Below are 72,089 nucleotides of genomic sequence, written 5' to 3' on the forward strand. Positions count from 1 at the left end.
AGTAATAAATAAAAATAATTTCTACAAGGAAAAAAGAATTCAGCTATTTTCACAGTCGTTGCTAAAATACATAGATTAGGAAACCACTGTCTCAAAGATGAATACTAAAAGATTTATGTACATCGTAATTTTGTTATAATGCAGTTGATTTTTAAGTTACCTTTTTTGTTATTAGGATATATCATTCGTCACTTAATTGAAATGGAAAAAATTCTGGACACTCTACAGATCTTGGGAAAAACTCTATATTACCTTTCAGAATCTTTAGTTTACATGATAATTTCAAAGAGAAAAAAAAGTGTTGCTGGAGAAATTATACTTATAACAGGAGCTGGGAGTGGACTCGGGAGACAGCTGGCCATAAAATTTGCCCAACTTGGAGCTGTTTTAGTTCTCTGGGACATTAATGAAGAAGGCAACATGGAAACAAGGAGACAAGTCCAGGAAAACAGTGGTGTGAAAGTATTCACCTATACTTGTGACTGTGGTAACAGGCAAGAGGTCTACAGTGTTGCTAACCAGGTAAGCTGGATTTGATTTTACATCAAAGAATAATACTGTATTTGGTATGCATTTTGATAATGAAAGAACGAGAGAAGGTTATTATGAGCATGCTAAAGGCTTCCTCCTGTTAAGTCTGCATATAAGGAATCTTACCTGTGTCTTCCATAATGGGGAAGACACCAGACAATACAATTAAGAATTCAAAAAGCCTTCTGAGCCCATAATTGCTCAACTGTTATTATTATGATTATGGCAACTGATTTCCTATCAAGAAAAAAACCTGAATAAAACTTGGACTCCAACCTATCTCTGCCACAAATTGGTTGTATACTTTTTGCCAAGCCATTTCTCTATAGTTTCAAGTTTCTTCACCTGCAAAGTAAAAGACTTGAACTATGTCTTCGAGATCACTTAAACTTTATATTTTGCTTTCTTTTCTTTATTCTGTTGCATACTCAGTGTTGTTATGTAGTTAGGCTACAAACAATAAAACATTTAGTATATTTCTAGATTCAAATTCCTCTTAGGCTTAGCTTACTAATATTTGCTTGAATTTGCCACTAAATCATGCTAAATACTATGTTAATAAGAGTCAACCTTTCCTGTGTCTAGATCATGTTCTTTAACAACAATGCTGAAATTTTGCATAGTTATAAACCTAAGCCCTTCATATATAAGAACAATAAAACACAATCATAGTAGATGTATATCGTTAATGTCATTCCCGTCTACAAATGCAGGAACTAAGGAACAACTTGTCCAATATTATAAAGCTGCTAAAATGTCCAAAGTGTGTTAGACAAACTCTCAAAACCTGGGCTTCTTAGTTCTTATCTATAAAAATTTCAACTAATTCCAGGCATTATCCAAACTCCTGAAATCATGGGTCATTTTAATAGCAATGGCATATTCTAATGTTTAAATTTCCAACATAAAAGTCTAGTTAACAAATAAATATTTTTATTGCGATAACCAGATTTTATTTTTATTTAAAAATTATTTTATTAGGGGCTCATACAACTCTTATCACAATCCATACATACATCAATTGTGTAAAGCACATCTGTACATTCATTGCCCTCATCATTCTCAAAACATCTGCTCTCAACTTAAGCCCCTGGCATCAACTCCTCATTTTTTCCCTCCCTCCCTGCTCCCCCCTCCCTCATGAACCCTTGATAATTTATAAATTATTATTTTGTTATATCTTCCACTGTCTGACATCTCTTGGCCTTCACCCACTTTTCTGTTGTCCACCCCCCAGGTAGGAGATCACATGTAGATCCTTATAATCGGTTCCCCCTTTCTAACCTACCCTCCCTTCCTCTACTCTCCCTGTATTGCCACTCTCACCACTGGTCCTGAAGGGATCATCCATCCTGGATTCCCTGTGTTTCCAGTTCCTATCTGTACCAGTGTACATCCTCTGGTCTAACCAGATTTGTAAGGTAGAATTGGGATCATGATAGGAGGTGGGGAGGAAGCATTTAGGAACTAGAGGTAAGTTGTATGTTTCATTGTTGCTACATTGCACCCTGACTGGCTTGTCTCCTCACCGAGACCCTTCTGTAAGGAGATGTCCAGTGGCCTACAAATGGGCTTTGGGTCTCTACTCCGCACTTCCCCCTCATTCACAATGATATGATTTTTTGTTCTGATGATACCTGATCCCTTCAACACCTCATGATCACACAGGCTGGTGTGCTTCTTCCATGTGGGCTTTGTTGCTTCTGAGCTAGCTGGCCACTTGTTTACCTTCAAGTCTTTAAGACCCCAGATGCTAGAGATTACCAGATTTTCATTTTATTCCCAATGACCTATCATTAATATCTCAGTGTGTGCATGCATGTGCAGGCGTAGCTTCATGAGGTTTGTTTTCTTGTTTCTCATAATCGTTTTGACTAGAGAATAGTATGTCACATTCCCAAGATGATAAATATAAATAGAGTATATATTGCTGTTATTTTCTTCAAAAGTCACATGTCATATGACAAAACATTGATTTCTCAGAACCTCTGGCTCATCACTTATAAATTGGGATAATATTTTCCTAATTATTTCTGACCGTTGCAGTGGAAATGAAATTCCACGGCCTCCCTATAAGTCCCCTTGGTTTTGGTGTCCTTAGAGTATCCGAGAGTATCTTAGAGAGGGCTATGGGGATCCGACCACTCTAGGTGTATCTTAAGTATTCAGCGCTTTCTTATGCTAAATATTCCATCTCCTTGTGTGTTAATGGTCTTGGCGCCATAGCCCTCATTGGTCTAAGAGTTAGCCCTTGTTCATTCTTTCCTGAAGCCAATGGAATATCTTTCGTATACATCTCATGGATGCTTTCCTTTACCCTGCCTCTCTGCAAAGTAGAGGAATCTAATGCCTCAGTTCAAAGTCAGCTCCGCAATATTAACTTCTCCTTGTATAGCTAGCTCTCATCTACTACATTAGCAACAAGATCTGCCTGGTATCCCCATAGCATACCACTTGAATGGCACATATCAGTGAATGTACCAGAACTTACAAACCCCAATCACAGTAGGTAGTGCCTCTTTTTGGAAACAAAAAATATATCGCTTTATCTATGGCTTTAAGCTGGTTCATTCGGTTTCAATCCCCTGCTGAGAATTTGCCTTCCACTCAAGTACAATAATTCAGAATCTACATTTTAACAAAATACTTATGTGATTCTTATGTATACATAACAATATTTATATCAAATAACAATAACTTCATATTTTGATGGCTTTGTTTAATCAGAATACCTAAGAATCACCTGGATATCTATAAATAAGAAGGATTTTTAAAAAAATTATAGATTCTGACTCAGTATTATCCAGATGGAAATGAAAATAGCCCTTTTCCTCATGGGGTTGAACTGGAAAGTACTAGTTCAAAGCCCTTGTTATTTCAGGCAGAGGAGCCAGTTTAACTGGAGAGGACAGTAGTTGTTTATTAAGTACATTTCATGTCTTCCCTCTGGACCTGCTTTATCAGTGTCATCTATCGATATGAAACTTGAAAGAAATAGTAAACTAGAGGAAACCATTATTTGGAAGCACCCCCCCCCCCCGAATATGGCAGATTGGGTTGTGGATAATGAAAATAGGTGAGGTAGGAACTCAACATAGTTGAACTCAACAGCAAGTTCTCAGAACAATAACATTACTTAGAATAAGTTTCACAATCACAGCTGTGAAACTCAAGGAAATAATTGCCACGGGTAATTATTAGCTTTGTGGCAACCTTTTAGACATAATGTACTGTATCACAGACATCTAGAGAGAGCAAATAGAAGTTAGGATGCCTTCCTGCCAAACGGCCAACCAACAGAGGAAATGCAATAGATCCTCTACCATTTCACTCCCAGAGGATTTTAAAGGTGGCCCAAGAAGAGTATTTGTCAATCCTTGGCTTGCTGATGGAAGACCTAAATACCATCTGAGGAAGACATTCATGGTCCCCCTCTTATAACATTACTAATCATACTGACCCTGAATTAAAGGTCAAGGACAAAATTGAAATAGCAAGTAGTGGAATATTTCAACAATAGGTCATTTCTATTAAAAGCATCTAGATTTTTAAAAAGGAAATTAGAAAATCTAAGCATCAAAGTGGTTTTTAAAAAATATATTTAATCATAGTTACTTTAACATTACCAATTTTCCACATACAAAGTGCAAAGTAAATGTCTACTTCTAATTGAAATAAAGCGGGGAAAATATGGTGCTTCAAATTAATTGTTGTTTGCTTTCCTCTGTTCAGGTTAAAGAAGAAGTTGGTGATGTGACTATCCTCATTAACAATGCTGGAATGGTGACAGGAAAAATGTTCCTTGATATTCCGGATCATATGGCAGAAAAATCATTGCTCATAAATACCTTGTCACATTTCTGGGTAAATGTTTTTCCTTTAAAATTTCCTCTTATTCGTGATTATGAAACTTACAACAGTAAGTCAAAAATATTGTCAAAAGTAAGTTCCAGTATGTACATGCAGAGCCTTAGTCCAAACAAAATATTTTTAAACATGTCTCTGCATTTGTGACAGTGGGTCCCAAATTGGTTTGCATCCTCATTGCTTAGTCTTCTTGGGAGTAGGAATTTGGGTCAGGAGACATAGCACACAGCAAAACACAGACATGTTTATTGAAAGTGAGAGCACAGAGGGCCAGTAAGGTCTAGGAAAGATTCAGTATACATTACAGATGTTCAATCGGAACAGTCTGAATCCCTGGCACCTCTGCTGGGTTTCCTTTTTATAATCCCTCTGTTCCGCTTAACTTGTGAGTCCTTCCCTTAACCTTCGAGTCACTTCTGTAGAGTTGTTTTCTGATCAATTTCTTATCCAAAATATCAGGTTCCATTCCAAGTCCCCACTCCTACCCCACCCACCCATGGGTCTAAACTGTCTAACTGTCTAACACAATTACTTGGTGCCTGCAGATAATTTTTCTTAGTCTAGTTCTCACTGTCACTCCAATCAAGTCATTCCAACTCATAGAAACCCTACTGAGCAGAGTATAACTTTTCCTGTGAGTTTCTTAGACTGTAAATGTTTTATAATGCTAAAGTACTTTTTAAAAAACAGTTTTATTGGCACATAATCCACATATCACATAATTCAATAGTTCAATCATATCTTAAAAAGTTGTACAATAATTACCACTATCAATTTTAGAACAATTTCATCTTTTTGAATTCATGGTTATTAGCTCCCTATTTCCCCCCCCCACCCCCTCTGTCATACCTCCAAGGAGCCATTAATAAAGACACCATCTCTATAGATTTACTTATCCTCAATTCCATATACAGAAAAATATACAAAACACTACCAACAAAAAGCCCCAACAGCAATAAAAAGTACATAAAATCTTGACTTGTACAGGTTAAACCCTTAAGTGACTAGACACTAATAATGAGATTAGTGATAGGTAAAAACTTTGCTATTGCTTACATAAATAATGGAGTTAGAGATAGGCAAAACTTTGAATAATATTCACTGACAGTGTCAGAGCCATGCCTACCAGATTAATATATATCATAATAAAACAAAGATGTCATTGAAATATGTCTGGGGTCAATCGCTTCTCAGCCTTTTGGCTAAGATCAAGTGTGAAATATGTTTGGGGTCTTAGAGGCTTTAAGGTAAACAAGCGGCCATCTAGCTCAGAAGCAACAAAGCCCACATGGAAGAAGAACACCAGCCTGTGTGATCATGAGATGTCGAAGGGATCAGGTATGAGGACTCACCAGAAAAAAAAAATCTTACCATAGTGAATGAAGGGGGAGGTGCAGAGTGGAGACCCAAGGCCCATTTGTCGGCCACTGGAGATCCCCTAGCAGAGTGGTCTAGGGGAGGAGATGAGTCAGTCAGGGTGCGATGTAGCACCACTGAAGAATACAGTTTTCCTCCAGTTCCTAAATGCTTCCTCCCCCCCAACTACCATGATCCGAATTCTGCCTTGCAAGTCTGGATAGAGCAGAGGTTGTACACTGGTACAGATAGGAGCTGGAGGCACAGGGAATCCACGGCGGATGATAACTTCAGGACCAGCGGTGTGAGGGGTATTGGAAAGAGGAAACCAATTATAAGGATCTACATGTGACCTCCTCCCTGGGGGGATGGACAATAGAAAAGGGGGTGAAGGGAGATGCTGGATAGGGCAAGATATGACAAAATAATAATTTGTAAATTATCAAGGGCTCATGAGGGAGAGGGAAGCGGGGAGGGAGGGGAAAAAAGAGAGGACCTGATGCTAAGGGCTTAAGTGGAGAGCAAATGCTTTGAAAATGATGAGGGCAAAGAATGTACAGATGTGCTTTACACAATTGATGTATGTACATGTATGGATTGTGATAAGAGTTGTATGAGTCCCTAATAAAATGTTTTAAAAATAATAATAAAAGAAAAGAAATAGGACATATATGGCAGAACCGGCCTACCATTTATTGGGCACCCTAAAGGCACAATCGATCAGAGTCCAACATCAGTTGGCTCTATAACCTTGGGATAGCAATCATCTGCTTCTTCACATATTAGAGAATTTCAGTCTTAAGTCCAGGGGCTACAGGTGAGCTCGAGGTAAAGCCTAGTTCACTTAGTGGAGTTTCCACAAGTCCTTCTGATGTGGCCTATGAGGGATGCTGTGCCCCTCTAGGGAAAAGTCTAAAGTCCCAGTAGTCTGAAGCAAATGGCCTGGGTCACCAAGGTCTAGACAGAAAGTAGGTTAAAAACATACAATTAGGAATATAGAACCAGGCATATTCTCCCCCTTGGGTTCTATATAACTGTTGTAAGCTTAGCCCTCCCCTAATAAGTGGTTGCTCCGCCCCATTTTCCTACCACCAGAAGGGCAGTGGTACCTCAGTTGTCATACTCAATTAACTCTAAATTCATGTTTGAATACAGACAAGTTTGAGAACTGAACATATTTTTCCCATAAGGAACAATGGAAAAATCAAATAACTAATCTGAGGCCCCCAAATTACATTGAGAAATTCACTATGGAGGCTTTTAACCTTCTCACATATCAGTGTCTCAGATGCACTATCTCCCTCAAGTTGTTTCTGATTTATCCAAATTAACAGTAATTCTTCAATCTCTTCGATGGTCTGGCTTCTTTGTTTCTTGGTTAACAATTTCACATGTTTAGCTATATTAGCCGCTTTAATCACCCCCCCCCCAAAGTTGATATTATTAACTTAGCTCTGTCAGTAGCTGATTCCAATGATTTAAAATATTTTAAAAATAGCTTTTTGGCATATATTTCAATATCATACAATTTAAACTCTTCATAGAAGTAAACCATTTCATCTTTATCTCTTGGAGCTGCTGATGGTTTTGAACTGATGACTTTTCAGAGAGAGCCCAATCTGTAGTCCACTAGCCAGTATTAATTCAATGAACTAAGAAATACACCAGATTCTTACTGAAAAAATAAAATGATTGAATAAAATATTGATACATATATTTATATCTTCTAGACGTATAAAGCCTTTCTTCCCGCCATGATTGAAGCCAACCGTGGGCACTTGGTCTGTATTTCAAGTGCAGCAGGATTATTCGGTTGTACTAGATTAACAGGTGAGTAGTTTGCCTCACCTTGTGTGTCTGTGCTTCCAGTATCTGATATTCAGAATTAGGGATACTTACAAAGTAAAGGGTTCTTCCCACATCAAGTATAAATCTTTGGTCTATTTGGCACTATTTATAATGCCAGCATGTCCTTCATTTTTCTTTGTTTTTAATGGTAGTGGTAAAGGGGAATACTCACCTCTTTTTAAAACCAAAGACTATTGGACTTATTTTTCTCCTAGGATCAGAGAAACCGTGGCAATTTCCATTTTATTTTGATTAACTCAGTTTTTATCACCCCAGTTTCTTTCAATGGAACCTTTCTTTTTCAGACTTGTCCTTGGTGAAATTATAGTTAAAATTATTTGTATAACCAAACACTCCACTCTTTCATCTTCATACTACAATATATACTAAAGTTACAGAATAACTTGGTTATAAAGCTCTTTTTAAAGCCAATATACCTATTGACTCATTGGTCTTCTTGGTTAGGAGAAATTGAGGTAATTTCCATCTTGTACAGAGTAAATTCAAGATTGGAATTCCCACCTAGTACAAAATAAACACATGATGGGAATTACCTCAGATTCTCTTAATCAAGAAGACAAATGAGACAATAAGTATATTCTTTGGTTTTTCAAAGAGAGCTTTATAATCAAGTTAATCTCTAATGTGGTGTTTAGTATATATTATAGTGTGAAGATGTAAGAGTGGATTGTTTGGCAATATAAATAATTTTAACAATCATGTCATCAAGGACAAGCCTGAAAAAAGTTTCCATTTTTAGGGCTCCAATTATAAAATAGGTTTCAGAATTAATTTATCAAGCTCTATTACTCATGGCTCTTCCTTTTGTCTTAGATTACAGTGCAAGTAAATTTGCAGCCTGTGGAGTTTTAGAGTCTCTATTATTTGAATTAAATATGAATGAGAAAAATAAAATAAAAACTACCATAATTTGTCCATATTTCCTCACAACTGGAATGTTTGAGGGCTGTACAACCAAGTAAGTAAAAATGTATAATAACCTTTGCTCTTCAAATAACCATACAATCTCTATGAATTATTGTCTTATCATTTTGAGGCTCTGAAATACAGACAGTAAAAGAAATGAGAAAAAGTTGATTTCCCAATTCATAAAATAAAAATATAATAATATTATGTTAATAAATGCATTAAATTTAAATAATAATTTAAAAGTATATAGTATGGTGAAAAAGGTTGTAATAATACTACAATGTAAAAAGAAAATTAGTACTAAGCAGTGGTTACAGTACTTGTGGTGTTTAGAAGATAAATTCTTCTCTTAAAAAGATACTGAAGAACAAATAACCCCCCAAAGTAAAATATTGTGTAATATTGGTTCATGTAGCGGGAGTTATATTTTGGTATGAAACAGTCAAACTCAGGGTAAAAATTAGATATGAGGTATTTTCCACAAAACAGTCAATTAGTAAATTACATTGAAAGTGTAAACTTGTTATATGTTTTAAGTAGTTATGTTTGTCAGCAAAGGAGGACTGGCATGATCCGAAGTAGCGCGAAACAGTTATACTTGTAGGAGAGAGAAGCAGCCATCAAAAATTCTGCCTAAAAGGCAGCAAGGCTGTTCTGTTTATTAGAGCTATCCATTTAAAACTAAACACAAAGGGTCAAAATGATACTGTGTAAAGAGTGGGCAGAGCACAAAGCGGGAATGAAACTTTTATAAGAGTAGTATGAGGAGCTTATGGAAACCTCTGCTCCTGAAAGACAACTAATAAGCTAGTTAAAATGAACCAAGAAAATCATTCAAAATCTCCAGAGATTGATCAAAGAGATTGCAACAAATTTAAAAGCATTTATTGATCAGAATCAATGGAAACTGGGTAGGAGCATGGGAAACCACACATTGGATTTGGAGACCTCACTCTCACCCCAGAACTGTGCCTTCTAGAATAAGGCTATTTCAGTAGGCTTGGAAATCAAGCGTTTGGTGTAGAATAACTATTCTGGGTGTTTGGGAAGCAAGTGACCATCAGTAGAGCACACTGTCCACAATTCCAGGCTGTGGAAGGCCAAAATGAGAGGCTAGTAGCAGCCAGACAGCACTTGTTCTTCCACCTTGAACTCACCCTAAACAGGGAAGATTCACAAGACGTTGTTGGTGAAGACTGAAGTTCTTCTTTGCAACAGGTATCTGCTGTAGAGAGATGCCTCTGTAGGAGCAACAACAGAAAGGCAGCTTCCATCTCCTGAGCTTGCTAGAGTGGAAAGATGAGTTTTGGTTAGGCTGCAAGACAGTGAACATCAACAGTCTCTATCCTCCCACACTGTAGGCAACAGACGATCCATACTGAGTGGTGTGGCACTATTTCCTGCCAACTAGGTTCTGATCCATAGGGGCAGTTTAACTGAGACCAACAGTGATTCATGAATTCCTTATTGCCTTCAGTCTATTCCATAGTGCCGAGAAGAAGTCAGGGTCAAAGCTATCTTTAAAGACTAGAAACTCCTTGCCCCTTTCAATGTACCTCAATTAAATCTGATGCTGGATTTAGCAGACAAACTTCAAAGCAATCATTATAAATATGTTCATAGATTTCAGTGTGGAGAATTGTTTTCTCCCAAAGGCAATTTTGATCCCCCCCCCAAGATGAGTTGCTTTAATTCCAGGTGGTACAGAAATTAGGGAATAACAAAGACTGAGGAGTAGCTCTGGCAGGATTTTGGACTGAGTTCACTCTGACCTATCGTATCCTATCACAGCAAAGATAGAAATGGCTTGCTGAGAAGAGCTGAACCACCGTATGATTTCTTCTTCTTCCTTTTTAAAAAATGTTTATTCTTAAATATAGAGCATGCTCCAAAAACAACACCTCATTCTAACTATATGTGGCAACAGATGTTGTAGCAGAGAATCCAGATATTTAAATAGGAATGGAATCAATGGTCATTATCACGTCATTCTCAAAGAACAACTTCTTTTTTTGAAGAATCAGCTTTTTTTAAATTAGGGGCTCATACAACTCTTAACACAATCCATACATATACATACATCAATTGTATAAAGCACAACTGTACATTCTTTGCCCTAATCATTTTCTTTTTTTTTTTACATTCTATTAGGGGCTCATACAACTCTTATCACAATCCATACATATACATACATCAATTGTATAAAGCACATCCGTACATTCCCTGCCCCAATCATTCTCAAAGCATTTGCTCTCCACTTAAGCCCTTTGCATTAGGTCCTCTTTTTTTCCCTCTCCCTCCCTCTCCACTCCCCCCTTCTACATGTGTCCTTGGTAATTTATACATTGTTATTTTGTCATATCTTGCCCTATCCGGAGTCTCCCTTCCCCTCCTTCTCTGCCGTCCCTCTCTCAGGGAGGAGGTCACATGTGGATCCTTGTAATCAGTTCCCCCTTTCTAACCCACTCACCCTCCACTCTCCCAGCATCGCCCCTCACACCCTTGGTCCTGAAGGTATCATCCACCCTGGATTCCCTGTGCCTCCAGCCCCCATATGTACCAGTGTACAACCTCTGCCCTATCCAGCGCTACAAGGTAGAATTCGGATCATGGTACTTGGGGGGAGGAAGCATCCAGGATCTGGGGGAAAGCTGTGTTCTTCAGCAGTACTACCTCGCACCCTGACTGACCCATCTCCTCTCCTAAACCCCTCTATGAGGGGATCTCCAGTGTCCAACACTTGGGCCTTGGGTCTCCACTTTGCACTTCCCCCTTCATTCAATATGGTATATATATATATACACCATATATACATATATATATATGTATGTGTGTGTGTGTGTGTATATATACACACACACACACACACACATACATATATATATATATATATATATATTTTTTGCATGATGCCTTATACCTGGCCCATTTGGCACCTCGTGATCGCACTGGTTGGTGTGCTTCTTCCATGTGGGTTTTTTTTGCTTCTGAGCTAGATGGCCGCTTGTTCACCTTCAAGCCTTTAAGACCCCAGACACTATCTCTTTTGATAGCCGGGCACCATCAGCTTTCTTCACCACATTTGCTTATGCACCATTTGTCTTCAGCGATCCTATCATGGAGGTCTGCAGCCAATGATATGATTTTTTTGTTCTTTGATGCCTGATAACTGATCCCTTTGGGACCACTTGATCACACAGGCTGGTGTGTTCTTCCATGTGGACTTTGTTGCTTCTGAGCTAGATGGCCGCTTGTTCACCTTCAAGCCTTTAAGACCCCAGTCACTATCTCTTTTGATAGCCGGGCACCGTCAGCTTTCTTCACCACATTTACTTGTTCACCCACTTTGGCTTCAGCAGTAGAACAACTTATTTTTCACACGATTTCTTCATTCCACTGTGGTCAGGGGCCCTTTCCAGGAACTTCAAGTTTCTTCTGCTTTAGGTCTGTTCTTTTTGGAAGCTTCACCTTCTACCTGAGTTGCTTGGTCTGCTCCTTAGTCTGCTCCATGATCTGCTATGGCACCTGCCACTCCTTCCCCAGAACTGTTACCAAAAGCTGATCTCATTTGGATATTCATAACATCATTCACAGGAGATACTGTTAAAACATTTAGTTAACTCATCCCTTAACGTGATAGCTAGAATTGCTTCTCTTGGTGAGGCATATAGTGTTATTTGGTTTTGATCATTTCAATGGCCGTCCACAGCCTGAGGACCAGCTGTTCTCCATCCCTGATAAAGGAATCAGTGCTTAAAGAATTTTCAAAAGGCGTGTGATTACAGCATCCCATAAAATACTGATGAAGAGAGAAACCATAAAAATAACAACCAATGTAAATGATTAAGTTAAAACAATAAAAACTTAAAAGAAATTTAATTAGAAATGCTCAATGGTAGATTTTATCTGGCAAAGAAAATAATCTGTATACTCATAGATAGATAGATAATCAAAAGAAAGTAAACTGAATATACAGTCACTGTACCAAAATACATCAATCTGTTGTCATTACAAGAGGTAGCATATGATCATTAATAATCAGTACTATGAATGGAAGAAGTAAAAGCAGCACTAAAAGCATTGTTGGAAAACTAACCTATGCTAAGATATTTAGAAGACAGCTTTCTGATTGGACAACTAAAAGAGGTCAATATTTATGCCTATTCAGAAGAATGGTGATCTAACAGAATGCATGAATTATCAAACACACAAGAAAAAAAATTTGTTGAAGATGACTGAAAAAGACGCAGCAGTATAGAAAAAGAGAACTGCCAGAAATCCAAGTGCTGGAGAGGGACAACATGTCAAGCAGAAGCGCAGGGCAAAAGAAGACTCTCACCAAAATGGATTGACACATGGTTCAGACAACTATAATTGCAAGAATGGCACAGGCTTGGGGACTGTTTCCTTCAGATGTGTACAGGGTCAGCATGAGTCAGAACTGACTTGATGACACCAAACAACAACAGCCACAACAATGTCAGAGGTTATTTGAAAATACAATGAATTCTGAAATTTATTGTGGTTATGATGACATGAATCTTCTTAATATGATATATAAAGGTCTTCCACAAAGATGGCACCCATGCAGAATCACCCAGTCTGGGCTCCCATGGTGAGATCAGAAAATCAAGCACATGTTGCTGCTAGCCGGAGATCCAGAGCTGGCTGGAGACCCATGAGCAGGGCAGAGATCTGGAGGAGTCACAGATTTTGTTAAATCTGCGATTCCATTCTTGGAAACATTTTTCAAACTCCTCTGGCTGACAGAAAGCACTTCCCTTTTTTTCCCTTCATCTCTTCTACTTTGTCAAATTGTTGTCCTTTAATCTCTCTCTTCATTCGTAGAAACTAAAAGAAGTCTCACAGAGCAAGGTTAGGTGAGTAAGGTGCATGGGGCAAGCAAGGCATGCTGTTTTTTGCCCCAAACCGGTGAACTGAAATGGCTGCATGAACAGGTGCATTGTTGTGGTGGCATTAGCAGTCCCCTATCTGCCACAAACCAGGCCTCTTTTGTTACACAGTGTTATACAATCTTTACCGAACCTCTAAATAGAAAGCTTGGTTGATAGTCTGACCTGGTGGAACGAATTTCAAATATACTACAAGTCAACATTTTCATCTGCTTGGAAAGTTGACAGACATCCAGAATGAGGTTTGTCATTGATAGACATTTCTCATTTTTTGAAACGAGAAAACCACCAGTGCACTTGTTTTTCCCGTAGTGCTGTCCTTGTAAACTGTGTTCAACATCACAACAGTTTCTGTGGTATTTTTTTCTCAAGCAGTAAACAAAATTTCACAGCCACTCACTAGCTGTTCTCTTAAATTGGCCATCACAAAAAATGATGTTTGAGTGAAACTCCTTCTACAAAAAAATTCACTGTGACCAGGTGACGATGCCACTGAGTACACTAACTCCGAGTGAGTTGCTTGATGCTTGCCTAGCAGGGGCATATATTGTGATCAAGGACTCAATTACTAAGCCATTACTAGGATACTACTCTTCAGTATACTTTGATATGTTTGAAATTATAAATAATAAATATAAGTAAAAATAATAAATCCATATGAGATAAAAGAAATTGGTGGAAAGAAAAATATTATATTCTTGGGAATACACTTCTAGGAAATTTGAAAGAAATACATTTACGAAAACATCTAAATAGGGTAATCAACAAGCTCAAGAATTAAATAGGAAAGACAAGTAAGAAAGTTTACCTGCATATAGAGCACAATCAAAAGAAGCACAAGGTGTTTCAAATAATACAAAAAATCATGCAGTCCAGTGATACAATAAGAAATGTTTTCAGACAACTTAGCATCATGTTAGCCTCTCTGGAATGGTAATGTCAAAAGCAACATGAGAGATGAAATGTGAACAGCCAAAAAGAGGTGGCATGATATTCCGTGAAGGCAGTGCTGTTAACTAATAACTTTTGTAAACTTAAGGTCCCTCAGTACACAGAAAGTAAACAAAAGAAATTTATATACATTTTAATCTTCAGAAAAAGAAAAATCAATTATCTTGAAATGATTGAGGATGAAAGAAACAATGATCTGTAGATTCTATTTTTATTTATTTTATTTAATTATTTTTCTGTTGTGTAACATTCCCCCCCAATATTTTCATTTATTTTGGATTTTAATAAATTATTTTATTGGGGGCGCTTACAGCTCTTATAACAAGCCATATATCAATTGTATCGAGCACATTTGTACATATGTTGCCATCATCATTTCTAAAACATTTTCTTTCTTCTTGAGCCCTTGGTGTTGACTCTTCTTCCCCATGCCCCCCCAATGAACCCTTGATGATTTAGAAATTATTTTTATTTTCATATTTTACACTGTCCACTGTCTCCCTTCACCCACATTTCCATTGTTTGTCTCCCTCGGGGGTTGTATGTTGATCATTGCAATTGGCTCCCACTTCTTCCTCTTTTCACCCCCACCTACCTTCTACTATTGTGGTATCTCTACTCTTATTATTGGTCCTGAGGGATTTATCTGTCCTGGCCTCTGTGTGTCGAGCGCTCTTACCTGTACCAGTGTAGTTTACACGCTCTGGTCTAGCCAGATTTGTAAGCTAGAACTGAGGTTATGACAGTGGGTGGAGGTAGCATTAAGGAACTAGAGGGATGTTGTGTGTTTTGTTGGTGCTATGCTGCACCCTGGCTGCCTTGTCCCTTCCTTGTGACCTTCTGTGAGGGGCTGTCCAGTTTTCTACAGATGGGCTTTGGGTTTACCTTCGGACCCCTCTTGTTTGCATCAAAATGGTTATTTGTTTTGGGTCTTCTGATGCTTTATACCTGATCCTGTTAAGACCTCATAATCACACGAGTTGGTGTGGGCTTTGTTGCTTCCTTGCTAGATGGCCGCTTATTTAACTTCAAGCCTATAAGACCCCAGATGCTATATATTGTAATAGCTTTCTTCACCACAATAGCTTATAAACCCATTTTATAAACTAGGGTTGGAAAGGTGAGTCTCACAGAGCACCAGGTTATTAGAACAAAAGGTTCTTTTGTTGAGGGAGGACTTGAGTAGAGGCTAAATCCATCTGTTGCACTCCCTTCTTTCACCCTGGTGTGGGGAGTGGTCAGACAGGGTACAGTTTCTGCACTGTGTCTCTGGTGTTGCACCCTGTAGCACTGTGAATCAGTAAGGGGATGTCATGTCTGGTGGTGAGTCTGATCCTGTAGTTCTCTCTGTGTACTGGCATTCTTGAAGTTTGGTGGGCCAGGATGCTGTTCTTGCTCTCGCTTTCGCTCTTGATCTCCCTCCATCTTAGTTTCCTCCCATGAGGTCTGGCAGACCTGCCACCCTCTCAGGGCTGTAACTTCATTCTTCTGGGGGTGGGGGGTGGGGATCCATGTAGCTGGAATAGAAGCCAGCCCCACAGATCTGTCTGTTAGTTCCCTGCTTCGAGCTGGTATGTTGCCTGCAAGGCTTGGTGCATCAGGTTCAGGTCTGGTCCCTCTTTTCCTTTCCTGAATTCCCCACTAGGTCCCCACTAGGTCTATTTGGTGAATTCACTGATCACCATGAAAGCTGGTCTCCAGGCAAGCTGCTTACCTGGGTGCCACCTTGCTAGAAGTTCTCTTCAGATTCTATTTTAAATGAATACTGGAGTCTTTTTAGGATCTAGCTATACAGAACTTTTAAGAGGATAAATATAAAGACTCATTGCCAACATTCAGCTATGAAAATTTGATCAAGATTGCAAGAACAAATTGAGACAGAGTTATTTGCAAGCATAATTTATAGTCATAGCATTTTTAAAGGCTATACCATATGGGAACCTTATGTATATCTGTATGCATTTTAATGCCTGTTGATGTGCTGGAATTAATATTATTAACTCTATTTCTACTAAATTGGTTGCCTAAAATAAAGGTATACTATATGCTCAAGGGAAAATTTTCTTTTGTTATTAAAATTATTTTTTGCCATTTTGCTTGTCCATAGTAAGCCATCGTTTGGTTTCAGAGACACAACAAGGGAAGAAAGTTACAAAAAATGTACAAGCAATATCTCTCACATGTCCATCACATAGCAAAATGTCAGCTAGATCAGAGTTCATTGTAGGAAATTGCATATGTAAGCACTGACTTCTGTATTGGTCATGGAGAAAAAGAGAAAACAGACTCTACTATTTAAATTCGGTTTAACTATTTAGAGTTACCTTTATAACTCAATTTCTGAATTTAAAATTTGGTGCTAATGATGACAGCAAATAAATGGCTTTTTGCTAATGTCGTTCCAGGAACCCATTTCTACTTCCCTTATTGGATAGAGAGTATGTAGCTCAAACAACTGTAAATGCTATTTTAGAGGAAGATTTTTATGCATTGATTCCGAAGACTTTGTATATTGCTCTGATGATTAAATAGTAAGTGAATAATCAATGACTTACTTCTATCCCTTTGCTTAATACTTTATATACTCATGTATAAACTGAGTTTTTTCAGCACATTTTAATACCATTATTGTGGTAAAATTACGTGCCTTGGCTGATATTCAGATCGGCTTATACTTGAGTATATACGATAAACAAAATACCTAATTAATGTTATCTCTTTTGCCTCGAAAGAAGCGTTTTAAAATTTTTTTTCAAACTTGCATATTGAAAGGCCTAAACAAGTATTTTATATTTTCAGTGTCTGAAGTAAGCAAAGCATAACTTACAATGATCCAATAAATTGTCCTTGAACTATTAACATATTTCCTTCTCAGTGCTTGGTTAGCCCTTTCAGAGTACATGTTATTTGTGTTTGGCTCTGAATAAAAAGGTACATAAATTATTTTGCATTAATTGTTTTGTTTTCATTAATGTATACTTGTAAAATGCCTGTATGGTACTAACAGTATCCACGAACCTACTAAGTTAAACTCTGGCACATCTAACCCATTCAACACTCCCATGGAAGAAAGGTTTAGTGAAGTACTTCTATAAAGATTAAAGGCAAGGAAATTTTATAAGTCAGAATCAACTTATTGGGGATGGGATTCTTTTTTGTGTGTCTAAGTAGATTTCTGTCTTGAAAATAAAGGACAAAAGGCTTGAGTATACTGGCAAATAAATATCAAGGGTATTTGGCAAGTTCCTCATTTCATTTCCTGAAACAGCCCTTGGACCTCCTTGCAAAATCTGTATTATGGGCTCCAGCATATTCTTGGATTGATTTGTCCGAAGTTCAACATATTCTCTTGAGATGAAAAAAAACAACTCCTAGCACCCACAGGACATGAGAGAATGGCATGCACGGTGTCCCAGTTAGCCTTCCAGACTATTAGAGGCTGAGCTGTTCTCATCCCCTCTGTGATAGAGGATCTGAGGTTTAGACAGGATAAGCACTTTTTGTCAGGTTAAACATGTAAATGCTGAATCAAAGTTCTAAAACAAAGTTTCTGGTTCCTGGGCTTAAGCTCTCCATGCTCTTAGTCACCACACCCATAGTGACTTGCATAAAACTTATTCTAATTGTACAGTGCCCCATTCTCAGGTGCCTAGCATACAATGAGTATATAACCCATAGAGTAAACTGTTAACTTGAGTTTAATTGAGCATAAAAGAGCTGCTGTATAGAACTCAGCTGAAGGCACAGTTCCTGTTCTTCACAATGAAGGCAGTGCTTCTGCTCTGTGGCCAGGTCCAGCAGTCCCTCCAGAAACATCCAAAACTACTGAGACCTGGGCCCTGTCCCCAGATATTCTTCTGAATTGGCCTGGTTTTCTTTCTCCTGTTTTCTGCCATTTGTGAGTCTAGTAAATAAGGTTCGATGGTCTTTCCTCAGAACTCAGTAAATGGAGGCATATGGTGGCCTGAGCTTAGGGGTTTCAAATTTTCAAATGGTTCAGAGTACAAGCAAATGTAAAGTCCCCTAAAGAGGGTGATGAGTAGCTCTGGGTGGGGATCCATGTGGTGACATGCACAGCGTGGACCACTTCAATCCACCCTTTCTGAAATCTGAACTCAAGTCTGTTCCAAGAAGTTTCTTTGACTCCCATTGTAGTCAGATCTTTTTTCTTTGCTTTTTCTATAGTTTTGCACCTAAAAAACTGATGCTTGCCATTTCCAAGTACCTTGGAATGGACTCAAACACCCTTGGACTAGAAGAGAGACAGCGGAAGAATTAAAATGAAGAAAATCAAAATACTTAAGAGACAATTGTGGTGATGCAGCAAATACAAAATGATATAAAGATAAACTGTGTTCGATTTCTCCTAGTCCTGTTTAATTTCTCAGAGAATATAGTTATAAAAATTAATTAATGATAACTGATCCTAATTTAATTTTAAGTACACCATATACAGTAATAGAAAAGGGATAATTATATATAACCATTTTGTAAATCAGTGGTTTAAGCTAATAGTTTTCCAACACAAGGCTTATTAATCCATGTAAGTGTTGTAATTAAAATAAATAATTTTTACTTCACAAATGAAGTTGTGTTTGTATTGCTTATTCCCATGGGAGTTGGGTAGTCATATCAAGGTTAGTCAGAGCCAACCACCCTGTTAGATCAAATAAATCTGTAACTAATGAGTTTGTTTGTATCTGAGAATGTCACAAAGTCCTATATACTTTACCCTAGACCAAAAATTACCCCAAACTCACTGCCATCAAGTTAATTCCAACTCTTAGTGACCATGTAGGACAGGGTAGAAATGCCCCTGTGAGGTTCTGAAAATGAAGATAAAAAATTCCAGCTGGACTGGAGGATGTACATTGGTACAGGTAGGAACTGGAGACAGGGAATCCAGGACGGATGATCCCTTCAGGACCAGTGGTGAGAGTGGCGATACTGGGAGGGTAGAGGGAGGGTGGGTTCGAAAGAGGGAACCGAATACAAGGATCTACATATAACCTCCTCCCTAGGGGATGGACAACAGAAAAGCGGGTAAAGGGAGATGTTGGACAGTGTAAGATATGACAAATAATAATAATTTATAAATTATCAGGGTTCATGAGGGAGGGAGTGGGGAGGGAGGGGGGGCAGAAATGAGGAGCTGATATTAAGGGCTCAAGTAGAAAGCAAATGTTTTGAGAATGATGAGGGCAACAAATGTACAAAAGTTCTTGACACAATGGATGCATGTATGGGTTTTGATATGAGTTGTACGAGCACCAATAAAATTATATATATATATATATATATATATATATATATATATATATATATATATATATATATATATATATATATATATATACACACACACTCGATTTTTATACCCTACTGACTTGAGAAGGAACACTTACTTTCATATTTAACTCAGTAGAATGATTATTGCATTGATGCACATGAATACATAAGATCCCTTAAAAATAAAAGACAAGGTGCACTACCTGTGGCAGCCGTTTGCAAACAGTTATGAACAGTGATATTTTCCTGTGTTTAGAGGAATTCTTAACCTATGATACCTAAGCATCAATTAAGCAGGTTCAACCTAGTAAAAGGTCATAAAACCAGTGACATTTCAAGAAAATTAGAGGGTGTGTTTTGTTGAACACTCAGTATATAAGATCTGTCCTATTATTTGGGATGTAACAATTTCTACATTCATGTAAAGAGAACATTGTTAATTTGAGATGTAAATTTGATCTAGTACAGAAGTAAACCTTCTAGGTAAGAGAAGTTTCCCAGGAAATCAAAGTTGGCTTTTGTCTTAGTCTGGCTTCTCTAGTGAATCACATATGAGGGTTAGTGGAAAAAAATTTGCTACAAATATGCAAACATCTATGCTAATAGTTTATACATGCATGATTTTTATGGCAATCAAAATGTGTTTATACATGTCTGTGCAATCAGTGCATGGCTGCAGATCCGTAATCTCGGCGATACCTCTCTCAGCATCTTGGGGGGGGCCTTCTAAATGGAAATGTCCAAACGGTGGTTTTTGAAGGGCAAAGTGGTCAGCTCAGAAGAACATGGAGACCCCAACCCAGATCGGGCACAAATTCCCACACTGTGCCTCCGGTGTTGGCCCTTGCAGAGCTATGGGTCAGTGAGGGGCGTCATGTCTCCTAGTGGGTCCGGCCATGTGGTCCTCTCTGTTGACTGGCTGCTTCAATTGGGAATATTGACTTCATGGCTTGGTGGGCCATGATGCGCTCCACTCTCTCCTCCTCCCCTTTCATCTGTTCCCTTGTGCTCTGATCAGATATGTCCCTCTTACGGAGCTGTAGATTCAGTGCTGTCCTTTGAAATAAATTATTCGGAGGGGAGGGGCAGGTGTTCACTTAGTCGTTGGGGTTGGGGTCGACCCTCCAGACCTCTCCACTGGTTTCCTACTCCATGCCAAAATGTTGCACTCACATCTTGGAACACAAAGTTGAAGTCTGGTCCCTCTTTCCCTGTGGAGCCACAAACAATACCCTCCCCTTGGGTGGGTTAGTACCCTGGAACCCCGCTACCCTTTTCTTTTTATTATTATTTTTTTCCCATTTTCCCACCTCAATTTTAGTTGTCTACATTGTGTACCCCTGTGTTTGGTCTGGTCCGGTCCCTGCCATATTACCTGGTCCTCATCTCAGGGATGTTTGTATACTGTAGCTTTTTCCCTATGCTCCTTTTGCCTTTTTTTTTTAAAGCTTACCTCAGCAGCCTTGGAAATCTTTCCATGTTTAAGTCAATGCTATCTTGAGGTCTGTTTTATCTTTTTTGCCCTCTGGGTGAGGTTGTTCTATGTGGTGGTCTTTTTTTCATGCTTGATGAGTGTTGTTCTTCTGCCCAAACTGGGTTGGCAAGGATCTTTTGTAGGTCTGGGTTTCTTCTAAAGTATTCTTTGAGTTTTTCCTTGTCTGGGTAGACTCTTACTTCTCAATTTTTCTTGATCAATAATTTGGCTGGGTAGAGTGTTCTTGGGTTTTCATTGTTTTCCTTCAACTTTTGAACTATGTTACTCCACTCTCTCTTCTTCTTCATAGTTTCTGCTGATAGGTTTGAGCATATTCTTATTTGAGAACCTTTATATGTGATTACTTATTTTTCCCTAGCTGCTCTCATGATTTTCTCCTTTTCCTTAAAGTTGGATAATTTATTATGTGCCTTGGTGACTTCTTGGGATGCAGTCTTACTAGTGTTCTTTCAGCCTCCTGAATGATTGCCTGGTTTTCATTCATTAAGCTTGTGAAGTTTCCCTTTATGAATTCTCTCACTATTGTTGCAGATGACTTCTTTGTTGTGTCTTCCTCCAGTAAGCCAATAATTCTAATGTTCACCTTCATAGCATCAGGCATCACTCTTAAGTTTTCTTCAGCTTCTCTGATGATCTTATTCGATTTTTGTTTGCATTTGTTAAAGTCTGCTTGGCTGTCCTCCAAGTCATGGATCCGGTTCTCTGATTCCTCCAGTTGATTCTCGAGGTCTGTGAGTCTGCTGCAGGTTTTTGTTATCTTCTTCCTAAACTCCTGTATTTCCCTTTGGTTTATGGCTTTTACCTCTTCTATCATTTCATCCTTTTTCACTATTGCTTCCCTTATATCCTGTATGACTCCAAGTAGCATTCTGAAAATTTCTTTCTGTGGCAGCCCAATGTCTGCTTCTTCTATGCAGGTCATTTTGTTCAGGACATCTTCTGCCATTGCCTTTTGTTTCTCCTGTTTTTTCGTTGAGGTCCTTGGGTCTGATGGTGGGGGCAGGAGGAGATATAGTGAAGAGATGGAAACAAACACAACAAAGTAGCTGAGTCCTGTTCCCCGCCAGTGGAGCTGCAAGGGTTTAGTCCCTGCTCCGAAGTGGTAGTGGCAAGCTGTGGCTGTTTTGAGAAAAGTCCTCTATGGCAGCCCTCCAAGGCCAAGGGGGTGGGGGTGGGGCGACAGAGAGGAGATGTAAACAAGAGCAGCAATGTAGCTGAACCCCATCCCTGTCCGTGGAGCTGCAAGGGTCCAGTCCCTGTCCCAGGGTGGGCTCCGGCAGAGACAGTGGTGGGACCAAGATCAAGCCCCAGCAGACTTCCACTGAGGTAAGCCAAAAACTCCCAGCCCCTCAAAACCCTGTGGGTCTGTGCCTACTTATTTTTCTGATGCTCCTCCTGTTTTCCAGTAGTGTTGAATTTCTCTCTAAGCAGCTCTCTTCGGCTGAATTCTGCGGAGTCCCTCTGGCATGTGTTACACCTTCGCCATCTTCCCGGAAGTCGCCTCATCAAGAGTCTTAATTCACATGGGAAACCCTGAAAATGTTTTCTGGGGCTTTCACTGTCATCCATAGCCTGCTGCAAACTGGGTAGTCAGAATTTAAGTTTTAATACCATTCCCTCTTCGGATCTGAATTTAATTATTTACAGTCCTTGGATCAGACAGGTTGTTGTGTTTATTCCATGTGTAATTAGTTGATGCCTCACTTTGATGACTGCTTGTTTTAAACAAGCTTTTAAGACCCCAGATGCTATTTTTCTGATAGCTGGCCACCATCTGCTTTATTTACCACACTTTGCCATAGCACCCATATCTTCAGTGATCTCTTCATGAGGGCAAGTACTGATCATGACTCTGTCATAAAAATTAATTTTTCTTAAATTAGGGCTCCAATTAAGTGCAAGTTCAAAATCCATTCATACATCTATGGTTTATGTGAGAGACATAATTATTATTTTATTGGAGAACATTGTGAATCAGCCCTTTGCATGACTCCCATATGGTCATCCTACTGGTGTTGTTATTAATTTAGTCAGTGGTATAGAATTTAAAAAAACTGTTGAGGAAAGGAAACTACATATGTGTAGCACGGATTTTTAGACCAAAATACATGGATTGTTGATTTGTTCAGGTTATCAACTTAGGTGACTGCACAGTAGATGCACAAAAGATGGGATTTGGAGATAGGGCAGTCCTGTATTGAGTTCTAGTTTTATAGTATTATGTTCATAGAAGATGTTTTGCATTATTTTGGTGTTTAAATTTTTATTGAGGATTATATTTTGGCCTGGAATATAGCCATTCTGAAGAACGATCCCTGTGAATTGGAGAAAGATATGTCCTGTGCTGCTCTTAAGTGGTGTGTTCTGAGTACAGCGAAGAACTTGAGTTGTTTGATTGTGTTATTTACATCTTGTGTGTTTTTACTAAGCATTGCGTAGTTGCTCTGTCCATCATCAAGTGGTTTGTTAAAGTATCCTACTATTGTAGTAAACACATCTATTTCTCTCTTCAGTTTGATAAGAGTTTGTTTATTATAGTTTGAGACCCCTGCCATTGGGATTGGGTGCTTACGTATTTATTATTAAGATGTCTTCTGGTGGAATCACCTTTTAATCAGTTTCTAAGGCCCTTCTTTTTTTTCTTAATATAGATATTGACTTGATGTCTGTTTTCTCAAAATGTGTCTTGGTATTTTTGCTCTTTTAAAAATATGCCATTTACTTCACATGTATACATTTCCATTTTTGATTTAAGTTCCGTGTCTTTTTGCCTAAGCTGTATTTTGCTGGTAGTATATTAACACCTCATTTTAAAAAATCTATTCTGTAACGCTCTTTATTTTGACAATGCATTTAATCATTTCACATTCCGTGTGGCTAGCAATATGTATGGGCTTGTTTTCGTTTTGATCTAAATTTATTTTTAATGCATAAAAAGTGTATGTACGATTTCTTTGCTTCTCTTAAATTTGTATGCCGAATTATTTTTAACATGAATTTTATTTTTCTATATATTGCTGTTGTTTTGTTTACTGAATCCCTTTGGTATTCATTTTTACTGTGGTATGTAGATTTGTTAATTTTCTTTTTGGTTACACACATTGGAGTTTAAATCTTAAAACTATCAGTTATGTTAGAAATACCATTGATTTCCTTCCCATATAGAAATTATATAATTACCTCTTTTATTTCCCTTTTCATTTAGAAGTTGTTATAATTTACAACCTAGTTCCTCTCTTTATAACCAGTCTTTTTCGATCTAGTTCAATTTTGGGAACTGCTGTCTGGGTTGGTATAAGGGTAAGGTTGTCTTATGTCTTACTTCAAATTGTTGTCTGCTGTTGTTGGTTCTCTATCATAAGGGCTCCCTTTAAAATACCTTGTAAAACATTCCATGTTTTAATAATTTTCCTTAGTCTTTGCTTATCTGCGGATGTCTTAGTTTTGTTATCATATTGGGAAGATAATTTTACTAGATAGATAATTCTTGGTAAATATTTTCCATCAGAGTTTTATGAATGCCATCCCATTGATTTATGGCCAGCATTGTTTCTTATGAGAGATCAGTATCTAATCTGCCTAATGTCCCCTTGTAAGTAATAGTTTGCTTTTTCAGAGTTATTTCCAGAAGTTTTTCTGTCTGTCATTTCAGAAAATTTGATTATTCTGTTTTGGTGACATATTGATGGTTAACGTAGTATGAGCAATTTTACTTTTGACACTGAAAAAAATCTGTAAAGTTGGTGTTTTGAATTGTTTTATGCAGAGTAAATACATTCCTTACTTACTTCAGAATATTTGTTTATTTTTTGCTACATAGAGTCTCATTATACGCATTAGAATGTAGTTTTGAGAAAGCAGACAACAGGGTGGTTGTTAACGCCTGTAGCTCTTGAATCTAGGGTAGTGCCTGGCTTATAGCATAGGGTCAGTCAATAATTAGTCAATGGATCAGGAGCAAGGAAGTAACTGACTTACTGGGCCATTTTTTATAGGAAAATTCAACTTATCTTCTGTCTGCCATTCCATTCTTTAGCAGGTATTGGTTTAGACTCTTAGCAACTTGATGCTGATTTTAGTGTAGTAATCCACACCCCTGGCTTTCTTTTAATCCTCTGTCTGCCTATATATGATTTAAGTTTTATTTGATGAATACATTAATGGGGAAATTCTGGAGAGTTGTTGTTTGAGAATAAGGCCGGAACTCTTTCTTTTTATTTCCTTCTGAATACAAAAGTGAAAGCAAATCAGTAGGTATAGTGCATATAGTGAGTTTTGGTTTGCTTTTTATTTTCGGTTTACAAATTGAAGGTTTGTATCAAGTTTGTGTCGAGCAAGCCCAACAGAGCATTTTTTTTTTCCTGAGAGCATATGATAAGTTCAGATCTTTGTGTCACATTTTGGTAATTCTCATAACATTTCACATTTTTTGTAATGCACACTTAACAGATAATAATGTATAAACATAACTTTTTTAAAAAACGTTTTATTAGGGGCTCATACAACTCTTATGACAGTCCATACATATACATACATCAATTGTATAAAGCACATCTGTACATTCTTTGCCCTAATCATTTTCTTTTCTTTCTTTTTTTCCCCTTTTCTTCTTTTACATTTTATTAGGGACTCATACAACTCTTATCACAATCCATACATATACATACGAGCAAATAATTGGAGAATGAATAAACATAACTTTTTTTTTTCTTCTTTTACATTTTATTAGGGACTCATACAACTCTTACCACAATCCATACATATACATACATCAATTGTATAAAGCACATCCATACATTCCCTGCCCCAATCATTCTCAAGGCATTTGCTCTCCACTTAAGCCCCTTGCATCAGGTCCTCTTTTTTCCCCCCTCCCTCCCCATTCCCCCATCCCTCATATGCCCTTGGTAATTTATACATCGTTATTTTGTCATATCTTGCCCTATCCGGAGTCTCCCTTCCCCCCTTCTCTGCTGTCCCTCTCCCAGGGAAGAGGTCACATGTGGATCCTTGTAATCAGTTCCCCCTTTCCAACCCACTCACCCTCCACTCTCCCAGCATCGTCCCTCACACCCTTGGTCCTGAAGGTATCATCCACCCTGGATTCCCTGTACCTCCAACCCTCATATGCACCAGTGTACAGCCTCTGTCCTATCCAGCCCTGCAAGGTAGAATTCGGATCATGGTAGTTGGGGGGAGGAAGCATCCAGCATCTGGGGGAAAGCTGTGTTCTTCATCGATACTACCTCACACCCTAATTAACCCATCTCCTCTCCTAAACCCCTCTATGAGATGATCTCCATTGGTCGACACTTGGGCCTTGGGTCTCCACTCTGCACTTCCCCCTTCATTTAATATGATATATATATACATATATACACATACATATATACATATACACATACATACACACACTTATATCTTTTTTTTTTTTTTGCATGATGCCTTATACCTGGTCCCTTGGGCACCTCGTGATCGCACTGGCCGGTGTGCTTCTTCCATGTGGGCTTATTTGCTTCTGAGCTTGATGGCCGCCTGTTCACCTTCAAGCCTTTAAGACCCCAGACACTATCTCTTTTGATAGCCGGGCACCATCAGCTTTCTTCACCACATTTGCTTATGCACCCATTTGTCTTCAGCGATCCAATCATGGAGGTGTGCAGTCAATGATATGATTTTTTGTTCTTTGATGCCTGGTAACTGATCCCTTTGGGACCACTCGATCACACAGGCTGGTATGTTCTTCCATGTGGACTTTGTTGCTTCTGGGCTAGATGGCCGCTTGTTTATCTTCAAGCCTTTAAGACCCCAGTCACTATCTCTTTTGATAGCCGGGCACCATCAGCTTTCTTCACCACATTTACTTGTTCACCCACTTTGGCTCCAGCCGTTGTGTCGGGAGAGTGAGCATCTTAGAGTTCCAATTTAATAAAAGAAGGTATTCATAAACATAACTTTTTAATGCACTAGTAAATCAAAATTTCCTGCGACTGTCTTTATGGTGACATATGTTTTGTTGTGATGATCTGGAACTGAAATCACCAAATCTCTGTGACTTCCCTCTACAGGGATAGTGAAATTGAGGGAAACTCTTAAGAGATGAATTGACACAGTAGCAGCAACAATAGATTCAAACATACTAACAAGCATGAGGATGGTGCTGAACGGGGCAAAGTTTCATTAGGTATAGTAAGATAGCCATAAGTAAAAGCCATATAGATGGTAGCTAACAACCATATGAATCAATTTCAGAAACATAATGTTGAGTCAAATAGATGGATGCTAAAACAAACAAACAAAATTCCACTTATATGAAGTTCAAATGATGAAAATTAGCCAATGAATTGAGAAGTCAGGAAGATATATTTTCTGGAAGAAAAGGGTATAGTTAGTTGAAAGGGACTTGTGTGGCATTTTTGAGGTACCAATGATATTGTATTTCTTTATGTGAATCAATTCTGGGGGAATATTTGCTTTGTATAAATTCAGTGAGATGTACATTTATTGTGTGTGGGTATATCTGTCCATATGTTGTATTCAATAACATAGTTAAGAAAAAGTTATAAGCATGCGACAATGATGTTTGTAGATTATAGTAATGCTTCCCCCCCCCCCCCGATGTGACTTTTCTCTATGCTTCTCATAGTGATATATTTTAATGATTAATAATATAATCGATGCTTGTACATTGCATTCAATCTTTTTAAAATCATTTTATTGGGGCTCATACAACTCTTATCTCAATCCATACATACATCAATTGTGTAAAGCACACTTATATATTTGTTGCCTTCATCATTCTCAAAATTCGCCTTCCGCTTGGGTTCCTGGAATCAGCTCCTCATTTTCTTTTTCCCCTTCTCCTCCTTCCCTACTCCCCCCTCCTTCATGAACCTTAATAATTTATAAATTATTATTTTATCTTATCTTACACTGCCTGGTGTCTCCCTTGACCCACTTTCCTGTTGCCCATCCCCCAGAGAGGAGGTTATATGTAGATCCCCGAGATTGGTTCCCCATTTCTACCCCCACTTCCCTCCTGGTATTGCCACTCTCACTGTTGGTCCTGAGGGGTTCATCTGTCCTAGATTCCCTTGTTTTCAGATCCCAATTGTACCGCTGTGCATCCTCTGGTCTAACCAGGTTTGAAAGGTAGAATTGGGATCATGATAGTTGGGGGTTGGGGAAGAGGAAGCGTTTAAGAACTAGAGGAAGGTTGTGAGTTTCATTGTTGCTACACTAAACCCTGAGTGACTCATCTCCTCCCCACTACCCCTCTGCAAGGGATGTCCAGTTGTCTACAGATGGGCATTGGGTCTCCATCAAGCACTCCCCTCATTCATGATGGTATGATTTTTTTACCCACGCCTTTGTTGCTTGAAACCTGGTCCCCTCTGCCCTTCATGATCACACATGTTGGTGTGCTGCTTCCATGTGGGCTTTGTTGCTCTGGGCTAGATGGCTGCTTGTTTACTTTCAAGCCTTTAAGTCCCCAGACGCTATCTCTCTCGATAGCCGGGCACCATCAGCCTTCTTCACCACACTTACTTAAGCACACATTCGTCTTCAGCGTTTATGTGGGGAAGGTGATCACACAATGATGGTTTCTGTTCTTTGGTGTCTGCTACCTGATCCCTTCAACACCTTGATGTTCACTTAGGCTTGTGTGCTTCTTCTCTGTGGGCTTTGTTGCTTCTGAGCTAGATGGCCGCTTGTTTGCCTTCAAGCCTTTAAGACCCCAGATACTATATCTTTTTGATAGCCGGGCACCATCAGCTTTCTTCACCACATTTGCTTATGGACACATCTGTCTTCAGCGATCATGTCGGGAAGGAAGGTATCATGCAATGACCAATTAGCTGAGCAAGGCACTCTTGTATTGAGGGAATGCACGTGAGGAGGCCCAATGTCCACCTGCTACACTACTACTCAATCTATAAATATATACACATAGGTCTATTTCCCTCAAAATTATAAATATATTTACGTATGTCCATGTCTGTATTTAAGCTTCTATGTATGCCCTTTGCCTACTCCTTTCCTCTATTTCCTTATGCTTTCCTCCTGTCCCCCTACCATGTTCAGCCTTCATTCTGGTTTCAGTAATTCCTCTGTTACTTTGCCCTTGGTCACTCCCTACCAGTCCTCCCATCCCCTCCCTCCACTGGTTTTGAACGACTCATTTTTCCCTTGTCCCTGGATTGGCCAACACCTCCTCCTTCCCCCTACCTCCCACATTCTCATGTCCCTCTGGGACCATTGGTCCATTACTTTCTTCTCACATTGTTTGTCCAGCCTATCTTATCTAGGTGGACCTGCAGATATAATAATATGTGCATAAAAATGCAGATGGCTTTGACAGCACCAAAGTGGCACATAAAAACATGGCATCAACAGCAGCAACACCAAGAGGCTAACAAACAAAAAAAAAAACCACTGACTTACAAAATTTAAACGAAGGGAAAAAAAGAAAAAAACAAAACAAAAAGACAGCAAAAAAAAAAAAAAGCCTGTTAGTAGTTCAAGGTCTGTTTGTTGATTTTTAGGAGTCTTTTCCGGACGAGTGTGATGGGGTGCCACATTCTGGCCCCAAAGCCCACCCTTTATATTCCCTAGGGACCTCCTTGCTCTGCTTTCCCCGCCCCTCCATTGCACGCCCCCAGTGTTATGCCTCAGTGTGGTGGGGTGATCTCAGTCGCACCCCGCCCCCCACTATATCTCCAGTGCTGTCTCATGTAGGGTAATAGGTCAGTGCAGGATGTTGCATCTCGCCGTGGGGCCAGCTATATTGTCCTCTGTACATTGGGCCCTCCAAGCCGGGCTATCGTCCTCTGAGCTTGGTAGGCCCAGGTGTGCTCCATTCTGTTCTTCCTCCTTCCTTTGCTTCAGTTTACTTCTGGGTGTGGTGTGGTAGGTCAGTTCCTTTCCCACACCAGACGATCTATTTTCATTTTCTGTGGTTCTCCCTCGGATGGTGGGGGTCGGGCTAATTCTGGTTGGGGCCAGAGTATGGTCCAGTCTGTTTGTGGATTCCTCCACACGTTACATTGTCCTCCTGGTTTGACGTGTCATGGTGGGGTCTGTATGCATGTTCCAGTTCTGTAGGGACACAACCAATACTCCCCCCCAGGTAGGTTAGTGCCCTGTTTTCCCCATGCCATCCTCTCGGTTTCTTCCCACACCGCTTCTCCCTCCACCTGCCCTCCTTATCCTTCTTTATGTTGGGCTCTCATGTACCTCCCTAGGTGTGGCCTGCCCTCTCTCCCCAACCTATGCTTCTACCTGTTTATTGAGAGATTTGTGTTTATTCTTCTATTCCTGGCATGCTGATTGTACTTACCTCAGGGGGCTCAAGTTATACCTGTCCTTTTGAGTTTGACTTACCTCGCTTAACATGATTCCTTTCAGCTCTTCCCACAAAACGTGTTTCATGTGGTCGTCCGTGCTTTTTAGTGCTGCAGAGTACTCCATTGTGTGTATGTGCCAGAGTTTACTAATCCACTTATCTATCGAGGGAAACTTAGGCTGTTTCCAAGTCTTTGTGTTTGCTAATTGCGCCACAATAAACATTGGAGCACAGATGACTGGTTATATTTTATTTGTTGCTTCCACCGGGTATATGCCCAGTAGACGGATGGCTGAGTCATAAGGTAGATCAATTTCCATTTTCTTTACGTGTTGCCAGATTGCTTTTCACAGTGGCTGTACAAATCTGCATGACCACCAGCAGTGAAGGAGGGTTCCTACTTCACTACAGCCCCTCCGAACCTTGTTGCTCTCTGATTTGCTGATCTGGGCTAGGCTCAGGGGTGTTAGGTGGTATTTCATGGTTGTTTTGATTTGCATTTCTCTTATGACTTCTTTTTATTGATCTTGTGTCCTGCTAATCTTCCATATTCCTCTATCGCTGTAAGTACTCCAGCTTTGGAACTTTTGAGGTTTTCAATGTACAGGATCATGTCATCTGCAAATAGCGATAGTTTCACCTTCTCCTCTCCCATTTTTGATCCCTTTGATGTCCTTCTGATGTCTTATGTTGTTAGCCAGAACCTCCAAAACGATATTGAATAGAAGTGGGGACAGGGGCATTCTTGTCTTGTATCCTTTTTTCAGTGGGATTGTTTTTGTTTTTTCTCCATTAACTATGATGTTGGCCGTTGGTCTTTCATAGATAGCTTGCATAAGCTTGAGGAACTTGCCTTCCAATCCTATCTTCATGAGTGTCTTGATTAGGAATGGGTGTTGGATGTTGTCAAATGCTTTTTTTGCATCTATGGATATTATCATATGGTTTTTATCATTTTTCTTCTCAATGTGATGTATAATATTGATGGATTTTCGTATGTTAAGCCATCCCTGCATCCCTGGGATGAATCCTACCTGGTCGTGGTGGATGATATGTTTTCTATACTTTGTATTTTATTGGCCAATGTTTTGTTAAGGATTTTTGCATCTATGTTCATTAGAAATATTGGTCTGTACTCTCTATACCTGTGGGTTCTTTGCCTTGTTTGGGTATCAAAATAATACTGGCTTCGTAAAATGAGTTTGGGAGTTTGCCATCCTCTTCAATGTTATGGAATATTTTGTGGAGTATGGGTGTCAACTCTTCCCTGAAAGCTTGGTAGAATTCTGCTGTGAAACCATCTGGCCCTGGAGCTTTTTTTGTTGGTAGGTTTTTGATGACCCTTTCTATTATTTCTTTCCCTATAAGGTGTGTTGAGATTCTTAATCTCTGTCTGAAATAATCTAGGGAGAGACTGTTTTTCCAAATATTTATCCATGTCTTCCATGTTTCTGAATTCATTAGAATACAGACATTCATAGTACTTTGTGATTATCCTTTTAATCTCATTGGTGTCTGTTGTTATTGCCCCTGATTCATCCCTCATTCTGGCTATTGATGTTTTCTCCTCTCTATCCTTGGTAAGCTTTGCCAGAGGACTGTCAATTTTGTTAATTCTTTCGTAGAACCAGATTTTAGCTGCATTTATCTTTTACATTGTTCTCCTGTATTCCCACATGTTTAACTCCGACCTGATTTTTATGATTTATTTTCTCCTGCTATTGGAAGGATTCTTCTGCTGACACTCTTCTGGTTGTTGGAGGTTTTGTGTTAACATATCTGTTATATGCCTTTCTTTTTTTTCATATATGCATTTAATGATCTCAAGCTACCTCTGATAACTGCCTTTGCAGTGTCCCATAAGTTTGATATGTTGTGTTCTAGTTCTCGTTAGTTTCTAGAAACTTCCTAATATCCTCTCTGATCTGGGCCTGTACCCATTCATGTCGCAGGAGAACGTTGTTCATTCTCCAATTGGTTGCCCTTGCTTTTCTGGACATCCTCTTATTAATCTCCAACTTAATGGCATGGTGATCTGAGAAAGATGTCTTGATAATATCTATGCCTTTGAATTTACTCAGGCTGGACTTGTGTCCCAACATGTGGTCTATTCTTGAAAAAGATCCATGTGGATTTGAAAAGAATATGAAATCCTTTGTGTTTGGATGGAAAGCTCTACAGATGTCTATCAGTACCTGTTGGCTACTTACATTGTTCAGCTCTATGACATGTTTTCTGAGATTTTTTCCCAGTGATCTGTCTGTCTGATAGCGGAGTGTTAAAGTCACCTACTATGATTATTGATTCTGTTATTTTATTCATCTTTTTAATAGTTTGATGAAATTCGCCGCACCATTATTAGGAGCGTAAATATTCAAAATGCTAAGTGCTTCCTGTTTTTCTGAACCTTTGGACATTATGTAGTGTCCCTCTTTATCTCTTTTTATGGTTTGGATCTGGTGATCCATTTTGTTAGAGTTACCATTCTATTGGTAAACTTTCTGCCAACCCTTTATTCTTAGCATATTCTTGTCTGTGCTTAAGATGTGTCTCTTGCAGGCAATAGATTGATGGATTATGTTTTCTGAGCCAGTCCTTAAGCCTTTTTATTTTAATGTATGAATTGAGTCCATTGTATTTCAGAGTTATTATCATTATCTGTGGATTCATAGTTGTCACAACCTGTTTTGTCTTTTGGGTCTTTACCTATCTCCCTTCATATTAGTGTGCTGTGTTTGAGTGGAGAGTTTCTATCTTGTCCTCCCTTCGATCTGAGACCCTGTTGTCCTGGTCATTGTTGCTGGAATGTGGGCTTCTAGATGGAGATGGGCTATATGGTGGTCTCCTGCTTGTTCTTGGTGGAGGTTGATCCTCTGGCCATAAAGAATCAGTCAGTATCTTCCGCAGGGTCGGGTGTCTTGCAGCATATTTGTTAAGTCTTTTCTTGTCCTGGAAGACCCTTATCTCACCATATATCTTAATTAATAACTTGGCAGGGTACAGGATTCTGGGGGAGGCATTTTTCCTTTCAATTTATGGAAGATGTTGTTCCATTCTCTCCTTTTCATGTTATCTGCTGATAGGTCTGAGCATATTCTTACCTGTGCTCCTATGTATGTGACTGTCTTCCTTTCTATTGCTGCTCATAAAATGTTCTCTTTTTCCTCTAAGTTGGATATTTTTACTATTATATGTCTTGGCATGTTCTTCTTGGGATCTAGTGTAGCCTGTGGCCTTTCTGCTTCCTATATAGGTGCCTGGTTTTCCCTTGTTAGGGTGGGAAAGTTTTCCTCCAGAAATAACTTTGCTATCTTGGCTGTCGACTTTTGTGCTCCAGTACACAAATTATTGGAATATTATTACTCTTCATAGCATCTGTCATTGATCTCAGGCTATCTGACTGTCTATCGCTTGCTTATGTCTGAGTATCCTTGAGATCACTGATATAGTTCTCTGCCTCCTCAAGACTAATCATAAATTCTGTGACCTTGTGTGTGGCTTCTGCTACGTCCTCTGTTAGCTCCTTCAGTTCCCTTTGGTGAGTGGATTTCATCCCCTCTACTGTGGACTTCATCCCCTCTATTGTGGAATTAATCTCCTCTATCATTGAATCCTTATTCTGGGTTGCTTCCTTCAGTTCCTGTATTACTGTGAGCAGACTTCTGAAGATTTATTTATGTGGCAGATCTGTATCTGTTTCTTCTAAGACAGACGTTAGCTCTGCAACTATGTTTCATCTCTCTGTTTTTTTGTTGGGAGTGATGTGGTCTTTTGATTTTTCCTGGATCCTTTCATAGGCCCCATGATTCTGGGAGGCCAGGGTAACCTTATCTGTGTTACTGTTAAGGATTCTTTCAGGCGACTGCCTATGACCTACTATAGGGATGGGTCAGACTGCTGTGTAGGCAGAGTTCCCTGAAAACTTAGTGACTCACAGTGGCGAGATGTTTCAGCAACTGGAGTGGGAGCTGGAGCCTCACTGAGTGCCCTCAAGCTTCTTTGACCTGGCTTGTCAGGGTACCCTTAGCAGCCCCTTTTTTTGTTTAGTAATAAAAAAGAATTTAAAATGTTAAAAATATTTTTTAACAAAATTTTGGGAGGAAAAAGAAAAAATATAGAGAGAGGAAGAAGGAAAAGATGTAAAACAGGAGAGAAAAGAAGTGATTATAGCAGAAGTGGAAGAAGAAAAAAGAGATACAAGTCAAACCTATAGAAAAGGGGCAGAAGAGAAGTACTAGCAATAATGAAAATGGAGGAAGAAAGAAGAGAGAAAAGACAACACAGAAAGTAAAAGAAAGAGGAAAACCAGCATGAGCTAAAAGATGTATATATATATAAACATAAATATAAATACCCCTCCTTCTTTTTCCTCCAAGTTATAGTGACCATGGGAAGTGGTGCTGATCTGGGCTCCGGAGCCACGCTATGTGGGGGGAAAATGCTCTTCAGATCAGCAAGCCCCCCAGGTCCCTGCAGTCCTGTAGAGTTGAGCCTGTGGGGAGAGGCTACACAGTGGGAGCAGCCCCCCAGGGGCTGGCCTCCTGCACCAGCTGGAAAATGCTGGGGCCCCAGGGGGTGCTGTGAGAGGCCCAGGCTGCAACACCTGCCTCCTGTGCCGACTGAGAAGGGCTGGAGCAGGCTTAGGAGCTGGCGCTGGGGACTCCAATGGGTCCCCTGGATGGTGATTGCTGTCTGGGACACACAGACGGCTCCAGCGGGGACTGCAAAGTGGTGTCCCAGGCTCCCTAGCAGGTGGGGACGTTTATCGCTTAAGCCTCAGACATTGTGAGCGGTGTAGGCTCCGTAGTGACGTGGTCCTAGCCGGATCGCACAGCGGCGGGTCTGGCGGGAAACAGCGGCAATGGTGCTTATCCTCAGCCCTGCAAGGAATGTGTCACCGCAGGCTCAGAGCTCGGAGCCGCTGGCTGCTGGAATCTCCGCAGCGCACTGTTGAGGGAAATGCTGCCCCCGCAGGAATGCAAAGACTTGTTGCTCATGTTTCCAGTAGGCAGGGTGCCCACTGTTCCACCTAGCACTCTCGGTGCTGAAAGGGGGCCCCATAGCAGTCAGGTATACTGCCCCGGGCCGCATCACAGGGTTCCGAAGTGGCTCTGGTGGCAGAAACTCAGTGTTGGCCGTAAATCGGGACGGGTTCTGGCTGCAGGCTAGCGCCGGTGCGAAGTGCGGGCAGCGCAGCTTCCCGGGAGGGAGTTATGCTGATGGGGGTGGGCGGCCGGGCAAGGATGGTCCTCCGTGGGGGTCGCCCAGGCAGCCCCCAGTGGCCTGAAGGTCAGTTACTCGGGCCTTGGATGAATGAAATGAGGGACGTGGGCCCAAGGCCAGATCACTGCTACGTGGGGAGAGGGGATCTACGGGAAAGGGAAGCTTCTCTCCTACTGGGGTCCTACGAGTGGGCAGCTGCTGTAGGGGATGGCCAATGGTCTACAGATGGGCTTTGGGTTTCCACTTCACACTTCTCATCATTCACATTGATATGATTTTTTGTTTTGTGTCTTTGATGCCTGATCCCATCAAAACCTCAGGCTGGTGTGCTTCTTCCGTGTGAATTTTGTTACTTCTCAACTAGATGGCCACTTGTATATTTTCAAGCCTTTAAGACCCCAGAATCTATATCTTTTGATAGCCAGGCACCATTAGCTTTCTTCACAACTTACACGCATTTTTGTCTTCAGCGATTGTGTCAGGAAGGTGAGCATCATGGAATAAAACCAGGTTATTAGAAGAAATGTTCTTGCGTTGAGGGCGTACTTGAGTAGAGTTTCAATGTCCATCTGCTACCTTGATATTTACCATATAAATATATGTACATAGATCCATTTCCCTATCATTATATATAAATATATTTACATATGCACATTTCTGTATTTAGACCTCTGTAGATGTACTTTGCCTCTGGTTATTTCCTCTATATAGGGATGTTGTGTCTCATGGTGGGGCTGGCTGCATGGTCCTCTTTGTGCATTGTATGCTCTGAACAGGAATATTGTCCTCGAGGCTTGGTGGTCCAGTCTATGTTCCACTTTCTCTCTTTCTCTCTTAGCTTGCTCCTGTGTACTCTTATCTGATGCACCCCTCTCCCTGAGCTGTAGCTTCACTGCTTTCCTCTGTAGTGCATTATTCTGGAGGTGGGGGTGGGTGTCTGCTTAGTTGGGATTGGAGCCAGCTTTGAAGACCTCTCTATTGGTTCCCTGCTTCATGCCGGTATGTTGCATTCACTACTTGACACACTGTGTTGAAGGCTGGTCCCTCTCTCCCTCTCCTGTGGAGACATAAACAACACCCTCCCCTTGGGTAGGTTAATGCCCTGTTCCCTAGCTACCCGTCTTTTATTATTTTCCCCTCCTTTATAGTTGGCTGCCATATGTGTCCCTGGATTGCGTCTGGCCTCTGCCCAGGGATGTATGTATATAGTACATACCTAGGCCTCACCCCAGGAATGTATGTATATAGTAGCTCTTTCCCTATTCCCCTGTTGCATTTTAAAGCTTACCTCAGCAGACTCATGTTGTGCTTGGCTTACTTCACTTATTTCCTCCAATTCTTCCCTTGTGGCAATGTACCAGTTTTTTAATCCATTTGTTTACTGTTGGAAATTTGGGTTGTTTCCAATTCCTTTCGATTGTGAACTGTGCCACAATGATACTGGAGCACACCTGTCTGGCCGTGGTTTGTTCCTTTCCTCTTTGGGGCATTTGCCCAGTGGGTGGATTGCTGGGTTGAATAGTGACACAATGTTCATTTGTTTTAGATATCGCCAAATCAATTTCCATAATGGCTGTACATATCTACAGGTCCACCAGCAGTGGATAAGAGTTCTTCCTATCTCTCCACAGCCTTCCAACACTTGTGACTTTCTGATTTTTGGAATTGGGCAATCTTTGAGGGTTTTAGGTGGTATCTCATAGTTGTTTTAATTTGCATTTCTCTCATGGCTAATGATCAGGAACATTTTCTCATTGTTTATTGGCTGATCAAATTTCTGCCCTTGTGCAACTTCTGTTCAGGTCCTTTGTCCACCTCCTCAGCAGGCAGTTCATTTTTTTTTCTTTTTGGAAGCTAGCAGAGTATCATAGATTTTGGTAATAAGGCGTTTGTCTGATGTGTCATTGCTAAAGATGTTTTCCCAGTCTGTGCCTCTCTCATTACTCTCTTGGCGAATTATTTCTGTCTACACAGGTGTTTTATCGTTAGTATATAATTTTGCCTCCTCTTTGTTTGTGTCCTTCCTTATTTCTGATAGCCGATGTATCCCCTCAACCAATTTTCTCAGGTTGGTCCCAGTTCCCTCCTTGATGGCCCTAAGAGAGTGGGCCTTCACCTGGAGGCCTGTCATCCACCTTGAGTTTATTCTTGTGCATAGAGTACGGCACCACTTGTTGAAGAGGGCATCTGCTTCCCATTGGATGTTTGGGGCCCTTGTCAAAGATCAGTTGTCTGTATGCTGATGATTTTAACTCTGGGGTTTCAAATCTTTTTCATTGGTCTGAGTATCTGTCATTGTACTAATACCACACTCTTTTGGCCAATGTGGCTGTATAATAGGTGCCAAAGTGAGGTAAAGCAAGGCCTCCCACTCTGTCCTTCTTGAGGAGTTCTCTGCTAATTCTGGCCTTCTTATCTTTCCATATGAAGTTGGTAATCAATTTTTTTCAATTCTTTGAAGAAGGATGATGTTATTTGTATGGGGATAACATTTAACTTATATAGTGCCTTGTGCAGAACTGACATTTTTATATGTTGAGTCTTTATCCACAAGCATGGGATATTCTTCCATTTGTGGAGGTCACTTGTGGCTTATTGTGATAGTCTTCTGTTATTTTCCTCATACAAATCTTATTTGTTGTGATCTTTTAAAAAAACATTTTATTAGGGACGCATACAACTCTCATCACAATCTACACATACATCAACTGTGTAAAGCACATCTGTACATTCTTTGCCCTCATCATTTTCAAAGCATTTGTTCTCCACATAAGTCCTTTGCATCTGGTCCTCTTTCCCCCCCTCCCTCCCAGCTCCCCCCTCTCTCATGAGCCCTTGATAATTTATAAATCATTATTTTGTCATATCTTGCTTTTCCTGTCCGACGTCTCCCTTCACCCACTTTTCTGTTGTTCCGTTCCCCCAGGGAGGAGGTCACATGTAGATCCTTGTAATCGGTTCCCTCTTTCCAACCCACTCACCCTCTACCCTCCCAGTATTGCCCTTCATACCCCTTGTCCTGAAGGTATCATCTGCCCTGGATTCCCTGTACCTCCAACTCCTATCTGCACCAGTGCACAAACTTTTTTTTTTGAGTCAGTTATATCTCTGCATATTTCAATTTGTGCTTGGCTATTGTGAAGGGCACTCATTTTCAGACCCCCTCTTCTGAGGTCTTATCCAATGTGTATAACAGTCCGATAGACTTATGTTTGCTAATGTTATATGCTGCCACTCTGCCATATTCCTCTATTGCTTCTAGTATTCCCCTTGTGTGGCTTTTGGGATTTTTCCATATATAAAATCATATCATCTGCAAATAACAATAGTTTCACCTCTTCCTTCCCCAGGGGATTATCTTTGATGTCTTTTCTTTGCTGTTGGTTGTTAGCTAAGGCTTCCAGTATGGTGTTAAATAAGAGTGGGTACCTCCTACTCCTTTCCTCTATTTCCTTATGCTTTTCTCCTGTCCAACTACCATGATCAGCCTTCATTCTGGTTTCAGTAGTAGGGTATCAGGTATACCTTGGGCCTTCTCATGCACACTCTCTCAATACAAGAGCACCATGCTCAGCTAAACGGTCATTCCATGACACCCACCTTCCTGACATGACCACTGAAGACAGACGGGTGCATAAGCAAACGTGGTGAAGAAAGCTGAGGGTACCCGGCTATCAAAAAGATATAGCGTCTGGGGTCTTAAAGGTTTGAAAGCAAACAAGCGGCCATCTAGCTCAGAAGCAACAAAGCCCACAGAGAAGAAGCACACAAGCTTAAGTGAACATGAGTTGTTGGAGGGACCAGGTAGGAGACACCAAAGAACTAAAACCATCATTGTGCGATCGCCTTCCCCACATAAATGCTGAAGATGAATGTGTACATAAGTAAGTGTGGTGATGAAGGTTGATGGTGTCCGGCTATTGAGAGTTATAGCATCTGGGAACTTAAAGGCTCGAAAGTAAACAAGCGGCCATCTAGCCCAGAATCAACAAAGCCCTCATGGAAGCAGCACACTAACATGTGTGATCATGAAGGGCCGAGGGGACTAGGTTTCAAGCAACAAAGGCGCAGACAAAAATCATATCCTTGTGAATGAGGGGAGTGCGTGATGGGGACCCAATGCCCATCTGTAGACAGCTGGACATCCCTTGCAGAGGGGTAGTGGGGAGAAGAGTCACTCAGGGTTCAGTGTAGCAACAATGAAACTAAAAACGTTCCTCTAGTTCTTGAATGCTTCCTCCCCCCAATTATCATGATCCCAATTCTAACTTGCGGACCTGGTTAGATCAGAGGATGCACAGTGGTGCAGTTGGGATCTGGAAACAAGGGAATCTAGGACAGATGAACCCCTCAGGACTAGTGGTGAGAGTGGCGACACCGGGAGGGAAGTGGGTGTAGAAAGGGGGAACCGATCTCGGGGATCTACATGTAACCTCCTCTCTGGGGGATGGGCAACAGGAAAGTGGGTGAGGGGAGATGCCAGGCAGTGTAAGATAGGATAGAGTAATAATTTATAAATTATTAAGGGTTTGTGAAGGAGGGGGGCCTGGGGAAGAGGGGGAGTGAAAAGGAAAATGAGCTGATTCCAGGAACCCAAGTGGAAGGTGAATTTTGAGAATGATGAGGGCAATGAATGTATAGGGGTGCTTTACTCAATTGATGTATGTATGGATTGTTATAAGAGTTGTATGAGCTCCAATAAAATTATTTATATAAAAAAGAGTGGGGACAAGGGGCATCCTTGCCTGGTCCCCTTTATCATTGGGATTGTTTTGTGTTTTCTCCATTGGCTGTTGGTTTTTCATATATTGCTTGTATTATATTGAGGAATTTTCCTTCCATTCCTATCTTCTTGAGTATCAAACAGCAATTTGTGTTGGATGTTGTCAAATGCTTTTGCCACATCTATCGATATTATCATGTGGTTCTTATAATTTTTTATGTCAATGTGGTGAGTGAAACTAAAGGTCTTATGTTGAACCATCCCTGCATTGTGGTATGAATACCATTTAGTTGTGGTGAATTATTTGTTTTTCAAACTTCTGTATTCTGTTGGCCAGTATTTTGTTAAGGAATTTTGCATTGATGTTCATTAGGGATATTGATCTGTAGTTCTCATTCTTGTGGGATCCTTGCTCAGTTTAGGTATCAGAGTTATACTAGCTTCATAAAAAGAGCTTGGGAGTTTGTTGACTCTTCTATAGTCTGGAAGAGTTTGTGTAGGATTTGTGTCAGTTCTTCCCTGAATGCTTGGTAGAATAGCTCTTTGAAGCCCTTCGCCCGGGTTTGTTTTTTGTTGTTGATAGTCCCTTGATACCCTTGTCTATTTTTTTCAATTGCTATGGGTCTGTTGAGATTCTTGAACTCCTTTGGGGATAGTGTAGGGAGGGATTGTTTTTCCAAGTACCGTATATACTCGAGTATAAGCTGACCCAAAACTGCATAAAAATGTGCTGAAAAACTTGGCTTATACACAAGTATATACAGTATTTGTCCCTGTCTTCCAAGTTGCTGAGTTCATTGGAGTTCAAGCCCTAGTAGTACTATGTAATTATTCTTTTGAATTCTTTAGGGTCCATTGTAATGTCCCCTGTTTCATCCCTCATCCTTGTTATTAAAACTTATTTCTTCATTTCTTTGGTTTGGTTTTCCAGCGGTCTGTTGGTTCTGTTAATCCTTTCAAGGAACCAACTTTTATCTTCATTAATTTCCCCCCTAGTTTTCTCGTTTTCCCTTTCATGAATTTCAGCCCTGATATTTATTATTTCTTTCTTTAGCTATTAGTAGGATTGTCCTTTTGATTCTGCTTTAATTGCTGTAAGTTTTTTATCAGCGTATCAACCATAAGTCTCTCTTCCTTTTCATTTGTGCATGTATTGCTACCAAACTTCCTCTGATTACTGCCTTTGCTGTGTCCCAAAGGATTAAGTACGTTGTATTTTTTTTCTTATTGGTTTCTAGAAACTTCCTAATTTCATCTCTGAGCTAGGTCAGTACCCACTTCTTTTGCAATAGTTATTCATCCTCCACTTGTTTGCCCTTATTTTCTTAATTGTCCTTAAATTGATTTCCAACCTTATGGCATAGTGGTCGGAGAGAGGAGTCTTTATGATCTCTGTGTGCTTGAATGTACAGATTCAACGTATGTTCCAGCATGTGGTTTATTTTCAAGTATGTGCCATGTAGACTTGAAAAGAATGTGATTTTTTGCATTTGGGTGGAGAGCTCTGAAAATATCTATCAGGTCAAGTCATCTAATCATAATGTTAAGATCTGTAGTCTCCTTGTTAAGCTTCTTTTCCAGTGATTTATTTTTCTCAGAGAGTGGTGTATTAAAGTCGCCTACTATAATTGTTGAGACTAATTTCTTTTTTTCATCTTTAGGAGTGTTTGACAGATTTTTCAGGTCTCTCATTGAGTGCGTATATATTTATTATGTTCACTGGTTTTCGATCTACTTTTCCCTTGAGTATTATATAATGACCCCTCCTTATCTCTTGTTATGGTTTTCACCTTGAGATCAATTTTGTCCGAGATTAGAATTGCAACACCTGCTGTTTTTGAATTGCCATTTGTTTGTTATATTTTATTCCAGCTTTTGATTCACAGTCTATTTTTGTCTGTAATTTTGAGATGTGTCTCATGTAAGCAGCAGATTGATGGGTTGTGTTTTTTAAGCCAGAATGCTAGCCTCTGTCTTTTAATGCCTGAGTTCAGTCCATTGATTATCAGGGTTAGTGCATCCACATGTGGACTCTAATGTCATCTTGTACCTTTTGTGTTGGGTGTTTTCTTACCTCCCTTTATATTCAGTATGTTGTGTATGTGTGTTTCATTCTTGCCTTTTTTTCTACCCTGGAGCCAATGCTATCTTGGGGGCTGTTTCACTTTGTTGTCCTCTGAGTGGGGTTGTTCTAGGTGGGGGTCTCTAATTTGTGTTGGGAAAGTGCTAGTCTTCTGCTCATAGTGGGTCGGCAAGGACCTTTTGTATGGCTGGATTTCTTTTAATGTATTCTTTGAGTTTTTCCTTATCTGGGAAGACTCTTACTTCTCCATATATATTGATAGATAATTTGACTGGATATTTTTGGGTTTACGTTAATTTCCCTCAATTTTTGGAATATGTTACACCACTCCTTCCTCTTCTTCATAGTGTCCTGTGAAATATATCAACATATTATTTGGGTACTTTTATAAGTTACTGCTTGTTTTTCCCTAACTACTTTCATGATTTTTTCCTTTTCCTCAAAGTTGGATAGTTCATTAAGTGCCTTGGTGACTTCTTGGGATTCAGTCTAGTTGGTGTTCTTTTGGCACCCCAAATGATTTCCTTGTTTTCGTTCATTAAGATGGGAAATTTTTCTTTTAAGAACACCATTACTATTTTTGCTTTTGACTTATTCATTGTGTCTGGTTCAGTTAGACCAGTTATTCTAATGTTGTTCTTCTTCATAGTAGCAGACACGGATCTCAGGTTTTCATCAGCTTCTCTGATCCTTATTTGAATGCTTTTCCCATTTGTTGAAGTCTGCCTGGTTATCCTCTAGGTCACTGGTGCGATTCTCTGCTTCCTTAAGTCTGTTGATGGAAGTTTATTAATTTGCTACTGGATTTTGTTATTTCATTCCTTAGGTCTTATATTTCCCTATGATGCATGGCCTTTATCTCCTTTATCATTTCATTCTTTTTCTGTATTGTTTCTCTCATATCCTGTATGACTCCAAGCAGCTTCTAAAGATTTATTTCTCTGGCCAATCAATGTCTTCTTCTTCTTCTATGTATGTCGTTAAATTAGGTTCAGAACTTCTTCCAATTTGGTCTTTTTTTCCTTCTTCTTTTAATTGAGGGAGTTGGGGTTGATTGATGTTTGCATTCTTTTGTTTTAGAGGAGCCAGGCGCCATTCTTCAGAGAGTTGTAGATTACTGGGATCTCTCTTTGGGAGACTTGTAGAAATGCTTCTTCAAACTGCCTGCAGCTAATTGCACTATGGGGTTAAGCTACCGCTTTATCCTCCTACAGTTTCAATCTTTCCCTAGCCAAGCAGTATTCTGTTATTTCGAGGGCAAATCAGATGGTACTCTAAAGGGACGCTGGTTGGGTGCTTTTGGATCCACAAGAATGGTGCTGCACTGGATGATCTCACAGGAAGCCATGGTGGTGTGGCCCATGGTGGTTTGGGCACCTCAGTGGGCATTTAGGGGTTCCTGCTGAGACTTGAGTGTTGCAGAGGGCAGGTGGATGTGCCTGCTTTGGTTGTATAGCACAACAGATGGTGGATAGAATTGCACTAGTCAGCTAGATAGCCGTTTAGGTGAGTCAGAGGTTCCCGCAGGAGTGTGGATCGCTGGAGAGTGTTGTCAGAGCTGCTTTAGACTGTGTGAGGCACTATGGCAGGCAGGAGGAAATTATCTCAGCTATCTGGGTCTGTGGAGGATGGGCAGGGGTTCCTCCAGCTATGTGGAGTGCTTTGGAAGGTGGACAGAGGTTCCCCCAGACTATTGGAGCACTCCAAATGGCGGGCACAACTTCCCCCAGCTGCTTAGAGCACCTTGGAGGGTAGGTGTGAGTTCCCCTGCAGCAGAAGATGGGCTGGATTACCCCAGCCACTTTGCCACATAGCATGTATGGCGTTTCACCTAGACACTTAAAGTTACTTGGAATGTAGGTGTGAGTTCCTATAAGGTAGGAAGTGGGTGGGATTTCCTCATGCGCTTGTTACTTGCATAGGGTGGAGCTCCTCCAGCTGGGCAGGCGTAATTGCCCTAGGTGAAGGGGAGTGGCCTGGAGGCTGGCAGTTGCCTGTGAAAGGAAAGAGAGGAGAAAAAAGAAAAGAAAAACTGAGCCCGCTGAGACTCCGGGGAAAGATAGAAGAGAGAGAAACAAAACTAGCGATATGATATAGTTGAGCCCCGATTGCCTAACTGTGGGGCTGGAGGTGTTTAAACCATGCCCTGAGGTGAAGGCAAGTTGTGACTGTGTTAAGATAAAGTCCGTGGACTGGCTATAGGAGCCTGGTGTTGGCCAAAGGAGGCTGACACTGACCAAGACTGTGGCAGGGCTAAGATTAAGCCTTAGCTGGCCTCCACAGTGGTAAGCCCAAAGCCCACAGCTCCTTAAATAGTGGATCTGTGCCTAATTATCTTTATGATGCTCCTCTTGCGACCCAGCCGTGTGGAATTTCCCACTCAGTGACTCTCCTGCGTTGATTTCTATGAATCCTTCTGGTGTGTGTTACTCAGTCACATTCTTGCAGGACTCTCCCAGTTATTAGTCTTGTTGCTTCTCCTTTCTAGGTAACTTTTTGTTTTTCTCCATTTACTTTCAGAATTCTTAGTCTTAAATTTTGGAAAGTTTGATTATGATATGTCTTAGTGATTTTCTTTTTTTTTTCCTTTTTAAAAAATTTTAACAATTTATTAGGGGCTCATACAATTCTTATCACAGTTCATACATATACATACATCAATTGTATAGAGCACATCTGTACAGTCTTTGCCCTAATCATTTTTTTCTCCTCTTTTCTTTTTTTACATTTTATTAGGGACTAATACAACTCTTATCACCATCGATACATATACATACATCAATTTTTTTTTTTTTTACGTTTTGAGCCTCTACTTTATTTTTTTTTTTTTAAACATTTTATTGGGGCTGATACAATTCTTTTCACAGTTCATACATATACATACATCAATTGTATAAAGCACATCCATACATCCCCTGCCCCAATCATTCTCAAGGCATTTGCTCTCCACTTAAGCCCCTTGCATCAGGTCCTCTTTTTTTTTACCCCCCTCCCTCCCCTTTCCCCCCTCCCTCATATGCCCTTGGTAATTTATACCTCGTTATTTTGTCATATCTTGCCCTATTCAGGGTCTCCCTTCCCCCCTTCTCTGCTGTCCCTCTCCCAGGGAAGAGGTCACATGTGGCTCCTTGTAATCAGTTCCCCCTTTCCAACCCACTCACCCTCCACTCTCCCAGCATCGTCCCTCACGCCCTTGGTCCTGAAGGTATCATCCACCCTGGATTCCCTGTACCTCCAACCCTCATATGTACCAGTGTTCAGCCTCTGTCCTATCCAGCCCTGCAAGGTAGAATTCGGATCATGGTAGTTGGGGGGAGGAAGCATCCAGGATCTGGGGGAAAGCTGTGTTCTTCATCGATACTACCTCACACCCTAATTAACCTATCTCCTCTCCTAAGCCCCTCTATGAGGGGATCTCCATTGGCCGACACTTGGGCCTTGGGTCTCCACTCTGCACTTCCCCCTTCATTTAATATAATATATATATACACATACATATATACATATACACATATATACACATACATACACACACTTATATATATTTTTTTGCATGATGCCTTATATCTGGTCCCTTGGGCACCTCGTGATCGCACTGGCCGGTGTGCTTCTTCCATGTGGGCTTATTTGTTTCTGAGCGAGATGGCCGCTTGTTCACCTTCAAGCCTTTAAGACCCCAGACACTATCTCTTTTGATAGCCGGGCACCATCAGCTTTCTTCACCACATTTGCTTGTGCACCCATTTGTCTTTAGCGATCCTATCATGGAGGTGTGCAGTCAATGATATGATTTTTTGTTCTCTGATGACTGGTAACTGATCCCTTTGGGACCACTTGATCACACAGGCTGGTGTGTTCTTCCATGTGGACTTTGTTGCTTCTGGGCTAGATGGCCGCTTGTTTATCTTCAAGCCTTTAAGACCCCAGTCACTATCTCTTTTGATAGCCGGGCACCATCAGCTTTCTTCACCACATTTACTTGTTCACCCACTTTGGCTCCAGCCGTTGTGTCGGGAGAGTGAGCATCATAGAGTTCCAATTTAATAAAAGAAGGTATTCATGCATAGAGGGAGTGTTTGAGTTGAGGCACAAGGTCCTTCCGCCACCTTAATACTTGACCTATAAATATCGACACAAAGATCTATTTCCCCAACCTCCTATATATATTTGCATGTACATGTCTTTGTCTAGACCTCCATGAATGCCCTTTGACTCCTAGCTCTTTCCTCCATCTCCCTTGACCTTCCTCCTGCCCTACTACCATGCTTCATCGCCACCTGGGCTAGAGTATACCTCTTCTCTAAGCAACCTTACCCTTGATCATTTCCCATCAGGCCTGCCACTCCCCCTTCTCTACCCTTTGGGGTCCCATGTTTTTCCCTTGTCCCTGGGTTTGTTAACACCACTTCCTTACCCCCCCTACCCCCCACCCCAAGTCCCCCCGGAACTGTCGGTCCCGTTGTTTTTCATCCAGATAGTTCATCCAGCCTGTCCTATTCAGACAGACCTGTGGAGTCACTAACATGCACGAAAACTAGACAGAGGAACACAAAGCAACAGTATACAACCAGACAACAAAACAACCAAAACAAACCACTGAAAAAGAACAGAACAAAACAGTTCACAAGAGAAAAGCTTGTAGTTAGTTCAGGGATCTTTGCTGGCCCTTAGGAGCGTTTTCCAGTCCAGTCTGTTGGGGCACCACGCCCTGGCCCCAAAGTCCACTTTCAGCATTCCCTGGGGACCTTGCCACTCCATTCCCTTGCTGTTCCGCTGCACTCCCCCAGTGATTTGCCTCGGTGTGGTGGGATCAGGTCAGGTGCAATTCCCACACTGTGTCTCCGGTGCTGTCCCCTGTATCGCCCTTAGTCACTGAGGGGCATCATGTCTCATAGTAGGGCCAGCCATGTTGTTCTCTCTGTGGACTGGCTGCTCTACTCAGGAACATCATCATCACGGCCTGGTGGGCCAGGCTGTGCTCCACTCTCTCCTCCTGCCCCTTCATCTGCTCCCGTGTGCTCTGATCAAATATGTCCATCTCCCATAGCTGCAGAGTCAATGTCGTCCTTTGGAACAAATTCTTTTCGGGGGAGGGGCAGGAATCCACTTAATTTATGGTGCTGGGGCCAGCCTCCCAGACCTCTCCACCGGTTCCGTCCTCCACGCCGGGATATTGCATTCACACCTTGCGACACTGGGTTGAAGTCTGGTCCCACTTTCCCTGTGGAGATATAAACCATACCCTCCCCTTGGGTGGATTAATGCCCCATTTCTGTCATGCTGATTGTACTTACCTCAGGGGACTCATGTTGTACCTGTCCCTTTGGGTCTGGCTTACCTCGCTTAACATAATTCCTTCCAGCTCTTCCCATGAAATAACGTGTTTCATGTGCTCATCGGTGCTTTTTAGTGCTGCATAATACTCCATTGTGTGTATGTGCCAAAGTTTGCTAATCCACTCGTCTATCGATGGAAACTTAGGCTGTTTCCAAGTCTTTGCTATTGTGAATTGTGCCGCAATAAACATTGGAGCGCATATGACTGGTCGTGTTTTACTTGCTGCTTCAACCGGGTATATGCCCAGTAGAGGGATGGCTGGGTCGTAAGGTAGATCAATTTCCATTTTCTTTAGGTATCGCCAGATTGCTTTCCACAGTGTCTGTACAAATCTGCACGACCACCAGCAGTGGAGGAGGGTTCCTATTTCACCACAGCCCCTCCAACACTTGTTGCTCTCTGATTTACTGATCTGGGCTAGCCTGAGGGGTGTTAGGTGGTATCTCATGGTTGTTTTGATTTGCATTTCTCTTATGGCAAGGGACTTCGAGCACTTTCTCATATATTTATTGGCCATATTGATCTCCTCTCTAGTGAAAGTTCTTCTCATTTCTTTTGCCCACTTCCTTAGGGGGTTAACTGTTTTCCTCTTTTTGCAGGTCATGATGGTGTTGTAGATTTTAGTAATGAGCCCTTTGTCTGACGTGTCATTACTAAAAATCTTCTCCCAGTCTGTGGGTTGCCTTGTCACCCTCTTGGCAAAGTCTTTCGAGGTGCACAGGTGTTTTATTCTTATTAGATCCCATTTGTCGATTTCCAGATCACCTGTGTGTGTCCCCTTCCCTGTTGCAGTGAGCCTATGTGCTCCCTGGGCCAGTGCTCTGAGATTAGTCCCGATTCCCTCCTTAATGGTCCTGATGGTTTGGGGTTTGACTTCTAGATCTGTGATCCACCTTGAGTGTATTCTTGTGCATGGGGTGAGGTAGACGTCTTGTTTCAACTTTCTACATGTGGATATCCATTGTTTCCAGCACCACTTATTAAAGAGGGCATCTGCTTCCCACTTGACATTTTTGGGACCCTTGTCGAAGATCAGTTGTCTATATGCTGATGATTTTACTCCTGGGCTTTCTATTCTTTTCCACTGGTCTGAGTGTCTATCATTGTGCCAGTACCATGCTGTTTTGACCACTGTAGCTGTGTAGTAGGCATTAAAATCAGGTAGGGCGAGTCCTCCAATTGTGTCCTTCTTCTTGAGGAGTTCTCTGCTAATCCTGGGTTTCTTCCCTCTCCATATGAAGTTGGTGGTCAGTTTTTCCAATTCTTTGAAGAAGGTTGATGGTAATTGGATTGGTATACCATTGAACTTGTAGAGTGCTTTAGGAAGAACTGTCATCTTTACTATGTTCAGCCTACCTAACCATGAGCAGGGGAGCTTCATCCATTTGTGAAGGTCACTTTTGGTTTCCTGTAATAGGGTTTTATAATTATGCTTATATAGGTCTTTAGTATTTTTTGTTAAGTATATTCCTAGGTATTTCAGTTTGTTCTTGGCTACTGTGAAGGGTACTTCCCTCTTAATCGCCTCTTCCATGGCCCTGTCCGATGTGTATAGAAACCCTACCGACTTCTGTTTATTGATCTTGTATCCTGCTACTCTTCCGTATTCCTCTATTGCTGTAAGTATTCCAACTGTGGAGTTTTGGGGGTCTTCAATGTATAGGATCATGTCATCTGCAAATAACGATAGTTTCACCTCCTCCTCTCCCCACTGAATCCCTTTGATGTCCTTCCGCTGTCTTATGTTGTTAGCCAGAACCTCCAAAACGATATTGAATAGAAGAGGGGACAGGGGGCATCCTTGTCTTGTACCCTTTTTCAGTGGTATTGTTCTTGTCTTTTCTCCATTGACTATGATGTTGGCTGTTGGTCTTTCATAGATAGCTTGTATGAGCTTGAGGAACTTACCTTCCAATCCTATCTTCATGAGTGTTTTGATTAGGAATGGATGCTGGATGTTGTCAAATGCTTTTTCTGCATCTATGGATATTATCATATGGTTTTTATCCTTTTTCTTCTCGATGTGGTGTATGATATTGATGGATTTTCGGATGTTAAACCATCCCTGCATCGCTGGGATGAATCCTACTTGGTCGTGGTGAATGATATGTTTGATGTTCCTTTGTATTCTATTGGCCAATATTTTGTTAAGGATTTTTGCATCTATGTTCATTAGAGATATTGGTCTATAATTCTCTACACTTGTGGGGTCTTTTCCCTGTTTGGGTATCAAAGTAATGCTGGCTTCGTAAAATGAGTTTGGGAGCTTGCCGTTCTTTTCTATGTTATGGAATACTTTGTGGAGGATCGGTGTCAGCTCTTCCCTGAATGTTTGGTAAAATTCTGCTGTGTAGCCATCTGGCCCTGGGGCCTTTTTCCTTGGTAGGTTTTTGATGACACTCTCTATTTCTTCCTTCCTATGGGTTTGTTGAGGTTCTTGATCTCTGTCTCAGATAATCTAGGGATAGATTGTTTTTCTAAATATTTATCCATGTCTTCCAGGTTTCTGAATTCATTAGAATACAAACCTTCATAGTACTTTGTGATTATCCTTTTTATCTCATTGGGGTCTGTTGTTATTGCCCCCGATTCATCCCTCATCCTGGCTATTGATGATTGTTCCTTTCTATCTTTGGTAAGCTTTGCCAGGGGAGTGTCAATTTTATTAATTCGTTCATAAAACCAGCTTCTAGTTGCGTTAATCCTTTGCATTGTTCTTTTGTCTTCCCACTGGTTTAACTCCGCCCTGATTTTTATTATTTCTTTTCTCTTGCTATTGGAGGGGTAGTTCTGTTGACTCTGTTCTAGTTGTTGGAGGTTTTGTGTTAACATATCTGTCATACGCCTTTCTTCTTTTTTCATGTATGCATTCAGTGATATCAAGCTACCTCTGATAACTGCCTTTGCAGTGTCCCATAAGTTTTGATATGTTGTATGCTCGTTCTCATTAGTTTCTAGAAATTTCCTGATATCCTCTCTGATCTGGACCTTAACCCATTCATGTCGCAGGAGATCGTTGTTTATTCTCCAATTGGTGGCCCTTGCTTTTCTGGGTGCCCTCCTATTAATCTCCAGCTTTATGGCATGGTGGTCTGAGAAAGACGTCTGGATAATATCTATGTGTTTGAATTTACTCAGGCTGGCCTTGTGCCCCAGCATGTGATCTATTCTTGAGAAAGATCCGTGTGGATTGGAGAAGAATGTGAAACCTTTTGCTTTTGGATGAAAGGCTCTATAGATGTCTATCAGGCCCTGTTGCCTAATTACATTGTTTAGCTCTCTGGCCTCTTTGCTGAGCTTCTTTCCCTGTGACCTGTCTTTCTCTGATAGTGGAGTGTTGAAGTCCCCCACTATTATTGTTGTTTCCGTGATTTCTTCTGTCATTTTTTTAATAGTTTGTTTGACGAAATTTGCCGCACCATTATTAGGTGCGTAAATATTCAGTATGCTTATTGCTTCCTGGTTTACTGAGCCTTTGAGCATTATGTAATGTCCCTCTTTGTCTCTTTTTATGTTTTGGATCTTGAGATCCATTTTGTCGGAGATTAAGATAGCCACTCCTGCCTTCTTGGAGTTACCATTTGCTTGGTAAACTTTCTGCCAGCCCTTTATTCTCAGCATATGCTTGTCTGCTTGCTTAAGGTGTGTCTCTTGCAGGCAGCAGATTGATGGGTTATGTTTTCTAATCCAATCCTCCAGCCTCTTTCTTTTAACATATGAATTGAGCCCATTTGTATTCAAAGTGATTATTACAATCTCTGGCTTCATGGTTGCCATATTCTGTTTTGTGTTTTGGGTCTTTGCCTATCTTCCTTCATATCAGTGTACTGCGTTTGAGTGGAGGGTTTCTATCCTGTCCTCTTTTCCATCTGAGACCGTGTTGTCCTGGTACGTGTTGCTGGCATGTTGGCTTCTAGATGGAGATGGGCTATATGGTGGTCTCCTGGTGGTTCTAGTTGGAGCTTGATCTTCTGGCCATAGTGAGTCAGCCAGTATGTTCTGCAGGGTCGGGTGACTTGCAGTATATTTTTTGAGTTCTTCCTTGTCCTGGAAGACCCTTATCTTACCGTCTATCTTAATGGATAACTTGGCAGAGTATAGGATTCTGGGGGAGGCATTTTCATCTTTCAGTTTTTGGAAGATGTTGCTCCATTCTCTCCTCCTCTTCATGGTTTCTGCTGATAAGTCTGAGCATAACCTTACCTGCGCTCCTTTGTATGTGACTGTCTTCCTTTCTCTTGATTCTCGTAGAATTTTCTCTTTTTCCTCTAAGTTGGATAATTTTACAATTATATGCCTTGGCGTGTTTTTCTTGGTGTTTAGCTTAGCCGGCGTCCTCTCTGCTTCCTGTATGAGAGTCGGATTCTCCTTTGTTAGGTTGGGGAAATTTTCTTCCAGGAATTCCTTTGCTATCTTGGCGGTCGATTTGTGTGTTATGTTGTGTTCCGGTAGACCGATTATTCGAATATTATTTCTCTTCATAGCATCTGTCATTGATCTCAGGCTGTCTTCTGTTTCTTTAATTTTCCTATCTGATTGTTTTTCTCGCTTGCTTCGTTTGGTTTGAGCGTCCTCGAGTTCACTGATACGGTTCTCAGCCTCCTCAAGCCTAGATATAGCTTCTGTGACCGTTTGTGTGGCCTCTGCTACCTCCTCTGTTAGTTTCTGCAGTTCCTTTTGGTGGATAGTATTCATCCCCTCTATTGTGGACTTCATCCCCTCTATTGTGCATTTCATCCTTTCTATCGTTGCATCCTTATTTTGGTTTGCTTCTCTTAGCTCCTGTATTACTGCAAGCAGAGTTCTGAAGATTTCCTTTTGTGGCTGATCTATATCTGTTTCTTCTATGAGTGACGTTAGGTCTGTTAAAGTGCCTCGTTTTTCTGATTTTTTTGTTGGGAGTGATGTGGTCTGTTGATTTTTCCTTGATCCTTTAATAGGCCCCATGCTTCTGGGAGACAGGAGTAACCTTATTGTGTGGAGGCTCAGGCCACTGTGCCGTCTCCTGGGGTGGCTGGGGCGGGCTGCGGCAGGCTTAAGGCTGGCACTGGGGACCCAACAGGGCCCCAGGTGGTGAGAGCTGGCTGGAGCTCACTGACGGCTCCTCAGGGACTGCAAAGCCGAGACCCAGGCTCCACTGCAGGTGGAGTGTTTGATCTGCCCGGGCTGTGAGCGGGCGCGGGGAGGCCCCTTGGATAGCTGCGCAGGCAGCTGCGGGACACTGCAGGGAACAATGGTGTTCGCTCTCCGCCCTTTTGGTGCGAAACCGCAGGGGGTAATGGCACCGGCAAAGGAGGCTTGGCGCGAAACCGCAGGGGGCAATGGCGCCCTTCCTCTGCTCAGGCTCAGAGTCGCGGCCGCCGGGGTCCCCGCAGCACCCTGGGGAGGGCACCTACTCTTGTGCCTTGCGCAGGGGGCGGCCCTTGGTGGGCAGACTCAGCAGCGCGGGGCGCGGCACTCCGCGGAAGCTCAGGGTCCGGGACAGGCGCGGGTTGAGCTATGGCTCCTGTTGGCGGGAAGTGCTCAGCGCAGGGTCCCTGCCAGGAGTGGAGCTGGCGCTAGGCTGCCAGGGGCTGGCGGGGGCGGGCGGGGGTGGGAGGCCAGCGCACGGAGGGCAGGTGGAGAGGTCCGCGGCAGCGGTGCGGGTGGATGGTCCCCCGTGGGGGTCACCAGACAACCCGCGGGTCTGCTCCCCTGAGCTTGGATGAATGGAGGGAGGGACGTGGGCCCGAGGGCAGATCGCTGCCCTGTGGGGAGAGGGGAACTGCGGGAGAGGAAAGCTTCTCTCCCAGTGGGGATCCGCGATAGGGAGTGGGGAGTGGGCCGCTGGAGTAGGCAGGGCAGGCAAGTGGCTCTGGGCTGGTGTCGGGTTTGGGGATGGAGCCTAAGCCGGTCGCCAGTGAGCTCACGGCAGCTTAGTGGCCAGAGATGTCCCACTAGTCCGGTCCTCTTCCACCTAGACCCCTGCTCCGGACAAATACGTGGGGTAGGACTGGGGTGCTGTCCCAGGGGGATATTTCACTCACCAGACTCTTACTATTCAGCTACCTGGTCGCCAATCCCGCTTTGTTTGGAGGAGCTCTCAGAGTATGCGGGTGTCCCTGTCGGCCATCTTCCAGTAGGGATCAGTGATTTTCTTTTGAAGTCTCTCCTGCTTAGGGCTCATTGGCTTTTAGAATTCATATCTACTTTTCTCTTATGATATTAGGGAAAAATTTAACAATTTTCTCTGTCTTCCTTTTTTTAAAAAATGTCTCTTCCTGTTCTGGAATTCTGGTCACATATATATTATTGCTCTTGGTAGGGTCTCACATAATTTATTATAAGAGTTTATTGGAACTTCATCCACATATCACACAATTCAATAGTTCAACCACATTGAGCCATATCATACCATCTTTACCACAGTCAATTTTAGAACATATTATTTTTCCTCATGCTCATTGTTATTCATGTAAAATTTTTCAATTTTGGCAAAAATATACACAACAAAACATTCACCAATTCAACTTACATAATTCTTAGGATTTCTTTTTGGTGTGTGAGTTGTTCTTTTCTTTTCTGATTGTTCCTCTAATGGTATATTAGTATGTTTGCTAAGAATCTTGCTGTTTCTGTCTTCCATTAATTAATTTTTCCACCTTTGCATTTTCAATGTAGTCACATCTTTTGTATGGTTTCTTCTTTTTCATCTCTTGTCAATATATTCTTGCGACATTTCCCTAAATTCTTCTATAGATGTGTCTCTATTTTCTATGGGCTCATATATTAAAAAAATCTTTCTCTCAATGAATTGAAAGTAACAATAGATCATTAAAAATATTCCTTATCAGATCATCTCAGTGCTATTTCTTCTTTAGGATGCTTCTCTAGCTATGCATTTTTGTCACTTACTCGAGCCATTGTTTTGTGTCTTCATTGTCTGTTGTCTATGAGACATTGTAATGGTGTTTTGTCTGTATTTGGTTGGTGATTGTATATAGGTGTGTTTTGTCTAGTTTTATTTATTTTATTTTGATATAGTTTAATGAGAAGGATGTGTATGTTACTCTGTTCACCATTGAATGAGGAAGACTGACAAGGAATCAATGTGGTGCTAGAGAAGAATACTGACAGTACCATGGAGTACAGAAAGAACAAAGGAATCTGTCTTGGAAAGAGTAGGGTTAGAATGCCCCTTAGATGCGAAGATGGTGAGACTCCATGTTACAAACTTTGGACGGGTTGTCAGAAAAGACTAGTTCCTGGAAAGTCATCATGCTTGGTATTAGAGGACCAATAAAAAAGATGAAGGGTCTTAATAAGATGACTGTCACAGTGACTGTAAGGAAGTATTCAATCATTGGACAAGATAGTGCTGGACTTGGCAGTGTTGTTTCATTATGTTGTGTATAGGATCCCTGTGTGTTGCAACTGACTAGATGCCACTTAACAGAAACAATATGTGGCAAGCAGAATGAAATTTACCTACAATGGCATACTTGTTATTTATCTGCTCTGAACCCCAAATCATTTTCTATTACCTTTACAGTAAACCCCAAAGAAAGCCCTCTCCTTGATCTTTACAAGTCTGCTTGTCTCCTTTCTTTTCCATAGTGATCTAACATGTTGGGCTTTGTACTTTTGTACCTAAACATTCTTTTGCCAAATAGTTACATGTCTAGATTTTTTCATTTGTTAAATGAACTGATTAACTCGATTTTTAAATATGTTTTGGTTTCAAGCTAAAAACTAAAACCCATGCATTTGTATTGACATTTTTATCCTTTATGCTTATCTTCTCACAAGATGTCTTTGTAACTCAGTAATTTTTATAATTACAAAAAGTCTATTGGTCTATCCGTCACATACAAAACAATTTAATCATGCAATCATTTAAGAACCTTTGTGCCCTCAAATTCAGGACATTTTCTTCTTGTACTCATTGTTAGCTCACCTTTCCCTCCCATTCTCTACTACCATGCTCCTAGGCAGTTACCAAACCCGTCTCTATAGATCTATCTATATTTGATATTTTAACCTAGCAACCTTTGCCACAATCAACTTTACAGTGTGCTTTGTGTGATAGCAAGGCTGTTCACGTGCCTTGACTAGGTCAAACGGGGTTCACCAGGGACTTGATTTTTGAGGGAGCCCTACCAATGGATTTTGGACTTCATTTTCATAACTTTTTAAATTACAGAGGTCTTGCATATTTGTCTAAAAGAGAGAATATGAAGATGAGTATTAGAACCTCTACAAATAGTTTCTGTCTCTGGGGATGCAACCATTAGGGGAAAAACCCTCTACCATGATCAAACTGAGACCTGGATTGAGCTTGGCATACATCCTTGAAAGTGGGGCGGGAGTGCGAGAACCCATACAAACCACTAAGCTGCAGTATAAGTAATCCTTGTGAAGTGCTGACTTACTGCGAACCTGGTTTAAGGACTCCCTGATTACAACCACCTAATGAGGTATGGAACCACCAGGGGGTAGGCAGGAAAAGTTGAGGCTTTCTTCTCCTGTAAAGACTTATAGTCTCAGAAACCCACAGAGACAGTTCTATCCTGTCCTATAGGGTAGCCGCGAGTCAGAATTGACTCGATGGCAGAGAGTTTGTGAATGAACGAGGCTTGAATGGAGATTTGGTGATGCCATGGTTAAGTGCCTGCCTGCTGGAGGAAAGGTCTCCAGCTGGAACCTATCAGCGGCACTGCCTGAACAAAAACTTGGTGATCAACTTCCAAAAAGATTCCAAAACACCGGACTCACTGCCATCACGTGCCTTGACTTGGAGCAACTCTATAGGACAGGGTGGAACTACCCCATGTGGGTTCTGAGAGTAATGTTTTACAAGTTTAGAAAATCTTGTCTGTCTTCCACAGAGCAACTGGTGGTTTCAAACTCGCGACCCTGTGGTTAGCAGCCCAGCACATAACCACGAAACCACCAGGGCTTATACGTCATAGGAAGCCCTAAGGATGCAGAGAACACTAAGGCAGAGGGCAATTCAGTTTACACGGTTGGTGAATAGTGGAGCCGGGATTGCAAGTCAGGCAGCCTGGCCCGGGATTGCCATGTGTTTAACTCTCAGAAGGAACAAAGCCGACGATTCAGGCTTCGAGATGGATATGGGGAAGGCCCACATGAATGGAAACGAGATTTGGAGGGAGCCCACTTATTGAGGCGGGGGCTCTTGTGGTGTAGTGCAATCCTCAGAATCAGAAGTTCAAAACCAACAGTAGCTCCGCAGGAGAAAGACTCCCATGAACAGTTAAAATCCCAGAAACCCACCGGGGTTACTATGAGTCAGCAATGACTTGACCTCAGTTTTTGAGGGCTTTTTTCACTCACTGAGAAAAGGCACAGGTGGAGAAGCAGCGCCCCCTGCAGCTAATGTGGGGAACACTCAGCAGCATACTTGTGTTGGCTTGGAAAAGCCTCTTTAATCTCCAGGGACAGTCAGCACACCCTCTCCTCTCCATGTTTATGAAAGCCAGGGCATGTGTAAGGAACATACATTGAAGACCACAGTATCTTCATGTATGAGCATCCCAGATGACTCTAAGTAAATGCGGCTCAGAATTCATAGGGAATCCCTGAAAACATCAAAGCTTTCAAGCCTTAAGAAATTAAATTCTAACAGTGGGATCACAGCTTCTAGTCTGACAGCATGGGAGTTACGTGGGCACAGAGGGGACCTACATGGCCCTCATGCAGGGTCTCTGTACAACTGCTCAGCCGGTTTCTAGGCATGTGTAGGCAGCCTTGCAATTCCATGTAACACTGATTGGACTTACAAATCTCTTATTACCCATAAAATTCTCTTATGAGACCGTTCCTTATTATCTGGTCACATAATTTCATAATTCCCATAGCTAGCTGTTTGTCAGGTCTTGGACAACTATTCCTAGTGCCTGGCTTCACAGAATGAACACCTTCTTTCAGTTCTTTGTGATGATATGCCCGAGAGGTTCAAAATCAGAATGGAAAAGACATTGACTAGGAAGAAAACGCTCCAGGGTTTTAATTTTATTTATAGTCTCTAATTGCTGGACAACTTTATGATCACCACTAAACCTTTCTGAGCTCCATTTTTTTTACTTGCAAGAGGGATATCAATTATCTTCTGTTGTCTAAAACACTTTGCTGAAGAAGAGACATGCATTTGAATGGAAATGCAGGGTGTTGTTTTTTTTAATACAGAAAGGGAAAGCTAATTCCCTTTTAAGCTTTGGTTTCACTTCAGGTATTCGATGCCCAGAAATAAGTGTGATATTCTATTTTGCTCCAAGAGTTTTACTCACCAAAGGTTTGGTATACATGAAACTTAATTGTTTGTTCTTTAAACTTCATTAAATGTGTTTTCAGTTTCAATTTTCCACATGAAACCTTATTAAATGTGTTTGCGGTCTCACTGGTTGGAAGCAAAGAAGCTCGGTTGTGCTCTGTAAAGGCAGACAATTTTTCTGTGTCTGATTCTAGGATTTTCTATGGAAACCCAAACTTGACTGAAGATATTGGAAAAGGAAAGGCTCATCAGAACATTATGCAGTTGGGGTAGTGGGTTTATTTTATCTATACACAAGTAGCAGTTATAGATATTTTGTCAAAACAAAGGACAAGGCAACAAAACTCACATAAGCATAAAAATGAGATAGCTGCAATAGTCCAATACTGATCTTAACATCTCTAAAAATAGCAGAGACCCTGAAGTGGCAGCCTACGGGTCATCTAGTTCAGCAGACAATCAAATTATGCTGCAAGCAAGACAGGACAATCAAACACAACCAACCCAGCGGCCTTTAAAAGGGATAGAGGAAGGCTTGCTAGAGCCTGGGGCCACGGAGGAAAAGGAATACTAAAATTTCATAAACCCCCCATATCTTTTTTCCACTTCAGGAACTTCTTTTGAGTAACTCTCACCTTCTTCATCAGAAGGCAGAGAATCTACAAAACGCTTTAGGAAGCCCCCGTACCGCTTCTGATAGTCCATCCACCACTCAGGACGGCCCACCCGTCTCATAAAGCCCCCATAGCGCTTCTGCAGCTCTTTGGCTTCATCTGTCAGTGGAGGGCTTCTTTTCAGGCCTCGCATGAACCCCCCGTACCTCTTGCTCACTTCTTCATTGTTATCATTGGCATCGTGATGGGAGCCACCCTCTTGGCTGTCCCCTGTTCCCAGCAATTCTCCCAGCAGATTTGAGGAGTTGGCCAGCGTGTCATCGTCTGCATCTTTTTTCATGAAGCCTCCATATCGCTTGGCAAGGGTTCCCCCTTCATTTGCTTCTTCCTCAGGTTCCACAGGATAAAGCTCATCCATTTTCTTCATGAAGCCTCCATACCTTTTCATGAAGCCCCCATATTTCTTGGCTAGCAAATGACTCTCCTCCTGTTTGCCATTCATTCGGAGGGTGTTGGTGTCGTCTTGGGAAAGCTCCAGTTTGGACAGCTGCAGCAACTCTTTGCAAGCTTCCCAGGTCTTCAGAGAAGGCAGTTTCCCTTCACATTCCAGTGTGCAAGCCTGGAAAAAGCATTCAATTTAAAGGTTAAAAAGAACTTCTTTGATTTCACGAAACACTGTTTTTATGTTCATATTGATATGGAATCTCTCATATAAGGAAGTCATCCCTACATTCTTATCGTATTTTCTTATCACATTTGACAGGCAATTGAAACTAAAACTGAAAGTAGAGACTAACTGAATCAGAATAGGAAGTTGTCTATGAATTTTAGCACATTGCATAAACTGTGCCATTTACATATTTGAATAAACTTTTCCCTACCCAATGTTTTTCCTGTGTTCACAATCAAAATTTCACTGGAAAAATGTTCACTGCTTAATTCATTTAGCCTGGACTAAATTACTTTTTCTATTGAAAATGGAGAAATTTCTCTTTACCCAGTTGGGATCATTTCCTCTAAACTTTCCTTTATTTTTTTAGTCTATAGTTAAAATCAATTTTAGTAACAAAGGTTTCATAGTTTTCTTGTATTAATACATTACTTGGATCCATATGCATATTCCTGTGAATGCTTTTAGTCTTAAAACAATTTCAAAATGAGCATGCAAATTTCAAAATGAGTATGCAAAGACATGCTAAACTTTCAACTTAAATCCTATGAATTATTGGAACTAGGCTATACGGGTTTACTAAAAGTAGAGATGTTTTGCTTTTTGCTTGGTTTAAATAGATAACGGATTTTATCATCTTATCATAACAATGAGATGGGCTGTGATGTTAAATAAATACAAATGTTCAAATTATTCAAATTCTTTTCTTTGCATTTGACCACTGATATGCAGAAGAGCCTTTTCAAGTGAAAATCAGGTTTTCTGATAAATCTGAAATTACCAGCATAAAACCTTTCTCTTTATTATATAATAATTAAGCTATTATATGAATTAGGCTATATATTTTAATGATCTTAGTAAGATTCTCTTGTACGCAACAGATAACTTAGGAATGCTTTAAAATAGTACTGACATTACATAAACATTTATAAAATCTTTGTGACACCTTCATAGACCTCTGAAACTGTTTATAAAATCTAAGATGAGATTCTAAATTGATATGGAAAACTCAGGCCTTTTCTTTGCATTTCAAAATATACAGGTATTTTAAATCATATACAAATTATTTTCAAGATAAGAGAAAATATTTTATTCTAGCATCAAAATAATTTAGGGTACACATTTAACCACCTTTAAATGATTTTATTTGACCCTTACATTTAAGAAAATTAAATGAGTTTGTTTTAAAAATCTAAATTCACTGTGATTAAAATAGCCCTATTTTATTCTTGATAGTTCATGAGGATCTGAAAACATTATTAATATACTTAAGATACTCAACTGGCATTTTCATTCTGAAATAATATTTAAATGTTCTCTTTGCCAAAAATAAATGTTGAATGCTTTATATATATTTACGAAAACATTTGTTAAATGTAGGTAATTTGGCATCCTTCGAAAACAAAATATGGCAAATAATTATAGTAGCACAAATATATTAAAGAACTGATGCTTCTATTCTATGCGGGTTTCAGAATTTTTTACCCTCTCTCTTATGGTAAAATCATATTAGATGTTAAATTTCTTTTATTAGATGGTAAATCCTATTTGGCAAACCTGCTCATCTTTGCATCCTCCACAGAACCAAACAAAAGCGTTTCACAAGGTTGAAGGGCAGCAAGTACTTATTATATTAATTTTACTACTTTTTTTTGGGGGGGGGAGGCCTAGGCAATGCCATTTCCCATGTGTCTTTTGCAGCCTAACTGAAATTCTAGACCTACTGCAATTCTAATAAGTCATTAACAAAGTGTTTTTGTGACAGAGAAAACACTCCAACACAAAACACATTATTAATTTGTATTCAAAATACCTTCTTAAAAGACTATTTTAAAAATTAAATTATTATCTTTTTCCCCCCTTCAGATTGATTATGCTACATAGTGCTATCCAGGATCTGGATTAAAAAGGATAATAAACAGCTACAATACTAGATTAAGAAACAATGAGAATTTTGGAAAAAGTAATTAACTTGCCCCTCAAGATCCTGTACAGGGTGGAGAGAAAGGAGAGAAATCACAACTTCTGGTGATATCGAGAGAAGGGCTATCTGCCACAAAAATGGATATTGTTCAAGACAAGAGAATAAAATGAGTAGCGTTTTGGGAGCCTGGTGAGGAGAACAGATCAAGTAGGAGAAGAAAGATTATTTGAGCACAGCAATTGTTAAATGCCAGCTATAGTAATCCACTGAATCACATAACTTAAGTAAATCTCATGTTTCTTTTAGGTCAGACTGTGTGATAAAAAATGAAAAATTCTACTAGAACCTAACTAATGTAACCACCTACTATTCAAGTGGATGGCAGTAAAAGCTGGACGAGGAAGCTGTTCTCCATGCAGTTTTTAGGCAAAGTTCCGAGTGTGTGTGGCTAGGCTGAGGACTTGGAATTCAGAAAGCGGTCTTCCATGTACTATGCTTTTAATTTCTCTGTCTTTTATTGGGACTACTGTTCTTTATCCACCCAAAGCCATCCTCATGGTTATCCTTACGGCTCTTAGGTGGACCAAGGACACTAGGCACAGGACCAGGCTGTGTTGTTCTGTGGCACATAGGGTCTCTACAGTTCTAACTGAATTGATGGCACCTAACAAGAGGGACTTGTTTCTTAGTGTAAATAAGATGCTGTATGATGCATCCAAGGGCCTCTGGTGGCGTAGTGAGTTACACATTTAGCTGTTAACCACAGAGTCAACCATTTGAACCTCTGACTGCTCTCTACTCCTGTAACGATGTAAAGCCATGCAGACCCAACAGGGCAGCTCTATTCTGTTTTATAGGGTCACGATGAGTCAGAATCAACTCAGCTAGCAGTGAGTTTGTTTCTGAGTGTACTTAGCATTTTCCTTATAACAAACATGAATGGAAATGAATCCATCTAATTAAAATGAAAGAAGCCAATCATTCCATCTAAAATATATGCCTTGAATTTAAAAATAAATGTTCGTCACGATATTCTCTACCTTCATAAAATTTGTTCAAAGACTAAGTAAATCTACATGTTTGGATTAAAACATTTTTGTCTATTGGCCTTCGATGCAATCCCAGGATTTCAGCGGTGTAAAGGCATCATTTAGGGAGTTAGTTGAAATGATTATGGGCCCCGAGTCTAAAGATCCTGCTTCAGCAGAGGATCAGGGGATAGAATGCTCAAGGACAAGAGTTTTGTCATCAACTTTTGATCCTAACCCCTCAGATGGCATCTCTTCAACTGGCAGGTGTTCCTTTCCTGTAGCGTTTCAGTCGCTATTACAAAAGTACACTTGAACCTGACAAGTTAAAATCTAGCATCACTTCCCTGTAAGATAATTGCTGATCTCCTTCTGTTTTGTCTCCTGGGTTCCCAACTTCCTCTCCCCTTATCCCGCTCCCCTCCTCTTTGTTCCCATGCCTTGTTCAAAGGGAGCCCTGGTCTTTAGTGGGTTATAAATTGGGCCTCTAACCCAATTAGCACAAGGTCAACAGCTGGAACCTACCAGCTGCCTGTGGGAGAAAGATGAAGAGTTCTGCGCTTGAAGATTTACCTCTCTGGATACACAAAGCGACCCAAATTCTCCCCTGGCTTAGAGGGTAGAATCTACAGGATGGCAGTGAGTTTGGTGTTTTGCTATCCTTTGTCTCTCCTTTCCATAGATAAGGGCAAGGGCAAGGGCTTTAGTATTAAAGTACGACTGAAGGGCGTTTCGAGAAGAGGACTCCTTAAAACAAAACACCTGTCAGCGTCCCTTCCATGGGAAGGAGTGTTAGGGCTGGCAGGGAAGAGAAAGGGGCGTCCAGCAGCTGGGTATTGTGAACTGGGTTGACTGCGCATTTCCTGAGGAACCCCAAGACTTCCTTCCCTCCCGCACCCCGCATGCCTGGAGGTTAAACAAACGCGGATGGGGTCTACACAAGCCGTGGGACCCTTTCCTGGAGAGCCCCGGGTCCGGGGAGGGACGCTGACAGTCAGGGAAGGGCTTCAGGAGGTGTTCTGGGCAGAGCCAGGGCACCCGGGTCTGTACCGCCGCTCTGAGGGGACGTGACCTCGCGACCATGGGCGCACCTGGCCGGGGTGGCCGCTTGTTCAGGTGCCTTGCTGAACACTTACCAGGGGGTTGATGTCGGCGGGGCGCGCCAGGCGGTAACTGCAGGACGCGCAGTCCCGGCTGCAGGGCGCCTGCCCGGTCGCCTGAAGTCCGGGGCTGAGCACCACGAGCCAAGTGCAGAGTCTCAGGAGCCGCGCCATGAGCTGCGGAAGAAGCGGGCGCGCACTGGGACCCCGTCCGCCCGCAGAGCCCATCCCTCCGCGCCCGTCTCCCAGAGCGCAGTCCGAGATGACCCTTCTGCTGGGGCCCTCAGCCCACGGAGGGACCTTCCGGGGGGTACCCTGGACGGAAAGCCCACGGACTACGGACTCCTGGAGCGAGCGGCTGCGCGCTGGGGGTGCGGCGCTGCCCGGGGCTACCGACGGGAAAGTCGGGTGGCGATGGCACGACAAGCGGCGCGAACGGGAGCCGGGAGGCGCCCTCCCCCCGGAGCGTTGGGTCCCCGCACTCACGCCGGAGCTCTCCGCTTCTTCAGCCCGCGAGGCCGGTAGGTGGACGCCGGGGTCCCCGAACTCTGCGGGACAGGGAGGGCGAGCGCGCGGGCCGGACGGGCGACGGGCAGGGGCTGGGGCGGCGCCGCGAGCAGCTCACCTGGAGCTGGGCGCTGCGGAGGTGGCGCGCCGCTGCCCTCCTGGCGTCCCCGTCGCCGGCTGGCTGCAGGGTGGGCGGCCGCCGGGCCACTTTATAATTAGCCGCAAAGCTCGGGAGGCGGCGCGCCCCAATCGCCTGCGGGCGGCGGTGACGCACACCTTACGCCAGCCCGCGCTGACGCCCCGAGGAGGGGGGCCCGGCCGGGCGGCCCCCCCGGGGGGGGGGCGAAGGGTGGCGGCGGTTGCGGGGAGGATGTCCGGGGGCTCGCAGCGCCCCAGGCGACAGGCGTCCCTCTGGGGAGCCCGGAGAGGAGCAAAAGTGTGGGATCCAGTCCTGTGGCTTACAGTCCCCGAAGGCACAAGGCGTCTGTGCACCCCGGGGTAGTTCGCACGAGGGGGTGGGGGCGTCTGACAGCGTTAGTACCCAGTTTCGCCGTCCCTAATGTCACCAGTCTTCTGCACTCAGCAGGGGCTCAATAAACCATGAAAGGAATGCACTCTTGGAACTTTCTGGGAAGCTCGGAAGTTTTCCGGTTTAGTGAGTCGCCTTGCCCAGGGCGGCAGCAGGGAAAGGTAACCTTCCTGAGCGGTATTTCTCAGGCGCCACTTCAGCCAACACCTAAGGGGACGCATTGATCTATCTTGGGGGCGGCGGGATTCCCAGGCCCACCGAGTTTGGCGGCATGTAGAGGTGTCTGCAGACGGCGGGGCTGGAGGGAAGGAAGAGTTGTCAGGGAGCCAGGAGGGTGGGATACTGGTGTTGGGCGATGGATGGTGTGCACAGGGCGCTCCGCTCCTCGCTTAGAGGCCCTAAGGAGCCAGACATAGTGGAGTCAGAGATGACCTCTTCCTGGATCCCAAATCTTGACAAGCTACTCATTTGCTCTAAGGCCCCTGCCTCCTTATTTGAAAATAGGAGCAGCGGTGGTAAAGAATTCATAGGATTCTGGTGTAAATAAATATGAGACGTGATCCCTTTTCCATAGCAAGCCCTCAAAACATGTTTACAACCGTCTGCATCCATTCGTCTTTCCATTTTTCACCTGGATAGCATACACCTATCATTTATCTACTGTCAACTCTTTCTTGACCCTAGAGGGAAACAAAAAGAGCCCCTAAATTCCATTCCCAGTGGGAGACCCTGCACAATCTAAGAGCAGGCAGCGCTGAATTATCGAATCTGGTCGCTAGAGGGCAACGCTCTCCTGTGCAGGGCTGGGAGCTAGGGGATAGAGCCTGGGCATACCTCTCCCAGCTGACTGTGGGCAGCCAACACTGTCCAGGTAGCTCTGCAGCTGGGCGGTAAAGCAGGGGCTGGTCTGGGGAGAGGGACGTCCACCAGTTCTAAGGAGCCAACATGGACCTTTCATAGGAAAGACAAGTCCCCCCACCCCACCCACCCCACCCCTGACTTTTTAGGCTCTGTAAGCATGGGTCTTTTCAATCCTTACTTTCTCCTACTTTCTCCCTGACTGGCAGGAAAGATTCCTCTGTCTCTTTTAAATTAACTGCCCTCCCTCCCCCCCCCCCCCGTTTCCCTTGTTTGTACAGGAAACGGACTCCAGGATAAAGTCCCGCTAATCATAAAGCTCTTCGTCAGAGCAGGATGGCGTGCATGGGGTGCTTCTTAGGGTACAGGATGCTGTTCCTGTAAGACTCTAGGATCTTGGTGTAGCTGCTTAAGTTTAGAAGGATTATTGGACAATTTGTTTCAGCTCCTCATTTTATATATGAGGAAACTGGAACTCAGAATGTTCAACTGACCCACCCAGTCACTGGCAAACCAGCTTTCAGACACCTCTATGAAAAGTCCCTGGCCTACTTCAGTCCTGATTTGTTTCTGTCCAACTAACTTATATGTGTTTTCTAAATTCCTCTCTCTGGGCGGGTCTGTGTTCTTCTTCGGTTTTTAAATGCCAGGGGCGAAAGGAAGAGAGGACACCTCCTAGTTGTAGTGCAAGGGAACTTAGTGCCCACACCAGTGCTGTGCTTGGGAAGTCGCCCCTTTCACTTCTCTGACAAATCGAGACGCCGTGTGTTACAGAGAATTGCTGCAATCAGATTGCCAGGCCTTTCTTCTACGTACTGTGGGATAGAGGGAACTGTGGCATTGACACAGATTAAGCCCTGGACTATGAAATGCAAGGTTGGTGGTTCCAACCGATCAGCAATTCCATGGGATAAAGAAGAGGCGATATGCTTCCAGAATAATTTATCATCTCAGAAAACGAATGGAGAGATTCTGCTCTGTCCTGCCGGGTTGCTATGAGTGGGAATCGACTTGATGGAAATAGGTTTATTTCTCTGGTTTGCTTGTTGGTTGGTGATGGGTAGCTAAGAGCAAAGAACCTGTGTCTTCAGGAATCTGCTTGGAACACAGGAGGTGCTTAATAAATGTATGTTGGCAGAACATGAATGAATGAATGAAACCGTGAGAGGTGGATCTGGTCTGGTGTACCCCTCTCATAGATAGCTCTGCCTGTTACTTTCCCCACCTACTCTAGACGCTCAAAGTGACAGAATGCTGGACTCTTATCATAGCTGAGTTATAATCAGAAAATGTTAATTTTGTTTCCTTTTGTTCTGCTACCAGTTGAATGTGTGATGTGGGGGAAAGTTGTTAATCTTTTTCCATCCACATCGATGAGGATAATGAAAGAATTTGAATAGTGAGCAATTTGCCTTTTCACCACCCTTTTATTTATTAAGAATAAATAGTTTGGGTTACATTCAGGGAACATTGTTTCTTAAACATTTAATCCAGAGAATTATGATTTTCTGGCTAGGCTCCTGACATATTTTTTTAACCCTAGCATTCTAAGCATTAGACAAATGAGACCATTCAGAATACCAAGGGACGTGACTTTCAGAGCCCCGACGATGGCTACTAGCATTCTGTTAGTTCTTAGGTGTTCCCGAGTTTGAAATGCAGAGGTTTAGAGCAGTCTCTGTTCTCTTCCCTCATTTCCAGAATAGAGATGCCTAAACTGAATGTTTTTCAGGTTCTGAGTCCTCTCCTCCCTGACCCTTTCTTATAGAATTCCTGCTGCCTTTTGCCCCATCGGCAAAATAACATTAGTGGAAAGTAAGGCACTTCTACACTCCAGGGATTGTTTACCTTTTCTACGTAAGAGCACCATGTTCTAACATTTCAGATGTTTGGAGTCATGCCAATGACAGGGAAACTTGCCTGCTTTCAGCTACGATTGGGAGTATGAGGTTTGTAAAATGGGATTCTGTGAGCTCGGCTCATTACCGTGGAGGAGCACTATGGTGGGATTATTTTCTGGCTTGACTCAAAACCCCATAACAGACAATCTCCACTTGGAGTTGACTTGACAGATGTTTCTATGGTGTGACAAATCTTCACTGTAAGAGAAGTAACTGCATGTACATTCTCATTGTCAATAATCCAGGAAAGCAAATAAATCCCTTAGAAGAGAAAAACATTGTAAAGAGTAATCTAAAACAGAGCCTAAATAATAGGAAATGTGTCATTGTGGAGAGTGAGAGAAAGGCAACAAACTAGGCAAATAAAACGTATTGTTTATATCCTGTAAATGCACAGAAAATTGATATCGATTTCCTAACAGCCTAAAGCTCTCAAACAGGGGAACAAGAAATTTTAGTATTACGTATAGAGAATTAGGTTACGGACAAAATAAGTTACGTTATGATTCATTGGAGTGCAGTAAGGTCTAGCTGAGAATCCAGCTAAGATAGGATTCTCGAGCAAGTGAAGTATGAAAAATGCCTCCTGGAATTACTTTGAAGCCACTTAACAGTCAGACCAGAGAACCAGTAAAAAGCAGTAGAAAAACAAATAAATGTATGTATTTTGCCTACTGGGCCACAAACTTTATTTCATAGTTTGAGACTGATTTGTATTTGGTTGTTTCCAAAGTCAAATTCCAGATCCCAGCTGCAAGATCTGTGCAAAATGCACTTAAGTTGGTAATCGATTGATTGAATGAAAACAACCACACAGGGAAGAAATTCCGCAATTGAAGCGATTCTAGAAATCCTAATCTGGTTTCAAGCAATAACAAAGCCTCAGGAGTAAATTCCAATGCTCAGCTTTCTGAGGGGAGTCTTAGATTTATAACCCACAGCACAAACTTTGCACAACATGGGTCCTTAGAACAGTAGTTTTTAAAAACAGAGAAATGTTTCTGCTTGTAGTTCCATCTTCTATAGTCTCAGTGTTTTTTTGTGTTACATGTATGAAATAAAAATGTCTTCATAAAATTAGGTAGGGAAGGAGTTCCAAACATTGAAGATATTCACTTCTAACACTGTTATTATTCTCTCCATATTTACTTTGTTGCATATAGAACTAGAGGTTGCACCCAAAATTTATTGTACTCATGAATCTTTTGAAAATGAATTGAGAGATGGTGAATTTAGAAGGTGGCACAAAATGAAGCAAGAGAAGAATAGCAGGGTTGAAACATGTACCTTTCCCCCCCTACTACGCGGCTCTTATCTGATAATAAATTTAGTACAAAATCAAACCTAAGTGAGCATCATAGCAGATATACTAGAAACTAACAAAGTGAACAATGTTGATGAAAACAATTATTTTACTATTATAATCATAAATTAAAGTTTTATTTCCTTTTGTTCTGTTATCTGTGATGTGCTGGAAGTTATTAATCTCTGAGATGACCTTTTCTCCCCATGTATATAAGGAGCCCTGGTGCAGTAGGAGTTATGCATCGGACTGCTAACGACAAGGTCAGCAGTTGGAAACCAACAGGGCATGAGATGTTGGTATATTTTTTGTTTTTTGGTCTATTTGTTCATTCATTTTATAATGGGGATAATGACTTCATGTAGAATGGGGATTATGGCTTCATGTAGAATTCCTTATGATCAATTGACTGATGGTGAAATAATTTGTGTTTGGATTATAGGTGATTCTTTTTGATACTCAGGTATCACTCAAAAGTGGACAGAAGCAGCATTACAGCCCCTTTCTGGGACTTTCTTGAAGAACAGTGGTGTAGACAAATCCTACCAATGGACAGAATTTTGAGTAGTATGCCTGGTTCTTCATTATGTTTGAAAGGAGAAAAGACCAAACATGTGATGGTATATTGATTCCTGGTCTGTGGCCAGTGGTTTAGACAATTGGTTAGGCACTTGGAAGGCACGGGATTGGAAAATTGGTAAAAAGGAGGTGTGGGGAATAGGTATGTGGGTAGACTTCTTTGAATAGGCCAATAAAAGTGACGATATTTGTGTCTCATGTGACTGCTTACTTGAAAGGTTACTTTTGCAGAGGAGGATTTTCTGTTGAACCCAATCATTTCCCTTTCCTTAGCCAATCTTGCATTGCCCAATGGGCTCATGAACAGAGTGGCCACAGTGGCCGGGATGAAGGTTGCATTAGACTGAATTCTTGAGACAAGCAAAACCAGTGACTTGTATGTATACAGAAAGAGATTTATATCAATAAATAGTTACATAGCTCTAGAGTGGGCAAGTCTAGTCCAGCTCAAGTCCATGGGTAAGATGTAAACTGAAGACTTGGGCCTCCCATATCTGCAGGGGCTGACAAAAAGGAACCACGAAGATGAGGCAGGATGGTGGATGCCAGGCTCAGTGAATCCAATGTTGGCTGAATGAACCACTGATGGTTCTTAGGACTGGCAAGTGATGTAATAGGAGGTTGATGAACAGATGCAGGATCCACATGCAGCAGTAGGCTGAGCTAACTTCCGCGCCTTCAGTAGAATTGGCTACTCTTTGAATGAAGCCTCCCTCCATTGTATCAGGACTGTGACCAGATTAACTGCTTGGTTGCTTCACAACACATTGTGGAGTTCACCATGCTGTATTGTACTCTACTTGCTTCCATGGAGCCAATGCCGATTCACAGTGATGCCCTGTGGGTTTCAGAGACTGTAACTGTTTATAGGAGTAGAAAGCACAGGAGCTGCTGGTGGTCTTGAACTGATGACCGTGTAGATTGCACCCCACTAGGGATATTAGAACCTATCATGGGAAAATTGTTTCCCACTCAAGTTGACGTTTTGTTGCTGTTCGGTTCCATGAGTCAACTCTGACCCATAGCAACACCATGCACAACAGAACAAGACACCACAAGGTCCTGTGCCATCCTCAGAATTGTTCCCATGCCCAAGCCCACCATTGCAGTGGCTGTGACAATTCATCTTGTTGATAGCCTTTCTCTTTTTCACTGCCTCTCCACTTTACCAAACATGTTGTTCTTCACCAGAGACTAGTCTCTCCTGACAATATGGACAAAGTATGTAAGACAAAGTCTTGCCATTTTTGCCTCTAAGGAGCCCTCTGGACATCCTTCTTCCAAGACAGATTTGTTTACAATTTAGCAGTCCATAGTACTTTCAGTATTCTTATCCAGTACCATAATTCAAATACATCAATTCTTCTTTGACCTTCCTTATTCCATGTCCAACTTTCATGTGTGTGTCAGGCAGTGGAAAATATCATGACTTAAATCAGGCACACTTTAATTTTCAAAGCAACATCTTTGCTTTTCAATATTCTAAAGAGGTCTTGTGCAGCATATTAGTCTAATGCAACACATTTTTTTAATCTTTTGACTGCTGATTCTATGACGATTGATTGTGGAGTCAAGCAAGACAAAATCTTTGACAGCCTCAACCTTTCACCCATTTATCATGATGTTATCTATTTGTCCAGTTGTGAGGATTTTGGTCTTCTTTACATTGATTCACTATCCAAACTGAAGACTGCAATCCTTGATTCATCAGCAAGTGCCACAAGTCTTCCTTACTTTCAGCAAGCAAGATTGTACCATCTGTGTATTGCAAGTTGTTAATGAAATTTCTCCAATCCAGATGCTACATTCTTCTTCTTTTAAGTCAGTTTCTCCGATGATTTTCTCACCATGTATATTGAATACGTATAGTGATGGTTACAACCCTTCCTTAAAATTGACATCAGCCTAACTATCACAGAGGTAATGCCTGGGCTCAACAACATGGTAAATGGATTACTTCCACTGCAGGATGCACACTCCAAAAACAACAAAGGTCAACCCTAGATCTATGACACAGGCCTATTCCTCAGCACAATCAACCAGCAACCTGGTGACGAGACAGCATATAGGACGACTTTCATCATGGAAAAGGCAGCACATTTTCTTACGATTCAACACTCTAGATATGGCTTTGCCTCCCCTGAATACTATTATTCTGCCCAAACTACTATCCATGGTTTAGAGAATGCCTTATTTACTGGTATGGTATCCTTCACAGCATCACCTTGGATCGAGGGTCTCACTTCATAGTAATTGAAGTGTGGCAATGATCCAGTTCTCATGGGTTCTACTGGTCTTAGCATGCTCTCTATCATCCTGGAGCAGCTGGTTTAATAGAGAAATGGAATGGGAATGACACCACTCACTATTATTCTTAGTGATATAGCTGCAATATTTTTGCTTCCTATCCCCGTGACCCTATGTTCTCCTATCTGGAGGTCTTAGTTCCAAAGAGAAGACTCTTACCTGGGGACACAGTACTGATTCCATTGACTTGGATGCTGAGAAATCCATCTGGTCAATTTGTATCAACATGTGCAGAAGGCTGTTATTGCATTGAGTGGTGTGATTGATCATGTTACCTAGGGGAAATTGGATTCATTGCAGTCACTGTGTCAATCTATTTTATTGAAGATCATCCTCTTTGTTACTAAGCATCCTATCCTCCTCTAGGAACTGGTACCTCCTGATAACATGGAGAAATATGAAAGATGAACTTTCACCATCCTTGTATCTAAGAAGCTTTCTATCTGTCACATTTGTTACTTCAGGACAAATTTGCTCATTCTGCTTACAGTTCTTGGGATATATAATACTTTGCCAACACCATAATTCAGAGGCCTCAATTGTTCTTTGGTTTACTTTACTAATTTTTCAGTTTTCACATGCATATGAGTTTATTGAAAATACC

At 41.5% G+C, this 72,089-nt stretch overlaps 2 protein-coding genes across 2 annotated transcripts; one reads left to right on the forward strand and one right to left on the reverse strand.

Annotated features, from left to right (window-relative positions):
* Positions 1-201: 201 nt before the first annotated feature.
* On the forward strand, positions 202-16,928 carry SDR16C5 (short chain dehydrogenase/reductase family 16C member 5). The gene is made up of 5 exons (XM_075550683.1): positions 202-522; positions 4,264-4,395; positions 7,485-7,584; positions 8,437-8,581; positions 16,802-16,928. Exons 1-5 carry the CDS (start codon positions 202-204, stop codon positions 16,926-16,928), a joined length of 825 nt encoding a protein of 274 aa, XP_075406798.1.
* Positions 16,929-58,457: 41,529 nt separating this feature from the next.
* Positions 58,458-64,143, reverse strand: PENK (proenkephalin). Its single transcript, XM_075550684.1, has 3 exons — positions 63,988-64,143; positions 63,538-63,678; positions 58,458-59,398 (listed from the first exon to the last, which is right to left on the reverse strand). Exons 2-3 carry the CDS (start codon positions 63,673-63,675, stop codon positions 58,736-58,738), a joined length of 801 nt encoding a protein of 266 aa, XP_075406799.1. The 5' UTR covers positions 63,676-63,678; positions 63,988-64,143; the 3' UTR covers positions 58,458-58,735.
* Between the last annotated feature and the right edge of the window lie 7,946 nt (positions 64,144-72,089).

The sequence above is a fragment of the Tenrec ecaudatus genome, chromosome 5, assembly GCF_050624435.1.
Source record: "Tenrec ecaudatus isolate mTenEca1 chromosome 5, mTenEca1.hap1, whole genome shotgun sequence".
NCBI lineage: Eukaryota > Metazoa > Chordata > Mammalia > Afrosoricida > Tenrecidae > Tenrec > Tenrec ecaudatus.

Bases quoted from the DNA above. Each gene is read 5' to 3' on its own strand.
- PENK (XM_075550684.1), bottom strand. From the start codon at position 63,675: ATGGCGCGGCTCCTGAGACTCTGCACTTGGCTCGTGGTGCTCAGCCCC. The intron at 59,399-63,537 runs GTAAGTGTTCAG...TGCTTTTTCCAG, and splicing joins CCGCCGACATCAACCCCCTG to GCTTGCACACTGGAATGTGA.
- SDR16C5 (XM_075550683.1), top strand. From the start codon at position 202: ATGGAAAAAATTCTGGACACTCTACAGATCTTGGGAAAAACTCTATAT. The intron at 523-4,263 runs GTAAGCTGGATT...TCCTCTGTTCAG, and splicing joins TCTACAGTGTTGCTAACCAG to GTTAAAGAAGAAGTTGGTGA. The intron at 8,582-16,801 runs GTAAGTAAAAAT...ATGTCGTTCCAG, and splicing joins TTTGAGGGCTGTACAACCAA to GAACCCATTTCTACTTCCCT.